This window comes from Nelumbo nucifera, chromosome 2 (assembly GCF_055504915.1).
Source record: "Nelumbo nucifera cultivar China Antique chromosome 2, China Antique-T2T, whole genome shotgun sequence".
Lineage (NCBI taxonomy): Eukaryota > Viridiplantae > Streptophyta > Magnoliopsida > Proteales > Nelumbonaceae > Nelumbo > Nelumbo nucifera.
In genome coordinates, this window is record NC_142650.1 from 38282779 (window position 1) to 38345654 (window position 62876).

The window sequence follows — 62876 nt, forward strand, 5'->3', positions numbered from 1 at the left end:
CCAGAAGAACTATATGATCTACAATTACTGCACAGATATAAAGCGCTTCCCTCAAGGCCTTCCTCCAGAATGCTCCAATACCAATATGTCTTAGAGCTTATTTTTGTGAGAATCAATCCCTTCATTTCTATATATGATTCATCTAAGTGCTCTTGTCCATGTCAGCATCCCTTCATTTTTATGAGGATCAATCTTGTGAGCATTGAAGCCGATCGTCTCTCTCCCTTACCCCCTATAGATTTTCTTTTTTTCTTATTTTTTATTTTTCCTAATTATGTACCAACTTTCCTAGCTAGGAGTGTAAAGAAAAGTTGTACTGAGAACTCCTCCCCTATCTATTCAGTTTCCTATATATGAATAAAAAAGTTGTATGTCTTTTGGTGCTAAAATCCCTATACACTCCTCTCTCATGTTAAATACATAATTGAATCCCAAGTTTCTCTCTTGAGCATGGACTAGTTTGGTTCGGTTCCAAGGCAGAACCTTCAAGAACCTACCCTGTGGGGGTTGGTTTTAGATTTTTAGAACTAGAACCTATCCTGTCAAGATTAGTTGTTCCAAGGTCGGTTCTTGCCTTCGTGATTCTAGGGTCTACCCATGAAACCTGTTTCTTAAAGAAAACAAAAGAATTCCATAACATTAACAATCAAATTAAATAGCTATGTATGTTGTTGAGTTTAGCTTAATACTTTTTTAACTTTAAGACTTATAATTGTGACTAATTACATAGTCATAACCACATATTGTATGATTGATAATGTTTACTATCAATATATTATTGATTAGAAGTCACAATAATAACATGTTTAAACTTGATTTTCATTAACAATAGCAACACTAATAACAATACAGTTCAAAACCACAAGAAAATTAACCTTTAGCAACAGTCAAAAATTGTTCCGAATATAGAAAAAACTGTTAACGTAATGTTTTAGTTACAACTGAACAAGTTGTGGCTAGCGAAGCCGTTGTTAAAAGTTTTTAACAATCAATTTTTGCAAAATATACTATTCACAACAGTTGGACCAACTGTTGCGGCAATAGTGTTTTACCACGACCAAATGGAATTGTTGCCGAATATTTTGTTTTAGCAACAATTAATAAAAATCGTTGTCCATATAAATTTTTAGCAACAACTGCTTAAATTTGTCTCTAATTAACATGTTAGGCAACAACCCTTTTGTTGAATAGGCAACAATCAAGCAATTGTTGCCCCAAAGTTTCATATACAACAATCACATAATTTGGTAACAACTGAACAATTGTTTTTTATGTTTATTTATGGCATCAGTTTTTCCAAACTATTGTTAAAGTAGCAATAATAAAGCAATTGTTAACTTAACTATTGCTAATTATCATTTTAATTGTTGATATTTAATTTAATAAATTGTTGCAAATATTATAATAATTATTGTCAATCATCTAAATAAAATATGCATGTAAAATGTCAATATGTGAGCCCATTGATATTATAAAAGATAAAAATTGCATTCCAACTATAATTCATATGCAACTATGTCAAAAATATATTACAATTTCCAAATTCATATCTTATAAATAATACAATTAACAAAAACTTTGATCTAATGCATAATACAATTAACACAAAATTTGATCCAATGCCTCCATCCACATATTTGGAGTTGTGCCTTCCACTATATAACCACGGCAGCTAATTCATTGAAAATGATAAATAGCTCATGAAAGGTTGATTCCGCATCCTGAACAGCTCTAACTGTGCTCTATATTTGGCAAGTGTTTGCAAACTTATCATTGGCATATGTGCAATGGTCACAAGACCAGTGACCTGAATCATCTAGTTGATTGGGAACTCGGGAGGCCGTTCCTTTGCCTCTTCCGCCTCTAGATTTGTTTCCTCTCAAATTCTTAGAGCTCATTTTGCTACAAACACCATGGGAGTCCACATCAAAGAACATCAAAACTATCACAAGAAATGCAGATAAGTCCAAGTCCTGAGAAGAGAGACAAACCCAAGCAACAAGTAAAAAAAAGGCAACTGAAGCCAATTGATAAAGTTCATTGTCTGCACAAATAAGACCAGTCAAAATCATGATAAGATGTACGCACTTCAACATAACAGAATATAAGACTGGAATCATTTTCCAATAGCTCTGTCATTTAATAGAAACTGCACCTGCGACGATAGACTTATCATTAGCTTAAGGAACCAAGGTACATACGTACGAGACAATATTGACAAAATGGCCAAAAATGAATTCAACAAAACCAACTTGATAGAGGGAAAGTTCAATATCAACTAATAGCCATTGTTCGACACAAAATAACACAATTCATAAAAAAAGGAAATATCAGTACATATGCTGGGGAGTTGGAATTGGGGATTTGCTTCAAATGTAACATTGATGTACCCATGGAAAGCTATTAAGGAAATCCTACCTCTTTCCCTAAAGAACATCAGGTAATGACCCCCTTTTTTTTATAAATGGTAAATGGTATTTGAATTTATATAAAATAAAGGAGGAAGAGGTTTCCTCAAAACTGTACAAGGAACTATATTCTATAGAGAGATAAATACAAAGGGATAAGACAATCAACTAGCATAGCTTAGGTTGAATACAATTTGCACCCAATTGTCTGTAGCTTGAATGTAGGATGTGCTCCTCAATTCCTTTTAGAATAAAAGGCCATTGAATAAGGAGTCTCTCATCATTGCTATGATTTTGTCTCTTAGATTTATTTCCCTATCAAATATTCTACCATTACCTCTCCATCCAAATAGACCAACAAAAAGGATACAATTTCCAGAGGATGTTACCCTTCCTGCTTAGCTCCAAGGTAGACCAAATTGAGATTAGCTTTGCTAAATCCCTAGGGATCACTCAAACTCTACAAAATAGCTAAAAAAAGTGCATCCAAATACTGGTAACATGAGGGCAATGCAAGAAGAAGGATAAGAAACTTTACATCCTTAGATTCGATAATGAAAGAGTTATGTGTATAGACTATAAAAGTTTGATGACTCTTGGAGAAAAGTATAAAATGTTTCAAACTCACCACCTCTACCAAACCTTGCAATTTTGATTTTTTTTTTATCTAGCTGATTTTCCACCTTAGCCTTGTAAGCTTTGAATGTTTGTAAGGCATCTGATTTATTCTCAATTAGATAAAGATAACCAAATATAGAATAATCGTCAATGAATGTAATATAATATCTATGTTCATTTCAAGCAAGGACTTTAAAGAGACTACAAATGTCATTGTGAATAATCTAGAGGAGCTAGAAACACCTACCAATATTGGAAAAAGGGTTTTATAGTCATTTTTCCCTTAAAGCAATTGAAAAAATTACCAAGATCATCAAAATTTACACCTAAAAGAATCCTATTTGACCAGTTTATTAAGATGGTCTTTGGATATGTGTCCTAACCTTTAATGCAAAAGCATGGATGAGGATTTCATCTCTTTTCTTTTAAGTGACAAATTATCAACATGACAAGATTCAACATTCATAGGTAATAAAGATTTTTCATATGATTGATCAAGATTCAGTTTATAAAGCCCATCTAAACAAGTTGCAGAACCAATTTTGTTCAAATCATAACTAATAGCAAGAGTTCCTCAAGAAAAATAAAGTGAATACCTACAAGCATCTAACTTTGAAACTAAAATTAAGTTTTTTCTAATAGATGGAACATAATAAGTGTCAATAAGATCTAATGTGACTCCAAATTTTCTAGTACTCCAACACACTTTGCATTCCCCATATAGATGTAAATGCTCTCTAAATCAACTTTCCTTACGATCAAAAATCCCTGTAAGGCATTGGAAATGTGAACAATACACCTAGAATCAACCCACCATGTATTTGAGAGTATATCCACAATATTTAATTCTAAACACACTAAGACTAAAAAGTTACCTTGCTTGTTTTCCTTTTCCTTCAACTTCCAACAATTAGATTTGCAATGTCCTAGTTTCTTGCAATAATTACAAGTATTCCTTCTGCCTTCCTCTACTCAGCCTTAGTGGAAATTTTCTCTTTGGGGGTTATATTTCTATTTTTTTTCCATTCTTCTTAAACTATTTCCTCAGTCTCGAAGTTGCAACATATGTAGATTTACTTCTGCCCTTCTTCTATCTTACCTCTTCTAGGAACATTGATTTTTTAGCTCATTCACACTCTATTTGTGAAAACTAGTGTTGTAATTAACCACAAAAGTTTTAAAAGTCTTGGGCAAAGATGATAACACAACATAAACAAGGAAATCATCATCCAGGTTCAACTTCGAATGTTGAAGTTGATAAACAATCCTTGACACCTTATTGATAAACTCTCTAATACTCCTAGGTTGTTCAAATTTTGTAGCAAAGAGCTGGAAAGAAACCTCATAATCATAGCCTTTGTGGATCCTAGAAACTGACTTTTGATAATGTCAAGAATTTTCCTAGCAATATCAAATATGGGAATGCTAAGTTTCAATGGCTGAAAAATTTGACTTTAAATGATGAGAAGAGCCATTTTATTGGCATGTTGTCAATTGTTATATCTATTGTGAGCTTGACTAGTCACATTTGTAGAGGTTGTAAAGGTTTGAGTTATGTGAGGCAAATTGTCATATCCATAGGCCCCTAAGACTGTGTCAACCCGACTTATCCATCTCTTTTAATTGGTTGTAGTCAAAAGTTCAATAGAGAATGATTGAAACTGAGTAGAAAGGTTTTTAGTGTTTAGGGTTGCCATGAAAATATAAGTACCAATTTTAATTTATACATTGGGAGCAAAATAAATAAATTACAGATCATGCATCTAAGTAATCAAGCATGATTATCAAATGACCAAGTTATATATGGTCTTACCCTCTCTCTCCTTTGGGTTTAAGAATGATTCCATAATAACCAAGTGAATTTAATCATACAACAAGACAAACTACGCATGTATATACTTGACTATTAATCACTTAAATCTTTGGATTCAACCAATTAATAATAAATACACACACGTGTAGTTCCCTTGATCACTTTAATTAAATCCAATAAACGATCTTAACTTTGGATAAGTCACTTATGGCTTCAATGGAATGAAAAACCAATAGCTGGGATTAAGAAGCACTGAATACCAATTTGAGACCCAATTGCTTTAGGTTTTGGTTCTCAAATGCACCTTCCATGTAGCCAAGAACAAAAGTAAATGACCAATAATTCAATAAATGTCTTATATTGCACATTTTTAATTTTCAACCATTCATGGAACATGACATATAATTGATAAATAATGGTAATTTATAATGTCAAACAAAAATCAATCTAATCTTAAGGTTAAAATAAAAAGAATAAAGATATTTGACCCTAAAATTATTCTTCATGCAATTAAAATGGAATAAAATACCCCTAATTATCAAATAGAATGCAAAAGAAAACTGAATTAGGCATTTTGTTACAAGAATAAGGGCCAAAAGGCAATTTAACTTGAATAAAATGGTTAAAAATATGTTTGAATGGGTTTTAATTGCCTAAAAATGGCTTGAACAGGTCTAAAATGAGTTGAATCAGCCCAAAAGTTGTTTTGATTTGTTCTAAACCAGTCTATCTCGCACAGGCTAGATTAAAATGATCAAATTACCTCTGAACCATTTAGTTCACACGGTACCGATCCGGAACGGGTACCATGTTGGATATGGAATTGTGTTGGCCACAACCCACCATATATGGTATATGTCAATGTTTTAAAAGGCTAAAAGGCGGGTCAAGGTGGTTGGGTCTCATAGGGGTGAGGCCTAAGCCTTAAGGCATTTTGAGGTGTAAGCCTTGAGCAAAATATGATATAATCCATAAACAATAAAGACATGAAGAATATAAAATTAAGCTCTTATATGGTTTGTTTGATATATTAGACATGGTTTCATGGTTCAAATTTCGATGCACCCCAGTAGGTTGAAAGGGGTATAGCGAGTATTGAACCATGCATTATCTTTTCTTCTAGTTTTTTTTTTCTTTTTTTAATTTTACAACAAGGTTAGGTATTATGTTATTTAATTATTAAAAGGTGTTTTTTCGAAAATTCCTTAAAAAGGGGTAGCAATACCCAAAGATACAATATAGTACGCTTGATATGGGGCGTATTGTATCAATATTTTGAACCTTGCATGGGTTAGAATCTTACCAAAGTAGTTTTCTTCCCTAAAATCTAAAAAGAATAAAAGCATATAAATTGAACTCTAATATTCAAGGATATAAAACAATAATAGTGTTTTAAGAGCAAGGCATTCTTATTTGGTTGAGGCATATGCTTTACAAGAAATAGATTATCAAATATGGGGTAATTGGGCAAGTAGAATAGAATAAAGTATAAACAATATTCTTTTACACACACAAGGCATTCTTTTTTTTGTATGTTTATTTATTTGTTCAATACGCCAATATATACAAAATAAGGCATTCTTTTTTTGTCTTAAATTTCTGTTTTACCCTTATATAAGCCTTCATATTCAACATTAGCATGCCAATAATTGAGGCCCAAGCCTTAGAAATTTTGAGGCCAAAGGCCTGAAGGGGCCAGGCCCTTTTTCTTAGCCTCGCCTCGAGGCTTAGGGCTTTGGGCTCGCCTTGAGGGCCTTTTAAAATAATGGTACAAGTTCACTGAAAACGGGTCAAATTCGACCCGAATAGATCGTCTTCTTCGCCCTAGTTTCAGAATCAGGTTTAGTGCAACCCAAATCATTTGGCCAATTTTAGACCCTCCATTTTCGATCTATTAGAAGCCGACTGGTGGATGGAAGTGGTAAAAAATGGTTGGTGATCACTTGGAAATCCTCAACTGATATTTTACCAGAATCTGGCCAAGTCGCCGAAAAACAAAAACTGTGTTTTTTAAACATTTCAGAACCATGTTCTAATACTGGTTTTGAAGAATATAACTGGAAATTGGCCCACCAAATGTTCTTAGCTAGTATTTAATGAATTTAAATAAAAAACTAGGCACAGACCTTTCACTTGGTTGTGAACTTGCAAACTTCGCTTAGTTTGTCTCATCTTTCTTCAACGATTCTCCACTTGACTCTAAACCACCGAGGTGATGGGAAACAAATTAATGGCTGAGAGACAACTGCACCGAGTGGTGACTGTCCTTATTTATAGATGTTTTTGTGGTAATCAAAAGGTCTATCCATCAAGGAATTTGATGCCACTAAATGTTACAAATATCTTCGATTATCTTATAGTCCAATAAGTGTGTTTTAATTTCCAACAACATGGCCATCAATGTGATCAATCTAACATGCTCATGTAAGGTAAGCCCCCAAACCTTGGAACCAACCTAGGTGGGGTCATTTCCAAGAGTAGAATTAGACCCTACCTAGTAACACATTGGGTAAGGTGGGTTTGAGGCCAATTCAAGGTCATTCCATTTAGTTTTGGGTAGAATTGACTCATTTGCTCACCCTTACTCCTCCCACGTAATGCATTGTGTACTTGGTTTACCTTTCATCCTTGATATTCATTTAGTTTTGTGGTGTGTCAGTTTGTTTTTGCCATGTGTAGCATTTGGTTGTAGGTGGCTAGTGGGTTTTGGATTTGGTGTATCCTTAGGAATGGCAATTTCTTTTGGGTTTTGAGATTGTACTGGTGGGGGTATGGTATTAAGCTAAATCCGCCTCTGCCCCTACCCTGCTGCCTTCTCTTATTTTCTATTCATATTTTCTTTTAAATAAAACTTTTCCTCTAACCTTCAAACAAAATATATATATATATATATATATATATATATATATATATATATATATATATGTGTTTTTTTTTTCTGTTTTAGATGAAAGCGGTCTTACAGAAAATTCATTCTCAGTCTTTAGATATCTCAGTAAAAAAAAAAAACTCATGACACTCCTAAGCGTCATCTGATAATGGCTAAGTGGTTGAATTTTTTTTTTTTTTTTTTAAGAAGGCCCCATAGGGCAAATTCATTCATCAACAAGCTCGGTTTACATCTCTTGTACAATGGAATTGAGGAGGAAATCAGGAGCTTGATACCAAGTTTTAACTCTTGTAAAAGTAATAGCAAAGTTAGCCAATTTTTGTGCAACCATGCTAGCTCTTCTAGGAATGTGATAAACCGAATAGCTTGAGAAGCAACTTAACAGTTGTTCTTATTGTTTTGATAGCTCCACAATGTCTGAAGCTGAATTCCGTCAAATGTTTATTTATTTTCCTAATTACTTTATCCAAGACAAAGCAATGAATCATTCAGTTCAGATCCTATGCACAATGAAACATTGTTCTTATTGTTTTCTTCTCCTTTTCACTCTTTTTTCAGTTTTTCTTCTCTCCAAAGTCCATTGAACAACACTGAATTGGGCTCTTCTCTCCATGAGTCGCTTCTAAATATAAATTCACCATATGCCAAATCCAATTAAAACTCCGTGTATCAGGGATTTCATCAACTTCTATTGGATTAATCTTACGAACTTTCCCCTTAGATGCTTAGGTCTCATAGGATTCTTAGTTCATTGGAATTGAAGTTCATTCAACAAGGGAATCCAACGTTATGCTAATGTAAATCCTTAAATGGCTTAAAAAATGTAAATCCTTAAACACTAATTATCTTTCTTAATTTAAGTAGTCTATGCTATAATTGAGTAGGGGTGCCCGATCCTATTTGGTCGAATTTGGATCATTTTGTTCAGATCTTTGGATCGGATCAATTAATAGGATCCAATCAGAAATCATATTGGATTTGGATCACCTCTATTCAATCCAGTATATATTATACATTTATTTATATAAATATATGCTATTTATTTATTTATTTATAAATATATTACTTATATTTTTTTGTTAATTTGTTATATTATTTATTTTTTATAAAAAACATATATATAATGAAAATAATTAAAAAATACTTCTATTTTTTTATTTTTCTTTATTTAAATTGGTATATTTTATTTTTTCTTTTAATAATTTCTTAATGTTTAAAGAAAACAAACCGGATCAGGTCAGATCCAAAGATTCGACTTCCCTATCAGATTTGAATTCAGATCCTTGCCTGTTAGATCTGATCAGAACGGATCGGGCATGAATAGTGTTGGATTGGATTCAAATAAACCCTGATTAAAAAATGATTTGAGTCATTTGCATCCCAATAATTGAGGATGAGAGATAGTGTTGTGTTTAAGTAGACCTGGCAATTGGGTTGGGTGGGTCAGGTTCGGGTTGGGTTGTTAAATGCTAGACCCTAACCCTAAATGTTCAGGTTAGGGTTGACCCATGGGTCAATTCGGGTCATCCAATAAATAATTGAAATTAAAAAAAATAAAAAAAAATACATGAAAAATGTCAAAATGAAAAGAATTAACCTCAAAATTTCAAATATAAAATAAAAAACTTGAACATTTAACAATTTAAAGAGTAAACAATAAAAAGTAAAGATTAAATTGAAAAAATTAAAGAGTGGAAAATTCTAATAATGCATAAATAATCCCAATTAGACTTGACAATTGGGTCAACGGGTTGACCCATGACCCAACCCAACCCAACCCAACCCAGTTTTTTTCGGGTTGGGTCGGGTCGAGTCATTTTCGCATTTGGGTAGCTAAATATGAGACCCTAACCCTGGTTTTTCGGGTTGGGTTGGGTTGGGTTTGCGGGTAGGGTCAACTTTTTGCCAGGTCTATGTTTAAGCAACTATGAATGCTGACCTGGATGACAGATAGTTTGCATGTGTCACTCAATTAGTGTTTGCTTAAAAACTTTAATAATATTAATAAGGGTAAATTGATGAAACCTTCCATTTAAGTTTTAGGCTATTGCTGAAACATTCACTGAAGTTTGGTAATTGTAATCACCTCTCCTAAATTTTTTTACACAGTTGCAAGTAGATCCCTCTTTTAGAATCTTCTAAAAAAAGGGGCATAAAATGTCCAAAAATAGAGAATTAAAATTGCAGCTTTACATTTGAACGATTGATATGAAAGGCAGATTTGAAAAATAAATCAATTTCAGAAAAGAGATTGCTAAATCAACTTTGTATTAGATGACATTAGAAATAAGATACAAGCAACCACTCTGTTTGGTCAATTTTTGCATCTAATAAGATACAAGCAACCACTCTGTTTGGTCAATTTTATTTTTTATAAAAAAAAACATTAGGAATATTTTTGGAATAAACAATCACGGGCCCATACCCTTGAACATTTTCCACTTAATCTGGATGAATGAAAGGTCGATGAAGTAAATAGGTTGCAAAGTATAAATTTATTCGTTATGACCATTCAAATTAAGCCGACGCCTGTGATATAGAGATGAATCTAATAATCGGGAAAAAGAACAATTCAATAAATAAAATAAACCAAGTCAACAAGGACCTGTAGAAATAAATGAATAAAAATCAACAAAACGACCAAGAAGACTTCTGATTTCTCAACCCTTTTTCCTTCGTAAGACTTTCTGAGTTCTTACCTTCGTATTGCCTTGTACCTTCACATTCCCAAAATAAACACGGAAGAGCTTTCTTGCTAGATTTTTATATTGCCTGAAGTACCTTCATTAAAGGAATGCAGAAAGCTTTCTTGCTGGATTATTATATTGCCTCGAGTATCTTGAGAAATAGAACTAGGGAATTGAAGAGCTTTCTTAATTTGTGTTCTCTTTTATGACCAGTGCTTTGTTGTTCCGACAAGAGAGTGATCGTAAATTGTTGGCGCAGCAAATAAGAACAAGTTGACTTGACAAGGTGCTTTTCAATTTTTGTTTCTGTTAATTTGGATATCTTTAATTTCTGTTATGATTAAAGGGTGATTGATCGGTAGATGTTGCATTTAGTCTGATATTCGTAAAACTCTGCCATGGAATATAATTGTTGCATCTTTTTCATGGAAATCTTCTTCTTGTCATGTCTATAAATATTAATCCCCCTGACGATACAGATATTGATGTTTTTTATCTCCATCTTTTCTGTTTCTTTCTTTTATACTTTTTGCTAACCACCGCCTTCAGTATCCATTTGGATACAACCAGAAGCTGTATGTGATACCCATCTCAGGAAAATCTGACTTTGAGCACAAATAATCGAAACAAGCAAATGAAGGGAACAACAAACTATTCACAACATGTAATATGATGGAAAATAATTTCTGTATATATATTAAATACGCTTAAGGAATAAAACAAAGGGGCACAAGATTTATAAGGTCTTGTCATTTTGATATCTATATACACTGGCAAACTCAATGTTTACTGCACTCCTCTTTATCTTGTCTGAATCTATCCTTTACCTGAATGGTTAAACTCTTCATTTTATTTCCATTGACATCCTTATATATCTATTATTGTTTATCTAATTAATTTCTATCCATGTTCTGAAATTACAACTGTATATGGTACGTGCTCCTTCTGTTAGTAATAGTGAATAAAAAGAAATTTGCTAATTGTTGGCCTAAAACGGGATATCTTTATCTTGTCAGTGGGCTTGTTAGCTGTTTGAGAATTGAGATGGCTGATTGTAACCACACCCCAGAGGCAACCAATGTGAAGCAACACCATATTTCCTTAGTGGTGGCAGATATTGAACGAATGTTAAGGGGTCCAGAGAGTGAACAGCATCAATTTTCCTCCGAACGCTGCATCTTCAGAGTTCCTAAGAACCTACGCAGGCTAAAAGAAGTAGCTTGTACTCCTAAGTTAGTCTCAATTGGTCCCTTTTTTCATGAAGATGAAAGCTTGAAAGGCTCAGAAGAGCATAAGCTGAGGTATCTTAAAGATTTTTTAGGTCGAAGCACTAAAACTAAAGGGATTAAAGACTGCGTAGAGGCCATTGCAGAGCTGGAAGATAGAGCCCGGAGGTGTTATGCAGAAGGCATCCCCTTAGATAGCGAGAAATTTGTAAAGATGATGCTGCTTGATGGCTGCTTCATCGTTGAGTTCCTTCTCAGATATGGATCTGTTCGATACAGACAGGAAGACGACCCCATTTTGAATACCATCTGGATGCTTGATATAATGTCTGACATGGTTCTACTTGAAAACCAACTTCCATTCTTTGTTCTGGACAAGATATTTGAACTACTAGAAGATGTTCCTGCTGATCAGTCACAGTTTCTTGACTTAGCCATCAGTGCATTTAGCTGTCTTTGGCCAAACGTAGTACCGCGTAAGAAAGAGAGATGCGAAGTAAAGCATCTGCTCGACTTGGTGCGGGAATTCTTTGTGCTGTCGTCAACAGACAGAAGCAAATCAAACTCACATTTAGATAAACAGCTTCAGCGTTTTCCGAGTGCAAGAAAGCTCTTTGATGCAGGAATTGCATTAAGGAGTGTTAGAAACAAGCGTTGGTTGAGTATAAGCTTTGATAATGGAGTCCTGAGAATCCCACGCATAACCATTGATGACATGACCAAATCTCTTATCCAAAGTCTTGTCGCCTTTGAGAAGTACTATCACGGGGATTCTTTTCAGACGCACATAGCAGACTATGTAATGCTGATGGATCGACTGATTGTGTCCCCTGAGGATGTGCAAGTGCTCGAGAACTTTGGCATCATCAGAAACACGGCAGGAGACAGTCGCAGTATAGTCAACTTTTTTAACGCAATTGGCAAAGAAGTGAACTCATTCTGCATGGGCTTGCATTTTCAGGATCTCTGTCGAGATGTAAACGAATACAATTGGAGAAGCCGGTGCAAATACGTTGCGCTTGCTTACCATCAGACTCACTTGCAGAAATGGATATTGATCTTGAGGAGAGAATATTTCAACACTCCGTGGGCGTTCATTTCGTTCTTGGCTGCCGGAATGCTCCTCGTTCTTACAATCTTACAAACTGTGTACACCATGAACTAATATAATTCCAACAAGGGCAACCGACGTTTCTCTTGATATATTGACTTGTGGAGGATCGAAATTGTCTCTGTTGAAGAAGTATGTATTTACCATCAATAACACTGAATAAGTACTGTTAATATAGGTTCTATTAATTACATATACCCCCAGTACTTTAGGGGAGGGGGTGTTCTAATTAACCCCCTAAACCATTTTTACGCCATATACCTTCCTGTACTTCCATATTCTCAAGCCCCCAACGGTTTACTTAATTGTCCACATATTATGTGTTTCTGCTTTTAAAGCAAAAATCAAGATCAGGTGAAATGTGATTACTAATCAATGTTGGTTTTCTTTTCTTTTTTTTTTTCTTTCATAATGCTGATATCATTATCAATGAAAATGAGGGGAAGAGGACTAAGTTACAGTCCTAATACAAGAAATTAAAGTGCAAAATGAGAAACAGTGAACAACAGAATTCACTCGTCTAGGAAATCATATGAAATTTTGGTTTGACATTTGGTGGGGAAATAGGCCTCTAGCTCATTGGATTCTTCATGGGTACCATCAACTCTCCCGACTATTGCCCTTTGTAAATGATGTTTAGCACCCTAGCTAACCATAAAATATGGGTTATTTAGGCCACAGTTAAGTTCTCTACCAGCTCTTTCTTTTTTTTTCAGGCTTTTGTGTGTGTAAATGACATTCATGATTGGGCTTTTCTGGCCAGGATCGAATACCTAGATTCCTATGCTCCTTATTACGAAGATTTTTTTTTTTCTTGTGAATCTTGTTTGGGGAAGATTAATACAGGGGATGTAAGACAGAAGAGTTGTGCTAGCCAAGTATGTCACCTCTAATTGGGGGAAAGTTTGCATCTTTTCACGTATTTGCGCATGGGACATGTATATGTTGGATATAGGGCAGATCCAGCTAATTTAAATCTAGGCCCAAAAATTTTTAATCCTGAATATAGATTTGGATCCACATTTGACTGATGAAACAAACAGAATCTATATCAGATGCAATTTAATTTAATATGACCCACATCTGCCCCATCAATTCGTGTCAGATCAGAATATAAACCCAATATATCCTCAGTTACATATCCTAATTTGAATTATTGGCAGCATGTATAAGCATTCCTTTATCTTCATTTTGTCTCATATGAAGTGGGACCACATCATTTTACTTTTTTTAAATAAATATAAAAGCAAAAATAAAATCTGAACCAAAAGGTGAACCGGAATTTACACTCTTTACATTTGTACTCTTCACATTTGCATCAGTGCAAATGCAAACAAATTAATAGAACCTATATCAGCACTACTTGATGATGATGACTGTTTTTATTTATGGAAAATACATACTTCTTCTAGAGAGTAGAGAGTAGAGACAATTAATGATGTACCACAAGTCAATATGTATCAAGAGAATGTCAGTTGCCCTTATTGGAATTAGGTTTCATGGTGTATATAGTTTGTATGAATGTAAGAACGAGGAGCATTACTGCAGCTAAGAATGAAACGAATGCCCACGGACTGTTGAAATATTCTCTCTTCAAGATCAATATCCATCTCTGCAAGTGAGTCTGATAGTAGGCAAGCGCTGCATATTTGCACTGGCTCCTCCAATAGTATTCGTTTACATCCCGACAGAGATCCTGAAAATGCAAGCCCATGCAGAACGAATTCACTTCTTTGCCAATTGCGTTAAAAAAGCTTACTATGCTGCGATTGTCTCCTGCCATGTTTCTGATGATGCCACAGTTCTCGAGTACTTCCACATCCTCGGAGGTCACAATGAGTCGATCCATCAGCATTACATAGTCTGCTATGTGCATTTGAAAGGAATCTCTATGATACTTCTCGAAAGCAATTAGATTTTGCAGAAGAGATTTGGTCGTGTCGTCAATGGTTATACGTGGAATTCTCAGGAATCCATTAGCAAAGCTTATGCTCAGCCAACGCTTGTTTCTAACACTTTTCAGAGCAATTCCAGCATCAAAGAGCTTTCTTGCACTTGGGAAACGTTGAAGCTGTTTATCTAGATGTGAGTTTGATCTGCTTCTGTCAGTGGACGACAACACAAAGAATTGCCGAACTAAGTCCAGCAGATGCTTCACTTCACATTTCTCTTTCTTACGCGGTACTACATTTGGCCAAAGATATCCAAACGTATTGACGGCCAAATCGAGAAACTGTAACTTTTCATCTTTCTTTTCTTCATCGTCGTCTTCTAGTAGTTCAAATATCTTGTCAAGAACAAAAAATGGAAGTTGGTTTTCAAGTAGAAGCAAGTCAGACATTATATCAATCATCCAGATGGTATTCAAGATGGGGTCGTCTTCCTGTCTGTGATCAACAATTTGATATCTGAGAAGGAACTCAACGATGAAACAGCCATCAAGTACCATCATCTTTACAAATTTCTCGCCATCTAAGGGGATCTCTTCTGCATAACACTTTCGGGCTCTATCTTCCAGCTCTGCAATGGTTTCCACACAGTCTTTAATCCCTTTAGTGCTTCGACCTAGAAAACCTTTAAGATACCTCAGCTTATGTTCTTCCGAGGCTTTTAAGCTTTCATCTTCATGAAAGAAGGGACCAATTGAGATCAACTTAGGAGTACAAGCTACTTCTTTTAGCCTACGTAGGTTCTTAGGGACTCTGAAGATGCAAAGTTCAGAGGATTGTTGTTCACTCTCTGGACCCTTCAACTTTTTTTCGATATCAGCCACCACTAAGGAAATATGGTATTGTCTTTCATTTGTTGGCTCCAAAATGTGAATGTGATTACAATCACCCATCTCAAACAGCTAGCTAGGCCACTGGCAAGATCAAAATACATCCCATTTTAGACAAACAGTTTGCAAATTTCCTTTTCTAATTTTCTTCACTATAATATGGAAATTATAGTGGGAAATTAACTGGAAACTGGAAATTAAAGAATCCATTGGATAGATGGATGTTTGATGGATTTCATGGTGTAGGGATTTAAGGGCAAATCTGGACTTGAAGGGGATGAAAATGGTGGGGACTGAATAAAAATTGGAGAAACAAAAATAGTAGATAAGGATGTCATTGGAAATAAATTGAAGAGTCGAGCTTTCATTTTCAGGTAAATGGTGGATTCGATTATGATACCGGAAAGACATGACATCCAAAAAAATTTGTGACCAATCAACGGGTGTCAACCAATCAGGTAGAATTACCATGTCTTTCCGGCACCATAGATTTTCCCAGTAAATGATATATTCAGAGTTTCAGACAATTTTAAGTGAAATTTCTCTTTTTTGGCACATGGAATATTTTATAAATTGGGTATATCGTAACGACAAGACAAAGAAGAATACAGTAAAACTATGAGTTTATGCAACTTTGAAATTTCACATAGAGGCATAGAGGAACCCATGGAAAAGCACACTAGGAGATCAAATTGTTCAAGTCTATTCATGGTCTTTCATGGATCCATTTGGCAAAGAAATCCAATAATTGGATAATTATGGAAGGGTTTACTTGATTTGCTAATTTTCTGAATATCCAATAATTGTTTTACGATTATCCAATTGTCTGAAACCCTTTTTTTTGTAGTAGTCTGAAACTCAATTGAGTTTCATATTGAAGTTGATGTATTTGTTTTAGGTGAATTTGCTTTGTTTCCTAATAGGGAAAACAGAGTTTTAGATTATGCCTTGAATTTCAAGGTAAGAATTTGTATTAGACATTTTGGCATGGTCTTCTACTTGGAATATAATAGTAATACCACATTTCTTAAGGTTTTCTTGTTATTCAAGGAAAACGGTGATAAATAGGACCCATTTATCAAAATTCTATAGGGTTTGGGTTTTGTTTTTAGGGTACCTTGCACGACCCAAACCTGATTTATACATACTCTATACATATATGTATGCATGCATGCATGTGGTAAAATCTATGGTGCTACATAGACATATACATAATACTGGAACAGTTTCATTGACCAATCAAAAGCCCCGTAAATTTTAATAATAAAAAGTATTTGATTCGTTACTACTTTCATGAGACCAGTTGGTTGGTTAAAAGTGTTAGATAGTGTATGCCCATAGCTCCAATTAGGTTGATGTACATGAATATTTATCTATAAATGAATACAGTACAATATTGTTTCATGTTGATAAAAGTATGTTTTCTGTGTATTACTCCTTAAACTGGACACTTATAAAACTCGTGTTAGTTTAGAATGTTTTCAACCATTGGATAGACTTGGGGAGTTTACGTTGACAAGGCTGGCATTCATATACTACCAAACAATTGGAGCAGCTTGTCTCAGTTGCTAGGATTAGACCCCAAGCACAGGCAGTGCGTGTTTGGAAGAAAAACTAAACCCAAACCAATTTCTAGTTATGCCCTAGACCTAAACTGATGGAAACCTAAACTACCAGCAGTGGATTTCATCTATGTTTGAAATTTGGTTTTGCAAAATATATTTATACATTATTATACTATTATTTTATGAAAAATGTTTTCAAAAGGTTTTAATCCTGGTATCCATCCAAGCAGAGAATGTAACACTGTATCTTGCAGTTAGGGGAGAGGTCCTTCCCTGTAAACAGTGTTCTGATGATTATGGGCTAAGAGGTTAAGTGTAAGAGACTATTACAGAGCTAATTACTTAATGGTCTTTATCTCACATAAGTCCATTATCCTTGGTTCTTCATAGGGTGGCTAAGTCCAATGATCATTTAGGTGTAAATGTTGGGCATAAACTGGACCCATGCTGATTGCTGGCTTAGAGATTCATTGCACTGAGCAGCAAATTTAGCCTAACCTCTTTTAGAAGTGGGGTCGAACACTTGTGGACTTGTGTGAGACCTTTGTGGGGTCACATGCCATACAATATCAGGCCTAAAGTGACCATGCAACACCTAGGAACGTGAGCCACTAAAGAAAATGGGCCAAAGGCCCATTAATAATGAGATTAGTTTAGTTGTATGGAGCACATGTCCTCTTAAGAGGTTAATGCTTATCTATTAAAAGAGTACAAGTTCAAATCAAATTTGGATAGTCTCCTAATTAGGTTAGGAGAGTGCTCCATATAAGGGGGTTAGGAGGAAGAGGGCGAATAGAACTTCTTCTCTTCACTCGCTCTCTCATCTTCTCTCTTCTCTCTCAAAAACCCTATCATGACCTAGCCATTGAAAGAACTGATTTTTATCATTTTCCCCACTATGTTTTTGCAAGAAAAACATTGGGGAAATTAGGCTCACAAATCTCAGTTAATCCAAGGTAGTTGGATAGCAGTTTTATAGAAAATAGTGTTACTGAACCGGCTTCTTATTCACTGTGCCATATTCGATTGGTGGCCAGCTTTTTGGATTGATTTTGGGCGTGTACTACCACTCTGGGAGATACTATTTTTGGACTCCGTATCAAGTACAATTGGTTTATTTTCGCTTTCAAATCTGGTTTGGTTCAATGTAAGATCGATTCAAAATTTTCAAAATTCAAAATCTCAGGGAAATTGGTTCCCTGGTAGGGTTAGAAACTTTTTTGAAATTTGGCCAACCATTAAAACTGGTTCGGCCATCCATAATTTGGATTCTAACCCTTCCAACAATAAGTTTTTCTGCTATCATAGTTAAACCCTAATAAATATATCTTATATGTTTAAGAAATAATATATAATAAAAAGGGCTCAGGATTTAAATCCTTCCCCATGGAAAAGCACCCTAATAAATATATCTTAAGTGGGACATCACATTTCACTTATGTGATGATAGGTTTGGGAAATTGGGGAAATAAATTAAATGGGTTTGGGGTGTGAAGGGAAATTTTCGTGGGTATCCTACCTGATGCCTATCCCTAGTTATAAATATATGTTTTGAGTATTCCTTTGTAGTGATTAGAATCCTCCATTTGTAAAAAAAGTGGAAGTCATGCAATCTCTTCAATCTATTTCTTTTCTTTTCTCTTTGTAAGATAAATTGACTCTTTGGATTCCCATTTTAAGCTCCAAGGGTTTGCTTTGGGTCAAGCTAGTGATAGATTTCTTTAGGGGGGGGGGGGGGGTGCACGTGAATGTAAAGGGTAGAGATATAATACATGAGGCCCACACTGAGAGGTCTAATTAATGATTGTGGGCCCCATGTAATTTATGATGGGTGTGGAGTGTTATCATTGGTTCCACAACTTGTTGAACAGTTATTGCCTTAAGCTAATCCTATCCCCTCTCCCCCCACACCAAGAATGTGATAAATACAACCTAATCAATTGGTTACCAATTTTATGATATTGGTTGATTAATTTTCTCGTATTATGAGCCCTTTATTTCTATATATGCTTATGGTATATTGTTTTCTCCAAGATTTTTTTATAATTGTTGACAATACAATTTATTGAAATTGGGTCCAAGGGGGAATACTTGGATCCTACCATATTGGACAAAAACGCCCGATCACCTTTAATTTTCCAATCTAAATGCTAAACCCCTAAACCTTAAACTCTACCTAGGTAGGAGCAAAGTATTTTCAAGTGTTTGTTGTTATTGTTAATTACCACAATTTGTTTGCTCTGGTCTGCATATAGGTATAGGAATGCCAACGGGGCAGGTTCATATTCCTTGTCCTTGACCCCAATTTTGAAATAAATCTCCTTTCATGATGGGGTAAAAGTTGTTTTCCATCCTCAATCCCCAACAAAGATGGGTTCCCTATGGGGACCCAAATCCCCAAATTTTGTTAATTAATAATATTTTTAGAAATAAATTTACTTAAAATAAAGGAAAATTTTAAAATATAAATGATATTTTAGATTTATTTTGATATATACAATATAAATAAACAAATAAAATAATATATATTTAATATAAATAATTTTTAATATATATACGGGGTCAGGGCGGGGAGGGGACTTCATTTCTCATCCCCATCCCTACCCCTCCAAAGCAATCCCCATCCCCAACCCCATCAGGTCGGGGAAATCGGGTATCCGACAGGGATGGGGAAAATTGTCATCTTTATATGGGTTGAAATTGTTGTTTCTTAGGTAAGTTTAGCATACAAAATCTAAAAAGTTCATTTTATAAGCAAATTTAATAAACAAGAATTATCTACAATATAGGTAACTTTTAAATGCTTAGTGCACTTATTACTTGTTCCTATTGTTCGTGCTTAGATATAGATATAGATATAGACAGATAGATAGATAGATAGATATTGCATATATTGAATTGAAACAAATCCTTATCGGATATCTAATAAAATGATCCAAATTGAACTCAAATCAGGGATTAGAAAATCCGATGGATTCAAATTTGAATTCATATAATATGCATTTTCTATCGGATCAAATTCCAATATAGCCTGATTCGAATCCAACTGTTTACATCCCTAATGAAAACGGCGACACCCATAGCTGAGGACAAAGTAGAAGAAAGAAACATATGAAAGGTTGAATTAATGGTGGTGGGATATATAATGAAGATGGTGAAGGTAGCATACACAGGAGTGATGTCACACGAGTAGGAACATTAGAGGTTATCTGTATATTTGGACTCTATGGAGTTGGTCCGGTTTGTTTTTATTTAGTTAGGAAGTTGTTGGGGTTTAGGCCCATTAGTTTATGTTTTTCTAAGTTGTGACTGTTCAGCTTTTAGTAGTCGCCCTACTAAGGGCATCCTTGTAATATCTCATCTTTTTAAGTTAAGTATACATATAATGAGAGGGGGGCGGCTAGGGTTAATTTTCACAATCCTGGTTGACTTCCTACTCTCTTCTTCTTCTCCTTTCTTCTCTATTGTTAAAATCTTCATCTTTCCCCTCTTTCCTTCACAAGAAATTCGACTAAATCTACAATTAGTGATCTCTACTTGGTATAAGAGCAGGCCGAAGGTTCCTTGAAGTTGTTCTCTCATGCAGCCCTAGATCGGCCGACTGCATGATGATTTAAGAGGTTGGTCGAAGCTCTCAAGTAAGCCCAGTTTTTGGATTTTTTTTTGTGGATCTGTGTGCCCTGTAGTTGGTCTAGGGTTTCTCATCAAAATCAGGAAAAACTGGAGAAAGGGGAAGAGTCATGTTTCTGTTGAACTCTTCAATTTTGACCTAGGAAGTGGCGCCCTAATTTTTTAGGGTTCCTTGGAGTTTTTTGTAAGGGGTGATTCAAGTCCTGCCTGATTTGGAGGCTTCTAGAGAGGGTGTCTACCTCTTCTCTCTCTTCTCCCATCCCACAAAAAAAGAATCTTTTGTGGGAAGAAAGTCTAGGACACCAGAAAGGTGTTGTTGGTTCCAAAAGGTGTTTTGTTTGATATTGCTGCAAATTTTAGTTATTTTCTTACATTTTTTGAGAAGCATGGAGGACCACGGAGTTGAAAATAAGCCTGGGAGTGAAATAGGACCAATGGGAGGAGGTGCTGGAGACCCTTTCGGGGTTGGGACCATTACTACAGTTAGGTTGGATGGTGCAAATTACTTAGAATGGTCACAATCTGCAAAGATGGCCATTGGTGCTCGTGGGAAATTAGGGTATATCACTGGTGAAGAGGTGAAACCCGAAACTAGCAACTCCCGGTGGGTACAGGAGAATTATATGGTGATGACTTGGTTGTGTAATTCCATATTGCCACATATAAGTGAAAACTTTTTATGGGCAAATACAACTAAGGAAATATGGGATGGGGTTGTAGAAACCTATTCATAGAGGGAAAATGTTACTAGGGCTTATCAATTGAGAAATCGGATTATTGCTACAAGGCAGGGAGACAGATCTGTTGCAGCCTATTTTTCAGTCCTTAAAACCCTGTGGCAGGAGATTGACCATTTAGAAACATTTGCTTGGGAAACCACTAAGGATGCAGCTACCTATCAGAAACATCTAAAGAAGTATAGGGTGTTTGAATTCCTTGTTGGCCTTAATCTTGAGTATGATATTGCACGACAGCACCTTCTTTCCAAGGACAGTGTTACTTTCTCCTAAGCATATGCCTTTGTGTTAGGGGAGGAGTGCAGGAGAGATGTGATGATGAAAAACCTTATTTCTGATCAATTTGCCAGGGTAAGTGTTGTGAAACCTAAACAAAGTGGTAGTGACATTAAGAAGGAAGATAAAAGAGATCTAATCTGTGACTACTGTAAGAAGCCTAAACATACAAGAGATACTTGCTGGAAACTTCACCCACATCTTGTGCTGACTATGTTGAAAAATTAGAAGGGAAATGCACACATGACAGTTATTGGTGACATTCCAGCCTCTCCTACTACAGCTGCTCTAGAGTTTGTTGTAGCTATTGCAGTAAGGGCCGAACTTGAGAGGTATGGGCTACTTCTAAACCAGTGGGATACAACTAGTTCCAGTTCAGCCGCAAGTGAACAGCAAGGTACAGGTGGCACTGGTGGAGTCCACTCTACTTCCTTTGCTCACACAAGTAGTTCACGCGTCACTGCAAATTATGTTTCCACTTCAGGTAAGGAGGGACCTCCTTGGATTATAGATTTTGGAGCCTCAGAGCTCTACTATTTTTTCAACTTACCAGCTCTATTCTGGTAGAGATAGGGTCTCCACAGCTGATGGATCCCATATTCCTATTGCTAGGAAGGGATCTGTCAAGATTAGTGATTCTATTTCTCTACCCTCTGTCCTTCATGTTCCCAGATTGAGCACTAATTTGTTATCTGTTAGTAGTTTGACTAAGAACCTGAACTGCTCAGTAATTTTTTCTCCTAGTCGTTGTATTTTGCAGGATCTGGATTCAAAGAGGACGATTGGGAGTGGTCGTGAAGTGAATGGAATCTACCTCCTAGATGTACTTCCTTCTCATTAGAGTCATCATGTCAGCAGGGATAGTGAGTCGGGGTTTGTGAGTCAAATCATGCTTTGGCATAATCGTTAGGGTCATTTATCATTTTCTTCTTTGAGTTTTTTGTTTCCAAAACTTTTTGAGTCTATTAGTTTGTCAAGTCTAAAGTGTGAAGGTTGTCAACTTGGAAAGCATTGTAGACATTCATTTAAACCTAATAATAAAAGATGTTCTTCTTCTTTTGATGTTATTCATTCGAATGTGTGGGGCCCTTACCATGTTCCTTCTATGGGAGGCTATTGCTATTTTCTCTTATTTATGGATGATTTCTCACGATACTCTTGGATTTACCTGATGAGATCCCGCGATGAGGTACCATCCTTGGTGAGGCAATTTCATTAGATGGTACTAATACAGTTTGGAACAAAAATAAAGGTGTTCAGATCTGACAATGTCAGGGAATATTTTAAAAGACATCTTGCCTCATATCTGTTAGAATATGGTGTTGTCCATCAGAGCAGTTGCCCCTATAGTCCACAGCAGAATGGTGTTGCAGAAAGGAAGAACAGACACATTGTTGAGACTGCAAGAAGCATGATGATCACATCTACAGTTCTAGTTCAATTTTAGGGTGATGCAGTTCTCACAGCAGTATATCTGATTAACAGGGTGCCTTCTCGTATACTTGGATTCAACACTCCATTCAGCCTTCTTTTTCCTCAGGGGGAGATGTTTCATGTTCCTCTGAGGGTGTTTGGGTGTGTCTGCTTTGCACACATCCTTGGTCCTCACCGCTCGAAGCTTGATCCCAAGGCAAAGAAGTGTGTCTTCCTTGGATATGCAAAAAATCAGAAAGGGTACTGTTGCTATGATCCAGTCTCTAGGAATCGATATGTTACCATGGATGTCACCTTTTTTGAATCCACGTACTTCTTCTCACAGAATCCTTCTCAGGGGGAGTGTTTTGGGGAAGTAAGTCAGCAATCTATCCCTCTCCCAGTTCCAGTCCCTGTGTCACCTTTTATGCTTGACCACCACTCTGTACTACCTACCTTGCCACCTCCTTTGCGCTCTGTTTCTCAGCATTACTCACGACAGAGACTTCGCAAGGCGGTTGATTCCACTATAGTAGAACTCATACCACTTCCTGTCAATCCCTTGGAGACTCCAGATTCGGCTGATATGGATTCAGGCATTCCTCTTGACCCCGCTACTATTTCAATTCCCATTGATCCTACTAAATCTGTTACCAATAACCTTGATCTTCCTATTGCTCTTAAAAAAGGGAAGAGAAAGTGTACTTCTCATTGTATTTCACAATACTTATCCTACAATGGACTTTCTCCTTCCTACCGTGCTTTTCTCTCTTCTCTTGATTCAGTGTCTATACCCAAGGGTGTTAGTGAGGCTCTCTCCAAACCTGAGTGGAAGACAGCTATGCAGGAAGAGATTGCAGTTTTGATTAAGAATCAGACATGGGACGTTGTAGATCTACCAGAAGGCAAGGAGACAATTGGACGTAAATGGGTTTACACAGTAAAATATAAGGCAGATGGAAGTATAGAAAGGTACAAGGCAAGACTTGTTGCAAAAGGGTACACACAGACATATGGCATTGATTACTTAGAGACCTTTGCGCTAGTTGCAAAGATGACCTCCGTTTGAATACTTCTTTCTCTTGCTGCCTCACTCTTGGCCCTTGTTTCAACTTGATGTGAAGAATGCTTTCCTAAATGGGGATCTGCAAGAAGAAGTGTATATGGATATTCTTACTGGTTTTTACAATGATACTGAAAAGGGAAAGGTATGTAGGCTTAAGAAGTCACTTTATGGCTTGAAACAATCTCACAGAGCATGGTTTGACAGATTCAGACAGACCTTGATTGCTTTTGGCTACACTCAAACTCAATCCGATCATACCTTGTTTGTGAAGCGAAGGGGATCTTTGGTGTCAGTCCTAATTGTGTATTTGGATGATGTTGTTGTCACCGGGAATGATCTGAGTGAGATTGATGATCTGAAAAAGAACTTACATAAAGAATTTGAAATTAAGGATCTTGGAGAACTGAGATACTTCTTAGGCGTTGAAGTTGCAAGATCAAAACATGGAATTTTTATCTCACAAAGGAAGTATGTCTTGGATCTTCTTCAAGAGACAGGGAAGCTTGGAACAAAGGCAATTAGCACCCCTATTGATCAGAATCATAAAATCAATGCATCAGAAGGTGAACCAGTAAAGGACATTGGGAGATATCAGAAACTTGTGGGTCGGCTGCTATACTTGTGTATGACAAGACCAGACATCTCCTATGCAGTAAGTGTAGTAAGTCAATACATGCTTGCTCAACGAATCCAGCATTGGGAGGCAGTTGATAGGATTCTTGCTTATCTAAAGGGACACCCGGGCAGAGGCATATTGTTTATTGATCATGAACAGTTGAAACTAGAGACTTATACAGATGCAGATTGGGCAAAATGCCTTGATGACAGGAGGTCAAGTTCAGGAGTGTGCACCCTAGTTGGGGGTAACCTTGTCTCATGAAAGAGTAAGAAACAAATAGTAGTGGCAAGATCAAGTGTTGAAGCCGAATACAGGGCCATGGCACATGGAGTTTCAGAACTTCTCTGAATCCGTTCCCTGTTAGAAAAAAATTGTGTACAGGCAGAAGAACCTATGATGCTATACTGTGATAACCAGGCAGCAATTAACATTGTCCATAACCTAGTCCAGCATGACCGAACTAAGCACATTGAAGTGGATAGACATTTTATCAGAGAAAGGGTAACTTTTGGAGAAGTTTGTCTTCCATACATTGCTTCTAATCTGTAGCTCGTTGATGTTCTCACAAAAGGCGTTGCAAAGAACAAACTGGAGCATGATCTACGCAAGTTGGGAATGTGTGACATTTACTCCCAACTTGAGGGGGAGTGTTGAGTTGGTCCGGTTTGTTTTTATTTAGTTAGGAAGTTGTTGGGCTTTAGGCCCATTAGTTTATGTTTTTTTAAGTTGTGACTGTTCAGCTTTTAGTAGCCGCCCTACTAAGGGCATCCTTGTAATGAGAGGGGGGGGGGCGGCTAAGGTTAATTTTCACAATCCTGATTGACTTCCTATTCTCTTCTTCTTTTCCTTTCTTCTCTATTACTGAAATCTTCATCTTCCCCCTCTTTCCTTAACAAGAAACTCAACTAAATCTGCAATTAGTGATCTCTACTGACTCATTGCACTAGGACAAAAGATGCCATGTGTAAATACATTTTGAGTGAGAAAAATTAACAGGGTGTCTTTGCCTCTATAGCCCACTTCATCAAAATCTAGCTAGGTTTTACTAATTAGGTTGTGTTTGGTAGCATTGGTGTTTCTAGACAATTTTGAGTTGAAATGCCGTTTATGTTTGGAATAAAATCACCACTGTTTGTACTTGAATCTCTGCTTAGTTCGAAGTTTGTGTTTTTCCATTCATGCCATAATAATCAGTCAACACTCAACCCCACTTTAATTGATGTTTCTTGAAAATCCTCTGGTTTACGTTTCAAGTAAATCTTTTATGATTGTTTCAACTCTAACAGTTTCAAGCCAAACACAAAATTAAACATTAAACTTAAAACGCCTGAGTGGCACTATGTGACAGTGTTTCAGTAGAAATTTCTATACGGTTCTCGTAAGACTAGGTCCACCACGATCCATCACAACAGCTCTATAAACAAGGATCCCACATACAGGCTGATGTGGTATAGCATGATTGTCGCAATATCATCCAGTTCTGTAATTATGAACCGTATAGAATTTGGACTCCCTCTTTTTACCAAATCAGAATTCAAAAAATCTACCATTATTAATGCATCAATCTCTGTGTCATCACGAATTTGATTTGGGGATTAATTAGAAATGGCATGAAAAGGGTATCAATGAAAGAAAAAGAAACAGCTACAGCAATTTCATGGCAGAGTTTTGTGAATACCAGACCAAATGCGACAAAGAGCTGAGAATTCTACAAAGCACCCATCTAAACATGCATAACAGAAAGATATATATATATATATCCAGATAACAGGAACAAAAGCTGAAGCTTACCTTACTCAAAATTCGATCACTTTCTTGTCGTAACAACAACGTTCATGGATGATATTTCAAGAAAGCTAGCTAGAGCTTTTCCGTATTTCTTCCGATGATATTTCAAGCAATATAATCTAGTCAGGAAGAAAGCTCTCTCAAGTTCCTTGTTGGGAAAGGCAATATGAAGGCAGGAACTCGGAAAGTGTCAAGGAAAATTAATTTTATTGACTTGAAAAGTCTGAAGTCATCGTTGTTATGTCGATCTGTAATCATTTATTGACTTGATAATTTATTTTATTGTTTCTTTTCTCTGTCATCAGAAGCACCTCTTGGACTTTTCGGATTTTTATGAATATCATAACGCACAGGTTTTGCCTTTATGTTTTAGAAACGAATATCACAAAGCAATCACCAATGATGGTACGAGAGAACGACTTTCGCATTGTCTCAACAGTTCAAAGTTGGTTTTCTTTACGTCTCACCTAACTGTGTATTCCTTCCACGAAGCATGGTCTTTATTAATTAAATGAAAGGGCTAATTAATTAAATATATCATGTGGCTTGTCTAAACTACTTAAAATTACATGTGGTTTTCATAAAAATTATTTAAGTATATATAATTTGTGGGGTGGCCCTACTTGACACAAATAGGCCCTCTATTACGGGTGCTCACAGTCCATGGGCCTAGCTGCTTTTCAAACCTAATCAGAGTTATAGATTCTTGGAAAATCAGTAATCGAAATTGAATTGAAGTCGATCAGTTAATCGGTTGATCATTTGATTTGTCGGTTTTCAGTTTTTTTATATTTATAATGTATATTATAAAAAATTGTATAAATATAATAAAAAATTAGAAATATGTATAATATTATATATTAAATAATAAATAATATATTATATATATGCATATTTATTAATTTATAATACATAGAAAATATAAAATATATATAATATACATAAAATACATAAAAATATATGTATACCGGTCGGTTCAGTTAACCGCCGGTTTTTTATATTGGTTAATTGAAATCAAACCGATACCTTTGGTTTTTTAAAAATGTCAAACCGATCGGTTCAATTAATCGGATTTTCGGTTTGGTTCAGTTTTTCGGTTTTTCTTGCCCACCCCTACCCTCTATTATGAGTTTACATTTGCGTTGCACAAAGTGTGCCCCACGTGCACATCTCAATGTGCATTGAAAACATCTTCCATACTTGTCATTGGGAGATGTTCCCAATACATGGTTGGGATATATTGTGGGGTATTTGTGGGGAGAATAACAAGGGAGATATTCCCAATGTGCGTCTGTAGTGTCCTTTGAAGGTCAAAATCAAATGACACCACAAATAAAAGAAAAAAGGAGATTAACCTTTGGTTGAATCAGGGAAGAATGATGTGGAAGGGAATCCATGGTGAGAGTAGTTCAATGATGTGGGATTGTTGGAAGTAGCTATGAGGTTCTGAGATGGTTTGGATGGGATGCCCATACAAAGATGAAAGTCCCCTCCCTACAACTCTTAGTATCTTCTCTTATGGTTTTTCTCAACATTATCTGATTGGGACACTAATACAAAGATGAAAGTCTCCTCCCTACAACTCTTAGGGGGCGTTCGCTTTTTGAATTTTGAGAGGGGGGAAAGTTGGTCAATAGGATTAAAAGTTTATTTTCTGAGTAAGTGATAACCATTTCTTGGGTGGGTAAATTAACTTTTCCATCTTGGCAAAGTTGCCAACACTTGGATGGGACAAAAATGCCCCTTTTGATAATGGAATTTTATGGGTAAAATGGTCATTATCTTATTTACTTAAAAAATAAAAGAACATGAGTAAATGCAAATGCACTTACTCGAGTAAATAATTAACTTACCGAAAAGCGAACGGGGCCTTAGTATCTTCTCCTCTGGTTTTTGCCAACTTGATCTAATTGGGACACCAATACAAAGATGAAAGTCTCCTCCCTACAACTTTTAGTATCTTCTCCTCTAGTCTTTACCAATGTGGTCTGATTGGGATGCCAATATGAGATAAAAGTCTCCTCCCTACAACTCTTTGCATCTTGTCCTCTAGTCTTCGTCAATGAAATCTAGTTGGGATGCAAGTACAGAAACAGAAGTCTCCTCCCTATAACTCTTTGCATCTTCTCCTCTAGTCTTCTTAGGGTTTTGAATACTATTAAGAGAGTAAAATATGACTATAAAATATGATTGCTTGCTGAGAAGAAAAGGAGAGAGAGAAAAGGAAAGGAAAGAAGAAAATGAAAAGTAAAATACACACGATTTTTCTCATTAATTCCATTGAGGAACCTGAAATTTAAATGTCACTATATATAAAGAGTGGCAAAAGCTAGGGCTTGAGTCTCTTGAAGTTGTGGAGAAGGTAAGGTCAAGGTAGTCTTCCATGAAAACTAAAGTTGATTTTTGAAAGAAAGTTAAGTGCATATTTTGAAATTTAAAGAACAATCAAGGGCATTTTTGTCCTTTTATGTCTTTTCATCAATCTTTATAATAAAAATGTTTTAGTAAGGTGGAAACCAAAAGGTATATTTAAGTAATTAACCCTAAATAAAATCAGCGATGGTTCAAATAGAAAATACTAACTTATTTCAAAACGAATCCTTGATTAATAATTTATGGGCTTCTAAAGTTTAAAATTAATTAACCTTAAACATTAGATACAAATAATTAATCATGTCTTTTCCTTTTAAATTGATGACAAAGATGAGGATAAATAGAGATATTCACCCTTGAAACTTAAAAATGAATTTAGTTAGTGATATAGTGATACATTAACCTTACATATATAGGAGGTAAAGTTGATTCCTCCATTTTCACTTGGGAGATGAAACTCCCCCTTTCTATTTGGGTAGATTCGTTCACTTCATTGGCATCTTTTCCCACATATTTTTCAACAATCATTTTTCATTTAATCCATAATTTTTCCCCCTTTTGTATCATTTGTAATGGACTCACATTGGACTGGACTAGATTAGACCAAATATAGTCCAATTGACACCTCTACAGGGAAGCCCCCTAAAAACCCTAGTTTTGTTGTTGTTCTCACATTGAATTCTACTCCTTTTCTGGTGTGTTTAGATCCTCCAGTTGTAGACATTCTAATTAAGGTTCCTTCCATCAAATGGGGAGAACCGATTGTTCTTTTCACTAATGAAGAGATTAAGAAATCTCTAAATCCTCTTCAGTTTGCTCTAGTGGGGAAAAGTGTGCATGGTCGACATTCCTTGGCAAAGATAAGGGAGTTCTTGGTGGGAACTTTTCATCTAAAGAAAGCAATGGTTGTGACTACTCTCTTATTCGTTTTGTGAAGCAAAATTCTTAAGGGTTTGGCTTCGAGAGGTAATAAGAATTAAAGAATATCTTTTTCAGTTTCTAAAGTGGACTCTAGGAATGGAGTTGGGGTGGGAGCCTTCGGTTGTGCCAGTGTGGATATCTTTATCGAAACTCCCAATTAATTTTTATAATGATCGCTATGTGCAATCTATTGCACAGATAGCTGATAGGGTGTTGAAAGTGGATCAAGCAACCACAAGGTTAACCCGAACCACGACGACTAGGGTTTGTATAGAGGTCAATCTCATAAAGGATCATCCATGTAAGGTTTGGGTTGGACTCAGTAGGAAAGGATTTCAATAGGAGATATTGTATGAAAATCTTCCTCTCTACTACTCGTTTTTCGTTTTGCTTCAAGCATGGGCATGAAGAATCGGACTACAAGCTGAATAGAAAAAATGTGATAAATAGAAAGAAAAAGTTCAAGTAGGAAAAAAAAAGAGGATAAATCTAAACAGGAACCAATGAAAACTAATCCCAAAAAAGCTCCCAAGTCATAAGTTCAGTAGGTATTTCAAACTACTAGAAGGTTGCATGATTGCACCCATGGTTTAGGTCTAGATTTGATGCTAGATGACAATGACTGCTACAGAAGATTCAAGATCAAAAGTTGAATTTCTAGGTGGGATTACGACTACTCTAGGCTAAGCCAAGGGCAATTTGATCTGTAAACAACGAAGGAAGGAAGGGAGTTTCCTGTCAGATAAGAAACTCTATTGTATTAATGATTTGGAAGGTTTTAGACAAGAAAAAAAAATATTTTGGATGATTGTGTGTTGTGTTGGTCAGATGGAAGAATCAGATGAAACTTTGGTGGCAGCTTCAAAATGGCTTGTAGGTGAAGGAAATATCAATTTCTAGCTTGAATATTGGGCTGCAATTGAAGGATGTTTTGTCTGCAGATGGGGAATGGAATTTGTCCCAAGTGAAGCCTATTCTCTCTCAGCATATAATAGAGTCGATTATGCACTCTAGAATCTATCTTTTCAACAAGGAAGATAAGGTAGTTTGGTTGGCAACTACAGATGGGAAATTTACTTCCAAAAGTGCCTAGAATGTGATCAGAGTATTGAATCTGTAAGTACCTTGGAGCAAAGCTCTCTGGAGCAAAACCATTCCCTCTAAAATTTCCTTTTCTTATGTGGAAGTTGATTCAGGGTGGAGTGGGTGCTCCTAGCTTGTCAAAACACCCTTCCAAATTCCAACCCACCAAACCCCCTTCATTTTAAGAAGTTTCAAAACACCCCCTCATTCCCATTATACATAGGAGAGTCAATTTTGAGAAGGGGGGAACTAATATGGTGGGTGCTCAACCACAAACCACACTCTAAGCCCCTCTCTCACAATAGGTTTGAATCCAACAAACAACAACTTAGGTGTTCCAAAGTAGCACCAATCAGAACGGTTTCCCCTCTGGCATCACCAAATCAACCTAGAATGTGTAGTTCGATATAGTTATTCTCAAGCGACCAATTTCCCATAAATCCGGTTCCTACTTCAACAATATAGCAGTGTTCATTCCCTACTCGAAGGCTACATCGAGGTAATGTCCTTACCTCACACTCTGTTATTTTGATTCAAATTTTGTGTTCTTTGGTTTAGTTCATTTAGTTTTTCTTTTATTAGCCTCCTTTACTTTTTTTGTTCCTTCTTTTCCTTTAGGTTTCTCTATGTTGTTCATATCTCATTTCTATGAGTGTGAGAGCTGTCGCGTTTTCTTGCATTTGGGGGAACCGGTACACTCTTTTGACTCTTGAGACCAACCAACTGAGTTTGAAAGTGGGGGTACGGTCCTGATAGAAAAGGGGTGGTGTTTCCCACCCTTTTGCTCAGGCCCCTACGTCCAAAATGAGGCTGGTCCAGAAGAGAGAAAGAAGCACTCTCAATATCCTTCCAAGTTGTTGGAGAGCATTAGCTCTCAATCTAAGTTCAAAAAAATTTCATTATTTAAAAAGTTAGAAAGGAAAACTAGCATTCACACTGACAAGAGAAATAGTGCCTAACCACTTCTCTCTCTCTCTCTCTCTCTCAACTTACCTAGGTTGGCCTTATCCTAGCCGAATGATGTGGAGTCACTATTAATTCCAAACATTTTATGAAATGCAAATTTGGGAGGCCCATCACTCCTAGTTATCTATCTTGATGGGTGGTGATTAGGGGTGAGCAAACAAAAACCAAAGACTGAACCGACCGAAAAAACTAACCGAAATTGAACAAAAAAATTGGTTAATTGAATCGGTCGATTCAGTTTCTGTTCGATATTCTTAAAAAACCGATAGTTTTGGTTCAATTTCGGTTAACCATTCAAAAAAACCAGCAATTAATAAATATTTATATAAATATATCATGTTATATATATTATATATTATATTTTTTAGTTTTTTTTTGAAAATCGAATAAAAGATTTCCATTTATTCGGTGCCTAGTCGCCTACTGTACCGATTTATTAGCTACAGTGTATGAGTCTAAGAGACTTTCAGCCTTAAGGTTCAAATTTCAATTTTTTTTGAAATTTGAACCTTTCAAGTTTCAATTGAAAGTTTGGGAGTCTACCTCTGCCAGAGTGTCTGACTGTCAGTCCTCTTTTGTCTTTTCCCAAACTGCCAACTCTTTTTCTTAGCTTTCTCTCTCTCATTTATCTCAGTTTTTTCTTCTCTCGCTCTCTCAGCTCTCTTCCACTCCAAAGGTTGTGTGGCTTGCGCCAACCACCAACACGACAATGACGGTCGCTGCCTCGCCGGCAAGCAAGCACCAACGGTCCAACTAGTTTCGCAAGCAAGGATCAACTCTCTCACTCTCTCAATTCTCTCTTCTCTCTCTCTCTCACTTCTCTTCTCTGTGCCTCCGCCAGGCCCAACCACACCACCTCTCAAGCTCTCATTCAAGCAACACTCATCGGCAACCACCAGCACCGACAACAACCAACGGCACCAACAGTCCGATACTAGTTTTAGTTTTTTTTTTAAGTGTATAAAAAATCAAAAAACCGAATCGTGGTTAACCGATCCACTAGTTAATCAGTTGCATCGGTTCAATTTCGGTTTGCATATTTAAAAAACCGATCAGATCAATTTGGTTTGAAAAAATACCCCATGATTTGGTTAACCAAACTGTAAGCACCCCTAGCGGTGACTCTATCTGTTTGGCCATGAAGTGAACAACAACTAGTTTTTTCGAACATTCACACATAGTAATGCCAATGACCATATCTCCCACTTATTAGATAATATAATGTCTATTCACCATGTCAAATATCTTTATTATTATTAATGCCAAAGAAAATTTACAAAAGAATAAAAACATCCAAGACCCTAAATAAGTTCAAGCAAATATAGTGACCCAAATTCAATTGTGCCATCTATGCGTAAGATTCATCTCCCAACCCATCAATTTTATGATATAAAGAGGAGAGATTCACTTAAAGAAAACTGTATTTCTACTCCATTCTAAACCCTCTTTCATCATCTACAACAAAATTAAGTAGCAATTGCAACAACCTATTGCTTTGATCAGCAATGCAATTCACTGGGAATACCTAATTTCCTGTATCGAATTAATCATATTTCTCTCTCCACAAGTACAGAAGGAAGAAAATCCAAGGAAAGTGCCAGCATATATAATGTCCCAAATGACCTGCCTCGGCCAATCGTGAGCAAATCTTTGAGTCTCCTCTCAAAGTAGACCATTGAAAAATTCACGAAGATATGAAGAAGCATGCATCCCTTAGGCCTTGGCGAATAAGCTTTGGAACTGTCCTTAACAAATGCAACCATGAACAGAAGAAACCCAATCACGAAGAATGGACCAATAAACAAACCAGAGGTCTTGATCAATAGAGGCCATGTCTCCTACAGTCTCACAGATAATGAGGATGGGATTTGTATCTTTGACTCTAGTTTGGTGGTGGTATTTTGATCATCACTGGTAGAGGAAGAAGATGAATAGTGTTTTGATTATTGAGCATACCTAACAATTATATTAGTCACCATGTCATCCTGTTCGTCGTCTTTGTGTTCAGGTTGCTAGAAGAACATATTTGAGGCAAGTCAATAATCCCTAAATTAATTTTGAGATGTCAAAACGAAGAACAATGTAGAGCATTTCTATTGGAAAGGAAAGGAGAGAGCGAAAGACATCACACTTTCCAATATATATATATATATATATATACATGTGCTAAGTAAAGAGTATATAATCATATTTAAATTTTATGACCTGCACCAAAATCAAGGCAAATATTCATTTTATATAATATAAATATAGATATTACATGTTTATAACATTATATAAATTAAAATAAATAATCATCATTTTAATAGCAATAGAGAGGAATCGATATCGATTAAATCAAAATTCAATCCAGCATCCAAAACATTAAACTCGGATCACATTCTGATTTGACCCTATCCAATCGAATGAAAATCTAAACCTGGTCATATGTAATGCATATTTATAGATATTATATATAACATTCTATATTTATATACATTATATATAAGTTAAAGTATAATTAATTTAATTTTTTTTCTTTATTTTAATGGCAATAGAAGAGAACTGGATTAAATCCAATATATTGAACTCAGATCGGATTGGGATTTCAAATTTCAATAATCGGATTGAATTCAGATGCAACTGAATCTAATCCGAATCGCATCTGATTACAATCTTATGTCAAAGTAGAAGGTTAAAACAGTTGTCAGAAACTACAAGGGGAGGTTCAAATGATTTACCCTTATTTATTTAATATATATAAAAGGCTATATTTAATTGGATAAAAATTAAAAAAATAACAGAAGGTTGAGGGAAAGTCATTAAGAATTTTGTGAATTTCTTTAAAATAACTTTTCATCAACCTTCTATTTCTATAGTTATCAAAAAATAAAGTATTTTTATTTCTCTTATTTACACGAAAAAAATTATTTCTCTCTTAATTTCTATCAAACCAAACACAGCCTAACCGACCCAACACGGCCCGAGTTGGAAATCCTGCTCAAAGTCTAAATTCCCAGCCCATATATATAGCTGACCGTGTCTATTCAGTTCGTTTAGATTCTCAGCCCACGCTTGACGAAATCCGCTTACGAACACATCTACCTAAGCAGTGTCTCCTTCAGCCTTCTTTGGGTACTCTCTCTCTCTCTCTAGAGTCTTGTTATCACGAATCAGATTCGATTCTGTTTTGTTATTTCTTCTGATTCCTAATGGAGTTTGAAGAGAAATTGTTTCCTGTTGTCATATCAATCGAATTTCTTTTAAGAGCATTGTTTGTAATTTAATGGCTTTTTTGCCTAACTAATTGATTTAAAGAAAAGGATTTTGCTTCTAGGCCCGTGAATCTAATAACATTTGTTTCTGATGATTTTCAGTTTCAGTCGATTTTCTGGGATTTGAGGTGCACTGGTGGAGAATTCTTGGCTTTTCCATTTCACATTTACAATATTCAGCTGTCAGTACTTCAATTCTTAAGAGTATTTTTTTTTTTCTTTTCGATTCCTGAACTTTGTTTTCTAACTGTTTTCTTTTATTTTTCTTTCGGTCTTTTTGCGCCGAATTCTTAGTAATTTAGTATGGTTGATTTGATTAGTTGTTATTGGGTAGATTGTTAATCGATTCTAATGACGCAAATTGTAAGGATTGATGAACTCTTTTATGATTCAGTTATTACCTTATATGATTAGGATCCATAAAATCTGCAAATTAGACTGTGAACTTATTATTTCTGTTGTCGTTGTTGTTAATCTCTAATGTCTACTTTTCTTAATAAGTAAGAGGTATCTTTTTTGGTATCAATAGCTAAAGGTTTTGATGGGCCGAAATAAGCAATGAGCCTGCATTTGGTAAAGGAGAATGATAAAGCAAAAAACATAAAACGATAGATGAATAATTGAGAGATGGGATTTCCTAATGCAAGGTGCCCAGAACAATTGATGACAACTGTAGGAGATCAGACCCCATATACTTGTGATCCTGATGACCTGTTTCTTTTTTATCCCTTTTATTTGCTACTGTCGAGTGGTAGTTGTTTGGGGATGGCCGTGTATGCTCAATTCAATAACTCCACACGACTGATGCTGAGTTTGCTGGCCTACGATGGCCATTTGGAATCTCATTACTTAGAGAACCTTATTAGATTCCATGTTTAATGGCTCAACTGTTCATACTCAGTCCAGATTGTAATTAAAGGTGAGTTAACTGCTAAATGCATACTACAAGGTTTATCTTCATACTTCATACCATAACTTGCAGTTATCAAGGCATTGCCCTCTTACCTGTAGGATCTTCTAGTGGTATCTTGATTCTATAGAGCAAGTCTGTAATGGAGGAGTTCAATGTCTACTTATTCTCTGCTTCTATACCATGTAAGAATGAGGATTATTAGTTACTTGGGCTCCTGCAGGAGTTATGGACCAAGTGGTAGCGGTTTCAGGGGTTCTTTCCATGTGGGGCTCTGGGAGGTTTCATCGATCATTAGCTTAATCCATTTTATGCTTGAGAAAATAGAGGACCTATAATCTTTGTAGAAATTGTTAGATTTTGGAGCTTCTATTGATAGGGTGTCCTCCATAGACTTGTATTTCTGTGGAGTTATATTCACTTGGACAACTTACAATGAGAAACCTAAATTGTGAAAATTAAATATTATGATAAGAGCTCATCATCAACTAAGCCTTTTCCCAACTATATGGGATTGGCTACATGAATCCTGTTTTGTCATTCCATTTTGTTTAATGTCATACCCATGGGAATAAGGGCCCTTATTAGATAATTCCTGGTCATCATCTAATGGGAAGAAAAACCCAACAATGGTACAGGTGGTCCTTCCTAGACCAGCTTCTGATAATTCCCTGGTACTTCTGAATGTCAGAGGAATACATTGCATGCTATCACCTTTTTCTTTGAGACCATGTCATCCAAGGTTTTAGGCTTCATGGGAAAGTTGGAGTAGCAGTTGGGGGCTTCGCATGTCATGTAAGACATTACCTTTCTTTTTGGAGGAAATAAGGGTCCTTATTAGTGTTGCATGGACTCTCCTAGCTTATTTGACAAAATACATAAACAATTAATCTACAAAATGAATTCATTTTTTTATATCAAACACCACTTAATAACAAAGACAACATAGCATTCAAAAAATGAATTGTTTTAATACTATATGCTTTTCCATAAATGTACACAAGTCCATGTTTTCTCATCTTACTGTTCAGACTCATGGACATGTGTAGCATTCTGACTCCTGTGTTTCCATGCAACACTCCCCTTAAGGAGCACATCAAGATTCAAGAGATGGAAAAACAAAGTTGAGATCCATTCTCCTAAGAAAGGAAAAGATACCATCCCAAATTAAAGAGGTTGATACTCAAGAGGAAGTGGGTCCTATCCATGGTGAGGAGAGGAGTTTCATGGTGTCAATAAGGGCATAGTTGCTGAAAAAAAGATATAAAAATACAAAGTTTATCCACAAAAGAAAGCAAGTGCCAGGAATTATTGAAGGTTTAAATCCAAAATGGGGATAAATGGCTCTGATTTTGGTTATAAAAACAGGGTGCTATCAATTATTGTTAATTATTATAAGCATTGTACTCAAGGCAGTGACATTTTTCTCTGAAATTTGTTGTATTTGTAAGTGGTTCAGTTATCTCTAGTGGTATATAATTGGCTTGAGAAGTATCTTTAGGGATGACAATTGGATAGGTTAATTGGATCAACTGCCATTCCTTGCCTCTATTGGGATGGGTTTTTATATGCCTCTAATTGGGTTAGGACTGGGTTTGGATTGTGAAATGTCTACCGAAGTTCTGGTTGACTTACTTATCAAAAAAGGTTCTGGTTGACTTCAACAAGTTCATTGCTTTTGGCACAGATCCTGTATTCAATTTTGGAATAATATATGGGATGGGGAGCATCTTACTTCTGATACCTTCTCTATGCAGACTAAGATGGTTTAGTCACATTCATAAAAGACCATCAACAGCACCCACCCATAAGAAGAGGTGATTTGTTACATGTTGAAAGGGCTAGAAGGGCAAGGGGTAGAACAAAAAAGACATTGGTAGAAGTAGTAAGAAATGAGTTAAGCGCTAACTAAACAATTGATATGTTACATGTTGAAGGGGCTAGAAGGGCTAGGGGTAGAACAAAAAAGGCATTGGTAGAAGTAGTAAGAAATGAGTTAAGTGCTAACTAAACAATGGATATGGCGTTAAACAAAACAGAATGGTTAAACAGGATTCATGTAGCCAACCCCGTATGGTTGGGTTAAGGCTTGGGTGGTGATGATATTGATGATTATTAGTTTTAGAAATGACACTTAGTCTCCTTTTGTTTGCAGTGTGTATCTGAACTGGTTAAAATTTTATACTCAGTTCAGCTTTGCATCAATTTGTTTGTAACTATGGTTTGTACTTCTACCTGCTGCAAAAGTTGCATTTTGAAAAACTGTTGAAAATTTTTACCACCTTCTATCTTAATTCTCTCTCATATAAAGTGGGGAGCACATTATTTTGCCTCCTACCTTACTCCTCCCAACAGGAAACCTTCCATTGTCTCCATTTTCTTTCACATAAAGTGAGGGTCACATCATTTTACTTCTCAGAAACAAACAAGACAAATTCAAATATAAAGTAAAAGCAAACACAGATTTTTCACTCAGCCTATTTTCACTCCTCTGCATTAGCTTCAAAGACGTAGAAGCATAACATAAACATATTAAATGGGATACCCATATCCATATTAATATCCACTATCCAGGATCTTAGGAAATGGAAAGTTGTATCCCCATTTATTTGTCCATGTTGGTATCTATATCTGTCTAGGGGTGGCAATTTTTTACCTGATCCACTTAACCCTCCTGACCGGCCCACTTGTAACCCATCCAAACCCACCCATTCTTTTGCTGGGTTGTATATTGAATTAGAAACCCGTTTGGGTTGAATTTGGATGGATGGCTTACGTAGGGTAATGGTTAACCATCACCATGAATTGGTAGTTGTTCATACATATTTTCAGGACATCTCCATCATAACTTGATGGAAACTATCTCAATTTGGAAAGTTGTTATTTCGACTCTCACATTTTACCTAAAGATGATCAAGTGTGTTGTATCTTATAATTAGGGGTGAGCATTATCCGGTTAAAACCGAATTACCGAACCAAAAATTTCGGTTTCGGTTTTTTTTGTTTGGTTTTTCGGTTTTTGGGTAATTCGGTTCAGTTAATTCAGTTTTTCACAATTTCTGTTTTTGGTTTTCAGATTTAGAAATTCGGTTAACCAAAAAACCGAATTAACTAAAATTCATTATATAATATATAATATATAATATATAATATATAATATATAATATATAATATGCTATATATTTATATATTAATATATTAATATATTATATATAATGAATTATAATGAAATTAAATTTCATAATATATATTATAGGTTATAATATATAATATATAATATTAATTAAATTTGGTTTTTAACCGAAATAACCAAAAACCGTTTGGTTCGGTTATTTCGGTTTTATTGTAATTCAGTTTCGGTTCAGTTTTCATTTTTCTATTTCGGTTTTAAAAATTTCGGTTTATTCGGTTTGGTTTTTAACTGAATAAACCGAATGCTCACCCCTACTTATAATGTCCAAAAGATGTGAAAACTTTAAGGCTACTTGGATCTAAAAGCCAACAAATCAGATACCGTGATCTGTTCAGATCCAATGGTTTTTACTGGGTTTGAGGAGGTCAACCTGATTTGAATTTTTTTAGCCATATTATCTGGTTTTTGTAAGTGATGGGCAACTTCAAATTCATGCGTCACATGGATTCACAATGTACAGATGATCATGGTCAACACACAATAGGCACTTCCTGTAACTGATGTCACCTATCATGCCTCCAATAAGTCAATAAGGGAGTGTTTGACAACATGGTTGGTTTTGTTTTTGAAAACAAAAAACAACTGCCACATCAGCAAAGTTATAATGTTTTTGGTGACATGTCAGTTGTTTTTGTTTTTGAAAACATAACCAACCATGTTCTCAAACACCCCCTAAATGATTTTAGTCCTCAGCCTATGAGAATAGATTGCCTCCTACTCTAGCTTCTTTTTAATATGTGGGTAATAAATGTGGGTCTCATTCCTGACAAGAACAAAAGAAACAAACGAATTGTTACAAATTGATCCATGCCATTCCTGACAAGTTTTGTAATCTAACTCACCGTCTTCCTACATTCTCTTCTATCTTGTTCAATTCTCTTGTTCTTGATCCACCCTTTCTCACTTCCAATGGTTGGGTTAGAATGGATGGATTGACTTGGGCTACAACCCACCTATGTACCTTTTAAATGGATCATAAACGAATTTGGGTGTCTAATGGGTAGGTTGTTCTTCAACCCACATTTAACCCCAACCAACCCACCCTATCTGGACATCATAGACTCTGTGGAGTTCTAGCAGAATTAGTTTCAAATTTTCTATTTACATGGTTCTCACCCCTTGTATGTTTTCTTTTTTATGTTATTATCTGGGTGAACATTCCAAGGCTTCCCCTAACTGCTTTCCCTGTAGAAGCTCCTGTGTTGCATGGAGTGCAAAACGGTTAATGCTATGGCAGATGGGTTAGTTAAACAAGGGGTCAATAGGGACAGTTTTTATTGGGCTCAGTTGTAATTGTTTTGATGTTATCTTCTTTCTATAAAGTCTGTCTAAGAGGTAACAAATACTTTGTTTACTTATTCTCTTTGATATTTAACAAATACTTTGTTTACTTATAAAAAAAAGGAGTGTAAAACAGCTATCTAATGAAGCTTTGGCTACATCGAACCTTGATTTGCACAATATACATATTCAAGCTTATTTCTTGAGCATTCTTCTAGCAATGTACATTATTCCTTTGTTCATCATGCCTCCATTTATCTATTTTTGAAATAAGAAAATTATATCTTTTTGACACTGAAATTTTGGGAGAGAATAATTGAACAAAGATTACAGCTTGAAACAAGTGTATCAGAGAACCAATTTGGCTTTAATGCAGAGAAATCAACCATGGAAGTTATATTTCTTTTGAGATGATTGATAAAAAGGTTCACAGAGAAGAAGAAAGATCTTCATATGATGTTCATTGATCTAGAAAAGGCTTATGATAGAGTTCCTAGTGAAGGAGTTCAAAATAAGTATATAAACCTAGTGAAGGATATGTATGAGGTGGCAACAACCAATATTATAACACCAGTAGGAGAGACTTTAGATTTTACAATTACAATGGGTCTTCACCAAGGTTCAGCACTTAACCCTTATCTATTTGCACTAAACCATAAATGAATTAACTAAACATATTCAGGAAGAAGTTCCTTGGTGCATGTTGTTTGCGGGTAACATTATTTTAATTGATGAAACTAATGAAGGATTAATGCAAAATTAAGCTTATGGACAAATGCCTTAGAAACAAGAGGTTTTAAAATAAGTAGGACTAAAACAGAGTATATGACATGTAAATTTAGTAATAATAGAAGTGTAAATCAGGATACACTTAGGATTGGATACCAAGAGATAACTCAATGTAACCATTTCTGGTACATTGGTTCAATAATTGATAACAAGAAAGAGATTGAGGAGGATGTCACCCAAAGAATTAGAGTAGGTTGGGCAAAATGGAGGGGTGCAATCAACCTCTATGATACCACTTAGATTAAAAGGAAAGTTCTATAAAACGGTTGTAATGCCACCTATGTTGTATGGAGAAGAGTGTTGGGCAGTCAACAAACAATATTTCCAGAAAATGAGTATGGCAGAAATGTGAATGCTAAGATGGATGAGTGGAAAAACTAGAAATGATAGGTTCAGGAATAAAGTCATCCATAGGAACCTAGGAGCAACTCCAATAGGTGATAAAATGAGAGAGTAGACTAAAATGGTTTGGTCATGTGCAAAGAAGACCACAACTCTAGTAAGAAGAAGTGATTTGTTACAAGTGGTAGGGGCTAGAAGAACTAGGAGTAGACCAAAAAGGACTGGTAGTAAGAAATGATTTAAGCACTAATAATTTAACAATGGATATAGCGTTAAATTGAACAGATTGGCGAAACAGGATTCATGTAGCCGATCCCATATAGTTGGGATAAGGCATGGATGATGATGATGATATCCTTTTTGTGTCACATATACTTTTTGATTTATTTTCTACTAATTGAAATTGATTGTTCTAAGGTTTTAGGTTCACTGTTGGTTTGATCTGGTTATCTAGTGTTTCATTAGGTTTCCTGTAGGAACTTTAGTTGCATTCATCACTCCTCTCTCTCTCTCTCTCACTCTCCCTCTCTCACTCATTCACTCACTCACATTTTTAGGTTAATTTGTGTTTGAGGTTATTTTGTGATTGTTTTCCTCTTTTGCAATCTATCATAGCTGTAGATTCTCTTTTGTCTACATTTTCTTCATTTAAAAATTGCTGTTTGGTTTATTTGATGTAGATCCTATTTTCTATATTGTCATTACCAAAAGTTATTGCCTAGGCAACAAGGTGCTACTTTATAACCTTCCTCGTCTATCCACCTTGATGTCTGTGCTATAACTGTAATTTAATTTGTCCATCAATCCTTAAATTTCAGATATATGGCCCGTGCAGGAACCATAACTTGTTTTATTCAGACATTTAGGCAATAGTTCAGTGCATTGAATAACTTAAGAGTGCAAGCAAGATGGAGGACTGGGGTAATGTTTTTTTTCTACTGGATATATTTCTTTTTTTCCTTTTTCCTTATTTTTTAAATTATTTAATGAGAATACCATCTGACATGTTCATCTTTGCCATCAACCTACGCATTTATCTTTCATATTTGTTGTCAGATTGCAGTGGTGTAATTACTCTAATGCAAGCCTTCTTTTGTTTTTTTTTTCTCTAAAAAACAATTTTGTCATAATTTCTGGTTTTCTTTGGCTGCTTTAGGTAATGTTTGACACAAAAGAAGGCCTGCATAACTAGGTTTTGCTGGATTCATGAGCTACTGATAGTTGGGTATGAAAAACAGGGTTTATATAGAAAAATTTTTAAGGATGTAATTGAAACAGTTCTTCAAACATGTGGTTCTCAGCTGTGCTTGGTTTTGATTGGATTTTTATGAGAAAGAAAAATGATATGGAAAATTTTGAATTTGTTTTTGCTCAACATTACAAGGTGGAAAATATTTTGAACTAAGTTGAAAGTTCATTTTAAGGGTTTTCTCCCAATTCTTCATCCAATGTTAGTTTTCTAATTTTTGGATGATTTGAATTTATTATTTTTGAATCTCTGTTGTAAATATTTTTTTATTTTGTTGGTGTCTTAAGAATATTGTTAAGTTCTATTCTTCTAAATATTTTATTTACTTAACAAAAATTGAAATTACTATTTATTGTAACTTTTGGATTTACTATTCATAGTAATTCTCATAATTACTAATTATAGTAAAGTTGTTGATACCAGCACTATGGAAGGAATGTTGTTCTAAGTGAAGTAGGTTGCAACTTCAAATATAACATCCTTTATTTCCTATAAATTCTTTGTTACCTTAAAATAGAAGAAAAAAGGAATTTTGATTAAGGATGGGTTCTGCCATTGGATCCTCAAATGTCAGTAAACATATCTTTACCAGTGTTTTAAGAACTGAACCAGAGGTCGACCCGGTTTTCTGTCCAGGTGATGAGTCACTGGTTTGACTGTACAGGCTGAATGGGTCAATCTGTTAAAACAATAATAGCCCTTAGATCAGTCTTAAAACACTGCAGCCTTTGGATCAGATTAGGTTTAGGAAGGACGGGTTGGGAGTAAACCAAACCAGTATTATGGATGGTGACAGGTTGAATGTTTGACCAGTACATTAACAAATAAAAGAAACTGAAAAAATAAGGGTGTTTTCTGCCATAGAATCATCATAAGTTTATAACATAATGAGTGCATTAATTTTGAACAAATTGATGAGTTCATATGGCAGATTACTTGCTTCAGCTCCAGCCATTGTATATATATTACAGTAGCAACTACGTGCAAGTTACTTTCAAGATATAGGAAGACCAACATTTCCTTATGATCTCCCTGCCTTGTGTACTTGGGGTTTGAAATGAACAAAGTACTTAACTTATATTTACGGGGGAGTTGAACGGAATTGAAAACTGTTTTACTAAATTTTCTATCACACAGTTATACATTTTCCAAATAGTGAGTCATGGAAAATTTCCCCCTTACAATTATTCTTCTTACATTGTATATTTTAAATGGCTTCAGCCTGTTAGTATATTTTATAATGATGGCTGAATTTTAACAGAGGATGAGCCAGTTCCACCTGTTCTCAGAAAGGAGCAACCTAAGAACTTATGGGATGATGAAGATGTAGATGACAGTGATGTGAAGGATTCTTGGGAGGATGAAGATGAGCCCACACCGGTACAACTCTTCATTGTTATAGTCTTCTTAATATTTGTCTATTCCTCTTTTTAGGAAAATTAAATATGTAGAATTATTTACCTATTCTTATACAGCAGTTATGCAAGGATGCAGTACTAACTTTCTTTATTCTTAGTTTCCTATTTCTGCTGGAATATATGTCTTAGACTCTTAGGTTCCAAGCTTTACTATATATCGTCTTCTCCTTTCCCTTACAAGAGTTGTCAAACAAGGAGGCTTGTGTTGTACATTAGTTGAAGTATACTTAGGAAATTAAGGGGGCTATATGATTTAGAAAACTAAATTTCCCAGATGACCTAGGGTTGAATCTAACCTTCACAACATGTCGTCTAGCTTATTTGCGTAGAAAAGAAAATCCTAGTAAATTTGGGAGAAATCATAAAACAATTTTCTGTTTCATTCAGTCTTAGAAACTTCATATTGCTAAATCAGAAAAGATGTAGAGCCTCATGTCCAGAGTTTTGTCCCATCTCCCATGGTTTTCGTGCTTGGTTTTGGTGTAAAATTTGTCTTTATTTCTCACATGTACGTCTTTGTTCTTGTATATTCTCACTGTATAGTGCCTTGATGTGCATGGGCTGATGTATTTTTGTTAAGAGAAATGGAATACATACTTCTCCAAAGAAACACTTCTTCCTTGATTCTAATTAGTAAACTCTTGTTATTGATTAGAAAAAGCTATGTTTTCTAGTATCCAGTCTCTTCTTTTTTGTTATTCATAGTTTCATACTGATATAACACTGCAGTCATGTGGGTACAGGATCCATGCTGGATCCAAAATTTTGATCCTATAGTTCAGCCATCATTTTTTATCATTTGGGCATACAACAATTGTTTGGACATGGTGCTTTAACTTTTCTGAGGCACAACACAATATAGCATTAGTTTGTTTTACTGTAGAACATCTTATGGGTTAAGGGTTACATATTGGAGGGCGGTTCTACTACTTTTTTTAATGAGTTGGGGAGTGATGGTTCTACTAAATAAGACTCTTGACTACATTGTATAGGCAGCAAAAATAGATAGAGAATAATTGGCTGATCAGTGGATTTATGAGCATTAAATCACCCATCTAGAAAGTTTTATGGTAAAGGTTTTATATGTTTACATAAATGTTCTAATTCAGGGAACTTTAATATTGGAAATAACATTGGGCAGTGAACATGGAAGGCAAAGTAGTTGAATCCCTAGAATAAGATTCTTGGATTGGATGGATTCTCTCTTTCAAAATTCATGTATACCTGACACTTGCGCTTGAGCCCATGCAATTTCGATGGACTCATGTACATCTGAAGTTGATTGACATATTTATCCAACATGTGCATGGTGTTGGAACTCTTACCAATCTTGTATTCTTGTTAAATAAATTGTATATACTGGGGTATTATAAATTGGATAGTGTTCTGAGCTGCCACATTGGTTTGGCAGCATTTTGCTATAATTGCAGTTGGCCACCAATGTTGTTTGATTCTGGTAGTAAGTTGAACTACAGTCTACAATGTTGTAGATCTACAGTGGAGTAACAACATCTGTTTGTATTTTAAGATTCTATTCATGGATCATCGCCATCATCATCTAAGCCTTGTTCAAGCTATACGGGATTGGCTACATGAATCCTGTTTCACCATTCCATTCTGTTCAGTGCCATACCCATTGTTAAATTATGAACCCTTAAAGAATTTCTCACTACAATCCATGTCCTCTGTGGTCTGCTCTTAACTATTCTGTCCCTTTCTACTTGTAACAGATCACCTATTTGTATGGGTGTGTAGACATTGTTTTCATATACTTGTTTTCTGTTCTGGTCAGGCACCTGCTCCAGAACCTCCTGCAAATAAGATCCCAAACAAACCAACAGCTAAAGTCAGTGAAAAAAAGGGAAAAACTACAGAAGTAAAAGTCCAAGAGGCCCTGGATCCTGTTGCTGAAAAGCTTCGCCAACAAAGGTAAATTAAATTGCTAACTTGCCATTAATGTTATCCTCTGGACATTCAGCTCATGGATTTTACTTGTATTTGGTGGTTCAGATATGGAGATCAGCTGTCAGAAAAAGAAGTATTTAGACCCTAAAGAATTAAAAGGGCCATTTTTCGCCCGCAGTCTATAATGGAAAGGCCACTTAAGGCAAAAACAAACAATGTTAGAGACATTATTGAAAGATCCATTAGACAATTATAAAATAATAAAGTAAGCTTATGTGGCACTTCTTAAGTCAAAAAATTTGGGAAATTACAGGCCACTTTATATGTAAAATAATCTCTTAGTTAAAAAGCTATTAGCCTTGAAGTAAATTACATTAAGAATTTTATCAAATTAGAGTCATTAAATTAATAATAATTATTTTAACAGTTAATAATTAACAATAATTAAGAGTAAATTATTATTTAAACACTAACTTAATTAGCTTAACTAATAGTAAACTAACAATCACATAATTTACTTAGTTAACTTAGTAACTCAATTTGCTTAATTAAATTAATTTACTTAATTTCTTTAATTACTTTACTTAATGAACCATAACTTTGTTAGTGGTTCGGTCAGATCTGATTTACTTCCTGAAGAAAAAAAAAAGGGAGAAAGAAGAAGAGTAGATGAAGAGATGGTCTGGCTGGTCTCCAGAGGAGAAAAAAATTAGTCTCCCAGCCGACTAGAATCAATATAATATAGATTTCTACTATTAAGTACAAAGACCGTTGTGCCCCTCTTTATTTATGGGACACTCTACTCAACCTCAGACTCAATAGACAAAACAACTTTTAAGTAAAGCACTATGAAATGACTCAAATACCCCTGGACTTTTGACTCTAACACTCCCCCTCAAGCTGGTGTATATATCATATAATCCCAACTTGTTGCATATATAATCCACTTTTCCCTAACTCAACCCTTTTGTAAACAAATCAGCCCACTGACACTGTTCACATTTGTGTCCACATTCATTTTACGGTGCTAAAAACAACTCGTTAAGATGGCCTCCTTTTGGCATTTGTACAGTTTTGATGTGAGAAATCAAAAGTCCTCTGTTTCTTGAGAAGCCATTTGTTAAGATGGCTCGAAAAGCACTACTTTTGTGTCTGCAGATAACATCTAAGAATGAAAAACAGGAGGTTCTTGTCTTTGGTAAGCACTAGAGTAATAAGTTAATTGTGGTACTTATATGGTGTGCAAGTTGGTAATTTTCTTCATGCCTAAGTGGTTCATAATGTTCGATTCCTCCCTTACAGACTTGTTGAAGAAGCGGACTATAAATCCACTACAGAACTTTTTGCAAAGAGAGGTGATGAGAAGACACTTGATAATTTCATTCCTAAATCTGAGAGTGACTTCTTAGAGTATGCAGAGCTTGTTTCATATAAACTCCAACCATATGAGGTGGGTAGAATTGCATTTTTTTTTTTTTTATTATGCTATTTGATGAACCAAGGCCATAAAAGATGCACAAATTATCCATGTTTTACTTCTATTTGCAGAAGAGCTTCCATTACATAACCCTACTCAAAACGGTATTGAGACTCTCAATGACTGCTCTGAAAGCAGCAGATGCAAAGGAAGTTGCATCATCAATCACAGCGATTGCAAATGAAAAGCTTAAGGCAGAGAAAGAAGCTAATGCGGGTAAAAAGAAGACAGGTAAGTATTTTGGACGTGCCTCTTTTTTTTTCTATATTTTGATTAAAAATTAAGGTACCGTTATATGGAAAGAACTTTCTCCCTGTGCTGTATCTGTGTTCAGAAATTGGATCATATTAATTCCCAATTCACCTCCCCCACATAGGACAATTTCTGAGACCAAATTGACTGAGCTGAATGCTCATAGCCATGTCTTTTATGATTTGTGTTTCGATAATTTGTGTTTATGGTAATCTTATATCTAATATAAAGAGATACATTAGTTGGGCCCAATTATGTTGCGTATGTCATACATGGATTTTGTCCGTCACTGATGGACCAGCATGGGTTGTGGGATTTATCCAAGTATCTTAATTTCCTTGGTTCTTGCCAGAAGTGGTTTTCTTTTTCCTGCTTTAGAGATGTCTTTAATATGTCTTTTGCCTACTGTTTCAGGTGCCAAGAAGAAACAGCTTCATGTTGAGAAGCAAGATGATGATGTTATAGTTGATACTTATGATGCCCTAGATGATTATGATTTCATGTAAGTGCTTGTAGGAATTGTACCTTTTCTATATTTTCAACTGTAGATTGGGATACAACAGTTCCATTTATAAGCCAAAGAAGCAGATGGGAATCCAAAGGCCTTGTGTCCCTTGACCACTCTCCAATTCCTGAAGATCAATTTGAGTGTGTTCTGATTTGCGGTTTGTTAAATAAGACAAAGAGGGTCTTGGGTTATTATTGTTTGGCGGTCAGTTTCTTTTTCATGTTTAGTTACTTGATCTACATGTTTTTTTTACAGTATGATGTGTCATGTATGGACCAGATATATCAAATATTACATTACAGATTTAGAAGTATTCAGCACTGAATGTGTTCTCTCTCTCTTCCCCTTTCTTTATCTTGCAAACTTGGTATGTTTGTATGTATTCATTTTTGGCTGCTCTCTCTTTACAGCATTGGATATCAAGCCAGTTAATTGGCGGTTTACCAGAACAATCGGCTGTATTTAATTTTTTGGGTGGGTTATATAGGTTGACGAGGATTGGCAACATGTTAGATGAAGTTTTGTAAATATTTAAAATGTTTTAAAATGCGGGCAAAGAACTGCAGTTTGCAGTGGACTGATATGGTTAGGAGTTATCATAAAACAGGAAGCAAATGTGAATCATCTGATGGAATTTCATACACGCATTTTTTTGGTAGATATAAGCATATAATGAAGTATCCCGGCATGGATGAAATAACCTAGTTTTAGTGCTGTTCCATCTGTTTCAGGGCTTATTAATGGTAGTTATTGGGCATGCTAATAGTCGTTTATGGATTTCGTCTTCACACCATCTACACAACACTTCACATCTGTGCATTGGGAACATCTTCCATGAAAAAACATACAAGTATTCCTGAGGACGAAATCCATCTCCGGTAATGATTATCTTTATGACTTTTGTTGCTTTTTGAAATTTTGATGAGCATTGGCTGTAAATCGCATAAATTACATCAATGATATCAAATCTAGTCTTCATTTATTATAAATGAGGTATATAAACATAAAAAAATTCATACTTAAATAGTTTATGTGAGTGAAGTACGGACCGGAAAACAATTGGAAAATGTTGAAAAATGATAAAATAACCAAGATGTACTTAATTCTTAAAAAACTACTGTTAACTTTTATAAATATATAAATATTAATAGTCAATTGTTTCTAAAAATTTGTTGATAGGCATGTAATAAGAGAAAATATAAGTTAAAATTTTGAGCTCATAATTATAACAAATGGTTGAAGCATGACTAGGTGGTAGATTTGTTTTTCTTTTCTTTTCTTTTTTTTAGGGGGATGGTCCATACCTCTTACCAAGATTCCACTTAAATACTTGGATTTATATCCCCTTATAACTTTTAAGTATTAAATTTATTAGGCATAGCATAGAATTAATCTAGGAAATTTAATTGAATTATTGAGAGGAGAGAATTGATTGTGTGAGTTTATGAGAGATAATGGGCGTAAATTAGAAAAAAAAAAATTGAATTTGAATTAATGACTTAATATGGGAATTATTAAGAGAGAATAAGAATTAGGACAAATTTCTTAAACTACCCTTATGATTTAGCTAATTGAGTAACTCTATCCTTACTGTTTACATAGTACTCTTATTGTTTTTGACAATTGACAAAAATAAAATGTTAAATTTACCTTCCACTGTTCTTTAAATTTTCAAAATAAACCATGGCTATGGATTACTGTTTACATAACAATTCGCTTTTCAAATTGTCGTCGTGGCTTTCCTATGTACTGTAGCGTAATAGTCTGCGATCGGTTCATTGGAGTTGTGATTAGTAAGAAGCGGTCCAGTCAATATACCCTCGCCCTGGTACGCGAGAAATGGTAGCCTGAAAAGCAGTTGAACGGTGATGAAAGGCACATCAGACCCATTTGCATTACCCTTTAAAAAGTTGTACAACAAAATTACATAGCAACATGTGATCCGTCCTTGGTTTTGGGCTTTCGTTTTACACATGATTTGATTAGTTGCTTCAATCCCTTCTTGTGGGGTTTTGGTCTCCATCATGACATGTTCAATGGGACGGCAATGCTTCTCTAGGCTCTTGGGGGAGAAATCAACGAAGGAGTTGCCTCAACATGTTATCGAGGCAGTCCGGTCTCCGGTCAAGAGAGAATGGGTTCCTCCGTGCTGCCATCTGTTTCATGGCGGGAGAAGTCCCTTCAGTTCCTGACTCCTCACCGGTGCTACTGCCCAAAATCGTCAGTGGGGTACACGCTACTCTACGCTTGGATGGGGATGGAGACAGTGTGAAGACATAAAAGAATCAGAAGGAGAAGGGGTTCTTGTCATCGTTTTGCTCTTCGTCTCAAAGTTGGGGACGACAAACAGTTCATAGGAATGGTATTTTAAGAATTTAAAAAATATATATATATCAATCACATGATGTCACATGTAAAGAATTAACGGCAAAAGAGATTTTTGACAATAATCAGAGAGAGTAAAAATATTTTAAGACAATAGGTATAACTAAACCATAAGGGTAATTTAAAAAATTTGCTCTAAGAATTAATATACGAGTCAATGCTACATTCCAAGTATCAATTATGCTCAACGTTACAAAAATTGGTATCGAGCAACTAGAAGCATCAATACTCACAATTACAGGTAAGTCATCCAAATGAGAGCAGTAGTTGGTTATGATTTTACCCAACAGCAAGGTTCTTAATAGGTCTCCCAACACCTGTTTGTTCGGCTAAACAGGTATTATTGAAACAAGTTGTGTCGTCAAAACCAAGGCCCCGTTCCAATTTTCTTATACATAAAGTAGCCCAATTACTCCCAACTTGTATCTCACTAGAACTGTCTCTGCAATTTGAAGATTTGATTGCAAATGGATTGAGTAAATAAAAATCATGACATGGCATGTATAGGGAGCATCTCAAGGTCTGATTTGATTAAGACCTCCTTCCTGGGAATAAGAATTTCTCTGTCTGGCCTTGGGTTATGTTGGCAACCTTATCTAGAATAAAACCAAAAGCTTCCCTTAGCTAGTCTTCGGGAACGCCCTAAATAGATGCTTGTCTTGTTCCCTCTTCTTGTTGTAAGGGCTCTAGAAATAGACCTTTGTAATTTAGGGTGTCTTTACTAAACGATACTCCCGGTTTAGCTAAATTAACTCTTTTAGGGCTGCAAATGGATTAGATTGAATTGGATATAGGCATATCCAATATAACGGATTTAATTCAAATTCGGATTATAATCGGATATTGATGAGGGATAATTTGGCATGACTTAGTAAGTAAATGTCACGTGGACGCAATCTACTAGCAAGATGACAACTCGGCAAGAGGAGCCTAATCAGCAGTTCTGAGATCTCGGGTGTTTGGGCACCTCGGTACAAAGCCACCTCGGCATAGAGTCACCTCGACACCTAAGCCAATTCGAGGCCCAAGAACCGAAGTGACACGTAATCAACTCCAGAAGCTTCTTAGCAGACTCCGAATTTCATGGGATCACACCGCGTAATGGTAGGTCTTATCCTCTCCTTGACCGGATCGGGCGGTAACGATAGACTTCATTGACTAGTACGTTACTTCCTGTCTAAAGTGGAAATGGATCTCATCTACTCAGGCCGAAGATTTAGAATCATTTCGTGAGACCCACGACAGCTCAACAATATAAGGACATCAACCCCTCCAGGGCCCAGGTACGCGCGATTATTTACATACAAGCTCTCTAACATTCAAGCTTTTAGCTCGCAACCACAACAAAGACACTAACTTAAGCATCGGAGCGACCTCCCCGGGTCATCTACCCCGGTCTCTCTGATCTCTGTTTTGTAGCTTGGTCCAGCTTGCTATGCGAACAACGTCCAGACATCCTTCCAGGTAGGAGCTTTCAGATCGTGCATCATCAGATATTAAATAGTATTAGACTAAAAATAACTAAAATATTATATATTATTAATAAGATAAATTAAAAATGACTTTAATAATATATTTTATGAACAAAATGAATTGAAAATTACTTGTGTAAAATATGAACATATGACAATTTAGTGAAAAATACAACATTAAGACAAACTTCAATGATAGATATAATATAATTTTTAAGTATATATGAACATATATATATATATATTGAATTGAATCGGATAGGGGTTGATCGATATTTGATCCAATTATAAATGGGTCGGATTCGAATTCGGAATCAGAATGGGATTCCATTTGCAGCTTTCACCAGATGCCTTTTCATGATTTTTGAGAATTTTCTTAAAATTTCTCACCGCTTTTAAGGTTTCACTTTAAGAAGATTAGCTATCATCAGGAAATAAAAGATGGCAAATGACTTAAAATCTCCTATTAATCTTTATACTAGAAAATTTCTTAATATTTTAAGCTGAAGAGAGGGTCACTTCCCTAAATCCATGGAATCGATGGATAACTCTATTTGGAGAACCATTAATGAGAACCCAAAAAGGAAGTGGTAGAAATGCATTGCCTAGCTCAATTTCTCTAAGCGGGTCCAAATCCATTTTCTCCATAACCCTACCTAAAAATCCAATTCCACCCAATTCTTAGAGGATACTCCATCCCTTTATGCCAATTGACTTCATCAAATTAACCTTATTCCCCCAAGAGACCTTCTGTGTTGATTGGCATAGTCATTACTCAGATTACTTTTAGGCTCTAGTTTGCTGATGCATATAACCACGAGTCCGTAGGAATGAGGGCCAGGTCTGTTATTCTTTTTCCATGGTAAATTCCTCACAGGTCACAGCCTTCTTAAGCTTTATAAAGAGTACAAATACAAATGTATGCAGTGAGAATGCAAGGTTTAGAAATACAATATGTAAAATTTTGTAACGTATATGTGTACTTTTATTGGAAAGAGTAAAAAATCTTGTATTTTGTATTATTTTGCATATATTTGTACTGTACATATTTATATATATATATATATATATATATAAGTGATCTCATAAAGAAAAGCAAGGAGAAAGTGATGAAGCTAAAGAAAAGCAACGAGATTGAGGTATTTCAGAAAAGCATCTGCTTCACTTTGATTGCTGAGGAAGAAGAATTCAGCTTTACAACCATCATGTTGGGGAAGCAGTTATGATGGATTAAACCTTAATTTCAAAGGGTCTTTCTCAAATTCTAGTGCGAGGGTTGAGATAGCGAATAGGGCTGTCAATTGGACTAGATTTGGTCCAATATCTCAAATTCTAGTGCAAGGGCTGAGATAACGAATAGGGCTGTCAATTGGACTAGATTTGGTCCAATCCAATATTGCTTCATTTATAAATGGACTGGACCAAATCCAGTCCAAATCCATACAAACTAAGTCCAATCCAGTCCAAATAAAATGCAAATTGGAGCATCTGTTTTCACTTTCGTAAAAGTGCTTTATAAAAGTGATTTCATAAAAGTAATTTCACTTTCGTATTTTTTATGACAGTGCTTTTGTAAATGTGCTTCTATTAAAGTGTTTTCGTAAAAGTGCTTTCATAAAAGTACTTTTATAAAAGTGTTTTTATAAAAGTGCTTTCGTGTAAAAGTATTTTTGTAAAAGTGCTTTCGTGTAAAAGTATTTTTGTAAAAGTGCTTTCGTGTAAAAGTATTTTTGTAAAAGTGCTTTCGTGTAAAAGTATTTTAATAAAAGTGCTTTCATAAAATTACTTTTATAAAAGTACCTTGTAAAGTGCTTTCTTCTAAAAGTACTTTTACAAAAGTGCTTTCATAAAAGTATTTTTATAAAAATGCTTTCATAAAAGTACTTTTCATAAAATTACTTTTATAGAAGTACTTTCATAAAAGTATTTTTATACCAGCTTCAGTCTTAATCGGTTTCAAATTGAACAAGGGTTTAATCTCATGATCAAATTATTAGGAATTTGGTTTAGGTCCAATCCAGACCAATAAGAAAATAGACCAATTTATTTTGGATTAGCCTAATCCAATAATTATAGTGGACCGTCCAAATCCAGTTTGAATTGATTGGACCCTAAAGGAACCCCGCCACCCCACCCCTGGCGAAATTACTTAAACATCACCTACGATTTCTAACAACTGCTTTAACCACCCTCAAAATCCTCCCCCTATATTTTACAAAAATGGCCCCTTCCATTGGTTTGACATTGAGATGTCAACAGAAAAATATGATTTCATGCAATTAAACATAAAGAAAATCTGTTTTTTTTCCAAGGATAAAATACTGAAAAATCCATTGATAGAGAAAGCACAAATATATCAATCGAACACAAAAAAAAAAAAAACAATAAAGAGAAAATCTATTCGAACAAAACCTTTCGCTGCTCTCCCTCTTACCAAATCTCTAATTATATTTGTTTTTTAATGGATATCGATATTATAGTTATCATTATCTAAATGGAGATATAAGGGTAACTTTGTAAATTAAGACTTACACCGATCCGTTCAAACTAAAGGGTCAATTTTTATAATTTATCCAAAATGTGGGAGGTTTTTGGAGAGATTGAAATTCATGGAGATTAAAGCAATTGTAATACCCCCACACCCCCTTTATTTTTCTTCATGGGGCTGCAAAATAGGGGTAGCCCATCCCCCAACCCTAGTGACACGTCTGGGTTTGATCCTAATCTGCGACCAGGCAGAGACCTTAGCAACGGAGCCAGTCAGTTCAGTTGGCACTTGGCAGCGTCAAATTCCCTTTTTGTTGATGTTGACATGTTTATCCTAATGTATATATACGTAAATGTTGATTGAGAAAGAGATGATGTCCAAGTCCTGTATCTTTATATTGCACTCATCCTGCACTTCCATTCAGTCTGAGGTATTCCATTACGCCTTTATCACAACCAAGGGGAGGATATTTTCTTCTAAACTCACCTGAGATCTTGATTGATTAAAATGTTTCAGGTATGGAGACTTTTTGTTACCAAAAAAATTGGCCTAACCTCTTACAATCTTACATGGCATATCACGTTTGAATGTATTTCAGTTGAGTTTATATTACCCAAAAAAAAGTAAGGAGAATAGTGTATTAGAAGTCCATGTGCGGATGTGCCCTTGGCCTCTGGCTCTGGTAGCGTATTTAACTGCACTTTTCAAACTGGGCACACAGAAACAGAACACAACCAAGGGGAAAAACTATCAAGAGTAAGAAAGAAACGCTTCCCGATTTCAGCATTGAAACTAAAAACTTGGCTTTCTTTCTATATTAACATTTTAGCTGCCTTCGTAGCGAGTAGACACTAATACAAGTTTCCTAAGATCCATCATTGCATCAGATATCCATAGATTTGGCCCCAGATGAAGCCTTTGACCGTTTCCTCTTTGTCTTCCTTGTACTTTTCTTTGAGTTTTTTACTGGATTCTCAATTGGAACAGGTTGTGTGTTCTGCAGATGTTGATGAATTGCTGACAGCGGATCCATCTGAAATGCAGGATGATTAAGGACTTTCCTCAATTGTTCCCCTTCCTTCTTACTGTTGAAACAAACTCCCACATAACTCAAACTGTTTCAGGCCAAAGGAATACAGAAGGAACAAGAAAACTAGTCAAAAGTTCAACTTTAAATAATTGAAATACTTACACTAGCTTCTGTCTGGACTTGCTATTCAGCTTGAAGTTAGTTTCTGGAGCTGGATGACGAGGTTCCTTCAACTCAGGAAGGAATTCGGTGAGGGAGGAGAGATCATATGCTTTCAGTTTCTTCTGACGGCTTCTTAGTCTTTTCTTCTGATATATAAGATTAGAATTAAGGATTTAGAAGAAATGAACCAATAGCATACATCACTAGAAGCTCATTATGAGAAAGGACAGCTTAGATTAACATTACAAATAAACAAACATGATATGCTAGATCATTTTAAAGCACACAATGGTGAATGGCTTATTGGTTCTTGTTTGAGGTTTGTAAAACTGGTATTCTCTTATTAAGATGACTCCTCTGGTTCTCCCTACAACTTAATTAAAAGCCCCCGAAAAACATCTCCCTCAAATTCAAAGAAAATAAAAAAATTGCAGTACTTTTTTCCTTTTCTATCTATAATTTTTTCTTCTCATGATCCTTCAAAAAAAAATTGGGTTGTCTACGAAGGTTCCCTTCTTGACACAATTAGAAAACCCTTTACCTTGGGGAAAAAAACAAAAGAGAAAATAGTATACCTCCTTCCTTTGGAAGTCTCAAATGAGAGGACAATGGCATATAACACAGACTACACTTCCACAACAAGAAAGTGAGGCCTATTACACTTTAACCTGGGCTTAAATCCCCCAATGCATCTCTATCCTCCCCAGCCCCACTTTAGCTAAGCCACCAGCCATAGCATTTTCTGATCGTGGGATCAACCTGAACAAGCCATTAAAGAAGCCAATTATCTCACTTCTCTAATGAGGTGATGCAGTGAGCGTTCCAGTGGGGGACATAACACTGAACCTACTACAACCCATAGCTTCCTTCCACCATAAAACCCCAGTTTCAAGCCAAGCACTAAGGAGATAACCTCACAAAGAGTCTCCTCTTACAGATCTTGAGTGAACCTACAACTCTCCCTCCCTAAAAACATTTCTATATCCAAGGCCCTGAGTTACCCAATGAACTTCTAAGATTACAAGGGAGATTAATATTTCAATCAAGAGTAATTGAAGAAGAAAACATCTGCAAACTGTATATTTCCTCTCATTTTCATATTATCAGTATTTGGACTTCAACTGCTGACAGTGACCTGTTTGTGATCCAAATATGACTTTTTATAGTTTAATCCCAGATATGATTTAAACAGTGAAAGCCAAAAGCTGTAGAGAGGGATCTCAATAAATCAGACAGATTTGGAATGGACAGGGATCAAAATTAACTGACTGAAGTTTTTTTTTTTTTGATAGGTAATAACTGGCTGAGTTTCTACAAGGAGAGAATAATAATTTGAGACGTTCTTGCCACAGGAAGAAAAAAAATGGACACAGAGAGCACGCTAATGACAGTCAGCAATTTTGATTTTAGTTTAATTCATAATTCTGTGATTAACCCAATATCAATTTGAGCCTCAACACACCTAGCTCTTGTAGTATCTGAGAGTACAGACACATGGATGAAAACGGTAATCTCCAAACATAGGTGCAAACACAACCATCCTCAATGACCTCTTACAGGAAATACTTGGTCTTAAACAGGTAACTCATAAGCCAAAATAACAACAACAACAACAATAATAATAAGAACAACAAAAAAAAATGAACTAAAGAGATCATATCTTAAATTTAAGTATCTCACCTTGCTAATTGTCTTTTTTGCATGTAAGGAAGTAATAGTATCTTTAACCTCTGCAGTATATGTAAAAGAAAACTTAGATGCATGTAGCCACCAATAGATTAATATAAGACTATGAGTTCAATATAAATGAAATAGTTCCTCAAGTCTATCATGGGTAAGAAATCTTTTTCTTTTTTTTTATAAGTAATTTTATTAATATCAGAAAATTATCAGTACAAACTTCCCAGGGAGAGGTGAGAGATTCATCTCATCCAAAAACATAGAAAATACAAATAAGAGAAAGGTACAAGTTACATTTGAGCCCAGAATAAGTGATCCCTACTAACCCACGCATGGCTAGAGAATCAGCCATTCCATTGGCCAATCTCCTCTTCCATTGAAACGTCACTGTTAAATTGCTGATAAGCCATTTGATCTTTTTAAACTTATCCCTAAATTCACAAATAAAAGTCTCCGGATTTTGTAGCCATCCCACTACTATTTTGGAGTCTCCTTCCACAATTAGCCTGATAAAATTCAACTCTATTGCTAACTGTAGGCCTTGTATTACTGCCAAAAGTTCAACTCTGATTGAATCTCCCAAACCTGCTGGACCTGAGAAAAGCAACAATTTGCCCATCTTTATTTCTAAAGACCCCTACAATCCCAGAAACAACATCTTTGTTTTAAAAGCGCAGGGAGCAATTTGTGCCTGAGGCACAAAGGTGCAAGATGAGGCACGCACATTTTTGAAGCAAGGTGCAAAAACACAAAAAAAAAGCCAAAAAAATTCAAATAATGTAAAAACATTAAACATAATATTAATAAAAAATATAGACTTATGTTTTAAAATAAATGTTTTAAAAAACCTATTATCTGAAATCAAAATACATAAAAATAACATGTAAAGCATTTTATCCTCAATTGCATTACTTTAAAAGCTAATGTGATGTAAAACATCTTGCATTCCTGATTCTATGAGTCACCTTTGTACCAGGCCCCTTGAGGTAAGCCCAAACAAGTCCATGTTAGGGTCTTAAATTTTTATCCTTGTACAAAAAAATGGTTTTATAATTTTAATTGCCTTCTAAGAAGATATTGTTTTTTATCCTAATTCCACGAGCCCCCCTATTTGCTAATGTTGTTCATTCATGCTAATAAAATATCTTCTTAAAAGGTAATTAAAATATAAAATCTTTTTTTTTTGTACAAGGATCAAGAATTTAAGAACCTAACATCAACTTGTTTGGGCTTACCTCAAGGAGCTTAGCCCCCAACCCAGCCATTTAGGTTCAAAAAAAGAACAAAAACCACAAAAAATAAAAACGTGCACACTTGGGCTGAAGCGCAAGGCACACCAAGGGCACACCTTTTGAAAATGCTGTGCTTAATGCCTAGGTGAAGCGCATACCTTAAAATATGCCTCGCCTGAGAACCTAGGTGCACCTTTTAAATCACTGTTATTTCTATTTTTTCTTCCTGCAGTAAAACCACCTCCAGTTTTGTGTTTTCTGATCAAATTTCTTACCAATGCCCTTCTTCTTCCTTCCCACAAACCTCTTACAGTCCAGCTTAGCAACTTCATTCTAACCTCCTACCCCCTGACTCCTATAGGATCTCAAAACTTCAACCCTCAATCTTCCTCTTCAAAATAGTCAGACAGTTCAGTAACTAAAACAAATATTTTTATGTGAAATTAAAAATTCAAAGAAAAGCGAACTAAAAAATTACTTAGACGAACATGTTAGAAGCTTGAAACACACCAAAAAGGAAAAGATTACTTTGTTATTCCCTTTTTCTTAGTTTTCAGGGTCAACCAACTATGGTAGTACCGTAGTACCACATTTCAATGTCTCACAAATTATAGGTTCAATGTTTACATGATGTTAATTTAGAGAGATTTTCTTTTCTATGGTTTCATTCCACTAAAATGTCAATGGTACAAAGTACAAACAGTTCACAGACATTTTGGCTACTTACTAGCATAAAACCGAAGCTTCTTTTCGAATTTGCTATTTTTTCTGGAAGATTCCCCCTCTGAAGAAGTAGACCTGAAACAAATAATTATTAACTACACATCAAAAAAATTATTATGAACTAATGAATCCAAGAAGGCATGTTTACAATTCATAAACAAAAAAGAGGAAAGATCATAGGAATAATACTATATTCTGATTTCTTAATGATGAATATATAAACCTACATACTTCTCCATTTAATCTTATATTCCCAGTACCATAAATATATAGTGTGTCTGCATGAGTACAATCTAGGTTGGTATTCTATCTCTGGGGAAGAGTTCATTTTACAAAGAATTCAGAGGCTTGTATTGAGGGTCTTGAAACCTCTCTCGTTTAAGTTATAGTACATGAATGATTCCGAACATCAAAATCCAAATTGACACATTTCAATTATTAATGATCCTGTCTAACTATAGCATAGTTTTAAAAACATATTGCAAGCATATATAGCAAGTATTGGAATAATCAAACTACAAGGGTGATTTTCTACCCAGAAGCTTTTTACCTCAACCCGGACAATCCCATTATAGCATCAGCCTTTCAAACCCTGAAACTGCAAACAAGGAACTATCAGAATCAATGGACATTCATAAATAGAAAAAGACATGTCTCAGCCACCGGTCCATGTGTTCAACAAGTAGACTAAAGTGACCTTTTTTTTCTTTCCTTTCATTTGTTTATTTATTTGCCAAATAACTTGTGCGAAGAATAAGAAGGCGTTTGGCGTACCTGAGATGAAAGCTTCGAACTACGAAGAGGGTCTCCTTTGCTCGGATAATCTCAGCCCTCTTTCATTCGTCAGATCTGCGGCCGGCGAGAGTCGAGCAGTTCCGTTTCTCAGGTACCAGTTGTGCTTTCTTGAAGATCAACGAAGAGAGTGAGAAATTACTGATTAAAAAGAGAATATATCAGTGAAAAGCTGTGAAGGTTTAGAATTAGGGTTCGTTTGATCGAGTTAAAAAAAAAAAAAAAAAAAAAACATACAGGTCCACCGTCCAATCGTCCACGACCACGAGTAGGATGAAAACGGATCAGATCGGATTTGAATCGGGATATATCCGAACCCGATCCGATAGAAAATATTTTCTGTGCATATATACCTATTAATTTTTAGGCCTCGTTCCTTTGCAGGTAAATATGTATGGGAAAGTTGGTCAATGGTAGGGCTGTTTACGGGTCGGGTTAGGTCGGTTTATTGGCGTTTTTCCAACCGACTAGTTGGTTTACCTAGAAATGAAACCAAAACCGGCCTGGTTAGTTTGAATTGGTTTGGGTTGGTTTTGTAAATGATTCTCTCGGTGTAAATGGTAAAGGATTCAAGTCTAAGAAAACAAAGGCTGGATGCCTGGAAATTAAAAATGATTTGATGGATTAAAACTGAAATTTTATATATAATATGTATATTTCTGAAATAAATATAATATGTATATATATATATATAATATATATCTAAGTCAGTTCGGTTTCGATTTTCATGTGTGAAAACTATAAGGTAGGATTAATAAATTTTTCATAATAAAAAAATAACAATAATTAATTTTAGTTAGATTTATTCATCAAACTGATGAAATCGATCAACCCTATCAACTCGACCCGAGTTGGTCGATTTTCTAGTATTTTTGGTCGACTTTGGTTCAAAATTTTCCCAATTCAACCAAGTTAGATCAATTTCACTTTGGCCATTTGTAAATCAACCAAAATAGAATGACCTAACTATGGATATACATTAATATTTTTTCTTTTAAATATAGTTTTTAATATGAAAAAGTGAGAAATTTCTCATATTTCTTAGTAAAAAATGTTTTATATCATAAATCTAATTTTTTAATAATTACACTATAATTTTTAATTAAATCTTTTGAACCGACTGATCAAACCAAAAAATCAACCAAAACCGATATAACTTGAGTGGGTCGGTTTTCACAAAAGGTCAGTCGGTTTCAGCTAACCAACTCCCTAACCTGACCAAGTCAATTTGATTGGCCAAATAGTCTACGACCAGATTGAACCAACTCATGAATACTCATAATTTCAGCTAAATTAATAGTCTCATCTCTGATAAATAACAACAGTTTAATCTCCAATAAATATTGAAGTTTTATAGCAAAAATACACAATTATTGAATATATATTGGCAATGAAAAAATACAATAAGTACTAAAAATATATTAACTTAGTCAATAAAAAGTTTAATCTCAAATAATAGTTTAATCTCTAAAAAATATTAATCAACAAGTTATAATAAAAAAATACAATAAGTACAATAAATTAAATTTAAAAATTTCACAAATAATAGTTTAGTTTTTAATAATTATTGAAAGTTTTCTATTAAATAACAAAACAAAATAAATTTATGCATAATCATTGAAAAAACATTTATCACAAAAATAATAAATAATTACTGAAATACAATAAATATTAATTTTAGCATATATAATTATATAATAAATAAAGATTAAGAGTTTAAAATTATTATTAATAAATATTAATGTTTTTGAAAGTTATTTTCTCGAATTATTACTTGATATAAGTGAAATTAGTTATTTACAATATTATGTGAAAATATTAAATTATTAATCTCAATATTATGTTATAATTATTTTTCTAATTTTCAGAAATTTTTTAAATTTATTACATAATTTATTTATTTTAACTATTTAAAATCTAGTTATGTTAAATTTTTTTTATTTAAAATTCCTAGTTATTTAAATACTTAAATAATATGTAAAATATTTAAATTTTAAAATATTAGTTATTTATGGAATTTAATTATCCATAAAATCATAATTTATACTATTATTACATAATTCCATTATTAATTTTTTAATATATTAAATTATTATTGATTTCAATATTAATCTAGTTATTTAAACATTTAAATTATCTATAAAATATTTAATTTTTTGTTATTTGAATTTTATTTATTCAAAGTTATTACCTATTATTAAATATTTGAAAAACATTTAAATTGGTGTTCCGGAAAAACATAATTTAAATTTTTAGTACATAATTTTGTTATATATTTTGTAAAAATATAAAATTATTTATTAGATAATTTTGTTATTTTAACTATTTAAATTATAGTTGTGATAAATATTTAAATGATCTATAA

General features: G+C 35.1%; 4 protein-coding genes and 1 pseudogene across 7 annotated transcripts; 3 read left to right on the forward strand and 2 right to left on the reverse strand.

Moving 5' to 3' along the window:
* Window positions 1–389, forward strand: part of LOC104599122 (xyloglucan endotransglucosylase protein 7 pseudogene) — a 1137-nt pseudogene extending 748 nt beyond the window's left edge.
* A 10370-nt stretch (window positions 390–10759) lies between these two features.
* Window positions 10760–26961, reverse strand: LOC104599124 (UPF0481 protein At3g47200-like). Its single transcript, XM_010261508.2, has 2 exons — window positions 26630–26961; window positions 10760–15616 (listed from the first exon to the last, which is right to left on the reverse strand). Exon 2 carries the CDS (start codon window positions 15593–15595, stop codon window positions 14225–14227), a length of 1371 nt encoding a protein of 456 aa, XP_010259810.1. The 5' UTR covers window positions 15596–15616; window positions 26630–26961; the 3' UTR covers window positions 10760–14224.
* LOC104599123 (UPF0481 protein At3g47200-like) lies at window positions 11461–13125 on the forward strand. Its single transcript, XM_010261507.3, has one exon. The coding sequence runs from the start codon at window positions 11461–11463 to the stop codon at window positions 12805–12807; it is 1347 nt and encodes a 448-aa protein (XP_010259809.1). The 3' UTR covers window positions 12808–13125.
* Window positions 26962–34951: 7990 nt separating the features above from the next.
* Window positions 34952–48858, forward strand: LOC104599125 (uncharacterized). Of its 4 annotated transcripts, none has more exons than XM_010261510.3 (9): window positions 34952–35083; window positions 35326–35405; window positions 42419–42468; window positions 42557–42659; window positions 44249–44367; window positions 46198–46334; window positions 47613–47760; window positions 47859–48018; window positions 48454–48858. In XM_010261510.3, the coding sequence occupies exons 4-9, from the start codon at window positions 42647–42649 to the stop codon at window positions 48543–48545; spliced, it is 669 nt and encodes a 222-aa protein (XP_010259812.1). In that variant the 5' UTR covers window positions 34952–35083; window positions 35326–35405; window positions 42419–42468; window positions 42557–42646; the 3' UTR covers window positions 48546–48858. The 4 variants fall into 4 exon arrangements, with proteins under 4 accessions (XP_010259812.1, XP_010259813.1, XP_010259814.1 ...); XM_010261511.3 differs by having other exon boundaries at window positions 42574–42659; XM_010261512.3 differs by lacking the exon at window positions 42419–42468.
* Window positions 48859–55418: 6560 nt separating this feature from the next.
* LOC104599126 (uncharacterized) lies at window positions 55419–60693 on the reverse strand. The gene is made up of 6 exons (XM_010261514.3): window positions 60494–60693; window positions 60270–60317; window positions 59724–59794; window positions 57765–57814; window positions 56085–56230; window positions 55419–55977 (listed from the first exon to the last, which is right to left on the reverse strand). The coding sequence occupies exons 2-6, from the start codon at window positions 60287–60289 to the stop codon at window positions 55776–55778; spliced, it is 489 nt and encodes a 162-aa protein (XP_010259816.1). The 5' UTR covers window positions 60290–60317; window positions 60494–60693; the 3' UTR covers window positions 55419–55775.
* Window positions 60694–62876: the final 2183 nt, after the last annotated feature.

Coding starts and splice junctions, on each gene's coding strand:
- LOC104599126 (XM_010261514.3), bottom strand. CDS start 60,289: ATGGGATTGTCCGGGTTGAG. Junction 59,795..60,269: donor ATGGGATTGTCCGGGTTGAG/GTAAAAAGCTTC, acceptor TATTTGTTTCAG/GTCTACTTCTTCAGAGGGGG. Junction 57,815..59,723: donor GAAGCTTCGGTTTTATGCTA/GTAAGTAGCCAA, acceptor CATATACTGCAG/AGGTTAAAGATACTATTACT.
- LOC104599124 (XM_010261508.2), bottom strand. CDS start 15,595: ATGGGTGATTGTAATCACATTCACATTTTGGAGCCAACAAATGAAAGA.
- LOC104599125 (XM_010261510.3), top strand. Junction 46,335..47,612: donor GAAAAGCTTCGCCAACAAAG/GTAAATTAAATT, acceptor CCTCCCTTACAG/ACTTGTTGAAGAAGCGGACT. Junction 47,761..47,858: donor ATAAACTCCAACCATATGAG/GTGGGTAGAATT, acceptor TTCTATTTGCAG/AAGAGCTTCCATTACATAAC.
- LOC104599123 (XM_010261507.3), top strand. CDS start 11,461: ATGGCTGATTGTAACCACACCCCAGAGGCAACCAATGTGAAGCAACAC.